The sequence below is a fragment of the Cucumis melo genome, chromosome 9, assembly GCF_025177605.1.
Source record: "Cucumis melo cultivar AY chromosome 9, USDA_Cmelo_AY_1.0, whole genome shotgun sequence".
Taxonomy (NCBI): Eukaryota; Viridiplantae; Streptophyta; class Magnoliopsida; order Cucurbitales; family Cucurbitaceae; genus Cucumis; species Cucumis melo.
The window spans coordinates 4547682-4619770 of record NC_066865.1 but is presented as its reverse complement, the minus strand read 5'-3'; the positions used below and the strand labels follow the sequence as shown (position 1 = coordinate 4619770).

The 72089-nt window shown below is 31.3% G+C and overlaps 5 protein-coding genes and 1 long non-coding RNA gene across 18 annotated transcripts; 5 read left to right on the top strand and 1 right to left on the bottom strand.

Annotated features, from left to right (window-relative positions):
- The first annotated feature begins 1220 nt into the window (after window positions 1-1220).
- LOC103498124 (cytochrome P450 724B1) lies at window positions 1221-6644 on the top strand. The gene is made up of 9 exons (XM_008460621.3): window positions 1221-1512; window positions 2055-2379; window positions 3152-3304; window positions 4170-4424; window positions 4643-4729; window positions 5190-5268; window positions 5438-5544; window positions 5909-6030; window positions 6142-6644. The coding sequence occupies exons 1-9, from the start codon at window positions 1277-1279 to the stop codon at window positions 6239-6241; spliced, it is 1464 nt and encodes a 487-aa protein (XP_008458843.1). The 5' UTR covers window positions 1221-1276; the 3' UTR covers window positions 6242-6644.
- A 1925-nt stretch (window positions 6645-8569) lies between these two features.
- Window positions 8570-21512, top strand: LOC127150812 (pre-rRNA-processing protein ESF2-like). 8 transcript variants are annotated; one of them, XM_051089466.1, is made up of 11 exons: window positions 8570-8921; window positions 9335-9399; window positions 9748-9799; window positions 10278-10535; window positions 15478-16090; window positions 16256-16319; window positions 16483-16550; window positions 17414-17503; window positions 17591-17721; window positions 17898-18047; window positions 21229-21512. In XM_051089466.1, the coding sequence occupies exons 4-11, from the start codon at window positions 10515-10517 to the stop codon at window positions 21244-21246; spliced, it is 1155 nt and encodes a 384-aa protein (XP_050945423.1). In that variant the 5' UTR covers window positions 8570-8921; window positions 9335-9399; window positions 9748-9799; window positions 10278-10514; the 3' UTR covers window positions 21247-21512. The 8 variants fall into 8 exon arrangements, with proteins under 8 accessions (XP_050945423.1, XP_050945427.1, XP_050945426.1 ...); XM_051089470.1 differs by lacking the exon at window positions 10278-10535 and having other exon boundaries at window positions 15474-16090; XM_051089469.1 differs by lacking the exon at window positions 10278-10535 and having other exon boundaries at window positions 9748-9851; window positions 15474-16090.
- On the top strand, window positions 16557-17324 carry LOC127150813 (uncharacterized). Its single transcript, XR_007823401.1, has 2 exons — window positions 16557-16838; window positions 16984-17324. It is a non-coding gene; the product is annotated as an uncharacterized LOC127150813 (long non-coding RNA).
- Window positions 21513-30028: 8516 nt separating the features above from the next.
- On the bottom strand, window positions 30029-30843 carry LOC107991631 (uncharacterized). The gene has a single exon (XM_017046834.2). The coding sequence runs from the start codon at window positions 30635-30637 to the stop codon at window positions 30185-30187; it is 453 nt and encodes a 150-aa protein (XP_016902323.1). The 5' UTR covers window positions 30638-30843; the 3' UTR covers window positions 30029-30184.
- Window positions 30844-47241: 16398 nt separating this feature from the next.
- LOC103498122 (E3 ubiquitin-protein ligase RGLG2) lies at window positions 47242-52854 on the top strand. 5 transcript variants are annotated; one of them, XM_008460615.3, is made up of 13 exons: window positions 47344-47582; window positions 48066-48114; window positions 48247-48509; window positions 48844-48928; window positions 49020-49160; window positions 49236-49352; window positions 49438-49535; window positions 50161-50240; window positions 50345-50450; window positions 50639-50766; window positions 51070-51277; window positions 52432-52488; window positions 52603-52854. In XM_008460615.3, the coding sequence occupies exons 3-13, from the start codon at window positions 48267-48269 to the stop codon at window positions 52681-52683; spliced, it is 1344 nt and encodes a 447-aa protein (XP_008458837.1). In that variant the 5' UTR covers window positions 47344-47582; window positions 48066-48114; window positions 48247-48266; the 3' UTR covers window positions 52684-52854. The 5 variants fall into 5 exon arrangements, with proteins under 5 accessions (XP_008458835.1, XP_008458837.1, XP_008458838.1 ...); XM_008460616.3 differs by having other exon boundaries at window positions 48066-48137; XM_008460613.3 differs by lacking the exon at window positions 48066-48114 and having other exon boundaries at window positions 47242-47582.
- A 9464-nt stretch (window positions 52855-62318) lies between these two features.
- Window positions 62319-70929, top strand: LOC103498121 (probable methyltransferase PMT9). 2 transcript variants are annotated; one of them, XM_008460612.3, is made up of 8 exons: window positions 62319-62715; window positions 62801-62965; window positions 63071-63253; window positions 63457-64051; window positions 64261-64373; window positions 64504-64724; window positions 69471-69807; window positions 70613-70929. In XM_008460612.3, exons 1-7 carry the CDS (start codon window positions 62476-62478, stop codon window positions 69787-69789), a joined length of 1836 nt encoding a protein of 611 aa, XP_008458834.1. In that variant the 5' UTR covers window positions 62319-62475; the 3' UTR covers window positions 69790-69807; window positions 70613-70929. The 2 variants fall into 2 exon arrangements, with proteins under 2 accessions (XP_008458834.1, XP_008458833.1); XM_008460611.3 differs by having other exon boundaries at window positions 62321-62715; window positions 70627-70929.
- The last annotated feature ends 1160 nt before the right edge of the window (window positions 70930-72089 follow it).

Genomic DNA, 72089 nt, shown 5'->3' with positions numbered 1-72089 from the left:
TATTTATTTCCCTTCCATAATTAGATCATATTGGAAAAATTAGCTGGTTTCCTTTTGTATTTTATATGCATGGAGAGATATTATGTGTCTTCCTAACATTGTCCATAAATGTTATTTATTAATTCCTTTCTTAATCAATTATATATTTGAACTGATCATATGTAGATTAGATAAGTATTTATAAATGTGAAAAATATTTATAAATATTTAGAAAATCACTACAAACACATCCAATCATATTTGAAAAGAATTAAAAATTTTAAAGCACAATTTATCACGACATATAATTTTGAAATTGAACAAATTTTTAAAAACCTATTTCGAACACTACTTTGAATTTTTCTTTTTCTTTCTTAAAGTTATCAAACATATATAAAACAAAGTGAAACTTAAATAAAATCAAAATCTATCCCCAAAATACCATATTATATTTTCGATCCTTCAAAGGATAACACACTCTTAATGTTAGACTAGATTTGAGAACCATTTTTTTAATCGGGTTTGAGAATCATGATGATTTTAGTTTTTAGTTACATTTTTCTATTTTTATACGTGTTTTCTCTCGATTTCTTTATAATATGTTATATGATATTTTTCATTTTTTCTAAAAGAAACATTTAAATTGTCAACAAACCGTAAAAAAAAGCAAATACTTAAATTATTTTTTAATTTTCAAAATTTGACTCGATATCATTTTAAGAAACAATAGTAGAAATAAAATAGATAATATAATATATAAATTCAATCAATAAAACTATAATTCAAACGATCACGTTGGATAATCATTTCATTTTTGATTTTTTTAAAAAGAAAATTTAGATGTAATCTAAACTGCACTCCTTTATTAATTGTACAACATGTAATGCACCCAGTTGAAAATTGTAGTGTGGGGATTAATATTTATTTAGAAAAATATTTTCTGCGTGTGTAGTAGAATTGTGAGCATGTACCAAAGGCGCAAAGTTGCATCCAGAGATTGTTCTTTAAAAATTATACTTGTAATTCTCACAATTCGTTTCATATATAACCACCTAAATAATTCTTAGCCAATTCGTTTCATAATTTTTTTTTTTATTGTTTCTTTAACGGAAAGTAATAATAGCATACATAAAGTTAAAAAAAAAAAAAGAAAACAATAAAAACATAAACTCATAAACACAAAGTATATAATGTTAATAGGTGAGAGGGTGTGTTCCCTTTTTCTATATAAATAAAGAAGGGGGAAAGAAGAGTGAAACAAAGTGAGGGGGAGAAAATAAAACCAAAGTAAAAAGCCATGGAAGTAATTGGTACAAATTTGAGCCCTATGATTATTATTCTTGTATTAGCATTAAGCTTTGCAATATCAATCATCTTTCACCTTCTTCTTAAATTCTTGTTCGTTATTTCAAAACAAAACCCTAATTTACCTCCTGGTTCCATGGGCTTACCCTTTGTTGGTGAAACTCTTAGCTTCCTTCACCCTCATCATTCTAACTCAATTGGTTCCTTCCTTCAACACCATTTCTCAAGGTAATACTTTCACCACAATTGGTCTCAACTCTATATATCCCTCAAACTTTCAAAGCTTTCATTTTATATTTTTCTTTTTCTTATTTTTCTTTAGTTAAAGTTGGAAGTTTGTTTCAATACAATCATAGTGGTAAAACCAAAAAAATTGTAAAGTTGGAAGTTTGTTTCAATACAATCAGGTGTGCTGCATGCATCTATGAAACTCGCACATATTGTTATCTTCCTCTTTTCAACTTTATGCTTCCATTTTTTTCTTTCGTTTATGATTTTTTGTTTTTACTATTTTAACTCTCTAATTTAATTGATTTCCATATATGCTTAGATTTGGGTTCACTTACACAACAACTTAGCAAGCACTAGTTTTTCCATATCTATAACTTTACGGTAAAAAGTTTTCCAAGATCATTTTGAAAAAAACAAATTAATTAAAACTGCAAGCTAAGAGCAAATTAAATTGCAACCTCCATATCAGTGTCTATAACAACATTTTAAAAGAATCTTAAATATATCAAAATCTATGAATTGTGAGTTTGGTTTTGCAGGTATGGGAAGATTTTCAAATCTCATCTATTCGGTAGGCCGGCGATAGTGTCATGTGATAGAGAGCTTAACAACTTCGTTCTTCAGAACGACGATAAGTTTTTCAAAGTAAGCTATCCAAAAGCAATGCATGACATTCTAGGTAAGAATTCTTTGATTATTGCCGCCGGCGACACTCACCGGAAACTCCGAAGCGTCATCGTTAGCTTCATCAGCGGGTGCAAAACTAGACCCATTTTTCTTCACTCCCTTCATAATCTCTCTGTCTCTTTAATCGACTCTTGGAGATCCCGAACCCAAGTCTCCTTCGTCAAAGAAATGAAAATGGTACGCAATCACATATTGTCATCCCACAAATTATTTCTTTTTTAATATATATATAATATTTTTGAAAATTTACTTTATAACAAAAAAATTTAAAACATTTACTAATATAGCAAATTATCTATATTTTTAGATTAAGATAAGTGTTTATCATGATACAGATAGATATAGACCGTAATATTTTGCTCCATTTGAAAATGTTCTACATTTTTTTTTCTGCGATTGAAAAAAAGGTATATATTAGTTGCATTCAAGGATTGTTCTATATATGTTATGATGATTAATTTGTATACACTTTCATTTTCTTTTTATTTTTCTTTCTCTTAACCACTGATGAATGTTAAAGTATTGATATAATTAAATTTAGAATAAAATATTATTTTGGTCGTCAAAGTTCGTTCAATTTGACTTCTCATATTTTTAATTGTGCAATTTTTAGTTACGTCTACTTTCATTAAATTTTAATTAAATTTAGTATCTCAAAAATAATTTTTACCAAAATAAATAAAATAAGAAACAATAACTTTCAAAGCAATGAATTACACAAATGATAGTAAACATATTTCAATTTTTTTTAAAAAAATGAACTAATTTAAGATTTATTAAACATATAAGAAACAAAACTCAACAATTTTAAGACATAGAGATCAGAATAATATTCTAATCTTAAATTTATCTATTGGCATTCAATTTATATTGGTTTGATTATATTGAATAACTGAAGTTATTCTATGTTCTAATTAACCCTTGTAATGTTGTGTTTTGTAATTTGTAGTTTGCTTTAAGCCTTATGCTGAAGGAAGTATTTGGCATCGACGCAAAGGAGTCGATAGGGTCGAAGATATTTGAAGAGTTTGAAACGTACATGATAGGCTTTGTTTCTTTGCCTTTGAATCTCCCAGGAACTCCCTACTTTAAGGCTGTCAAGGTAATTCTTTTTTTTTTTTTTTCCCTTTTGTACATGTAACCGTGTAAAACGTGTCGGTTGATAATACTATTATTCGACTATTCTGCTAATGCCTAAGCCAAAAATAATAGAATATATTGTATAAGGGTAAAATAATTGCGTATATAACACATAAATTAGTAAAAAACTAAAAAATCCACGTGCCACCACTGTTTTGAGCCTTTCTTTCTAAATTTCTCAAATTAGAATTTTTTTTTATAACAACTATTAGTGATAGTTACTATCAACTGTTATCATCAATAGCTGCTATGATTTACAACTTTCTACTTGTCACAATTACGAGTGTTTTTTTGTGAGTTTTCTTAAATTGAAAGTTATTGTCGAGAACTACTGTTGGTAATAACAATTGATAGCTACTATAAGTTGCTACACTAGATTGCAGTGATTCAATTGATAGTTTTCAATTTCATAGATTTGCTATTAGTTGCTATCATTGATATCATCAATGATAGTCACTGAAAGATAGACTTGACATTTTAGACAATTTTACCTGTTGACGGATTAACATTTTCTATTTTTACAATATTATACCATTGAGCTATATTTTTTATTCATTTCTTACATTGTGCTATATATTTGCTATAATTTTTCCATTATTTATATTATTCAATGAATTGGTTTTAAATCAAAATGCTTACAAGGAAAGTTTCATCATCTATCATTCTATTAGTTTCTATTGATGTCACCTTTAGTGTCTATTTATTATTGATAGATTTGGAAACGGTATTATATTTATTTATAAATATATTTAATAGGGTTGTCATTTACAATAAATTTTTTTATTAACTATATTAGAAATGAGTTATTATATGTGCTATTGATTCAGGCTAGAGGAAGACTTTCTACCATTGTGAAAGAGATGATGAGGGAGAGAAGAAAGAGAGAATTACTTGGAGGGAATAATAATAATGAGGATTTTCTACAAGTGTTAATGTCAAATAATTGGAAGCTTAGTGATGAAGAAATTGTGAGTGTTGCTTTGGACATATTGCTTGGAAGTTATGAGACAACAGCTACACTCTTGGGATTGATTGTCTATTTTCTTGTTCATTCACCCCCTAAGATTCTTGCAAAATTGAAGGTATGATAAGACTATACTTCATTATTATATTTATCACCTATTCCTATCACCCTTATTATCTTTCAGTATTATTGTTAAGAAAATATTCAATTAGCTCTAACCATGAATTTATAATTATAATTTTATAATATATATATATTATATATATAGGCTCTAGTGTTTTATATTTTTAACCAAATTAATGTGAATGTTGTTACTTTTATTTGAAATTATTGCAGGAAGAACATCAAGCAATAAGAAATGGGAAAGGGAATGGAGAATGTCTCGATTTGGAAGATTACAAGCAAATGGAGTTCACATACAATGTAAAAAAAACAACGCTCTATATTTGAAAATAATATTGTTTTTTAGCTTTAAAATTTGAGCTAAGGTATAGAGATCATTAAAAATAAAATGCTAATATATTAATTAACAAATAAAAAAAATTAAAAATGTTTACTAAAGTCAATTTAAACGATTATTTTTTAGTTCAAAATCTTTTAAATAAAAGTATATATTTAATATCAGTTGAAATATATGTTCATATTAACTATATAATCCAGCTATCATGTTAAAATTGTTAACATGCGAGTTTATAATTCAACTATCATGCATGTAAAAAAATCTGCATGTACATTCTTGACGAAGATGTTAAAAGTTCGATTTCTTTACATTTTCATATATGTACATATTATATAACAATATGAACTAAAAAATTTCATATGATTATTAAGTGTTTGAACCCTACAATTTTTGGCTTAGATATTTTTTATGTATATATTTTAGGTGACATATGAAGCCATGAGATGTGGGAATGTGGTGAAGTTTTTACATAGGGAAGCTATTACAGATGTCAAATTCAAAGGTAATTTATTAAACTAATTAATTTATCTCTCTTTTTTCTTCTTTCTAATCACTAATATAATATAATTAATCTCTAGAAATAAACAAATAAAAATGATAGATTTTCTTCGTTTTCTTCTTCTCTTTTTTTTTTATTATTTTTTTTTATTTGGATTTGATTTGTGGGACAGATATTGTCATACCCAGTGGATGGAAAGTTCATCCAGTTTTCTCAGCAATTCATCTTGATCCAACCCTTCATCCAAATCCTCAACAATTTAATCCTTGGAGATGGAATGTATGTAATTTACCTCCATTCATACATCTTTCTTTAATTAATTTATTACCCTATACACTTTGATTATGTGCAAAAATTTCTACTGTTATTTTTAAATATAAAAAAAAATGAATCAAAATATATTTCTATAATAAATTGCGCATGATAGACCCAAGTAGAAATCTTGCATGAATGTCTACCGTGGTCTATTAAAAATAAACAATAATATTTTATTCATCTAAAATGGAGTCAAACTTAGAGTACATAGACTAAAATAGTATTTTAAAATTTATATAAATTTGATTTTTCTTTAATAATTCCCTTTCTTTCTTTCTTTCTTTCTAATCAATTTGGTCATTGTTTGTTTTGTATTATTTGACATTAGGATGACAAAGAAATGAACAAAAAAGTGACACCATTTGGTGGAGGGCCAAGACTTTGTCCAGGGATTGAGCTTGCCAAACTAGAGATTGCTTTTTTCCTCCATCATTTTGTCCTTAATTATAGGTTAGTTCTCTACATTTTACTATATCCAAAAATCATTATTTATTTAATTTGAAATAAAAATAATAATTAATAGAATAACTAATTTTATTTTAAAATTTTGTGAGTTTTTAGGTGGAAGACAAGAGATGATGAATGTCCACTAGCTTACCCATATGTTAAATTTAAAAGAGACTTGATGCTTGAGATTGAGCCCTTGCAGCTACCCAAATGAACAACATATGTGTTGTGTGATATATGTACTCCAAACACGGATTAAGGGGACATTGTATATCTACTGATCTCTCGAGCCTCGACCATCGTACCGTGTACCTTATTGGCATTGTGTATGTCTAAACGTTGGAATATATATATATATATATATATATATATATATATATATATATATATATATATATGTCAAGTTAATGTTTGTTTTGACTAACACGAGCAGCAATATGGTTCGACGAATATAAAATATATTACACACCTATGCGATAAAATTATAATTAAAATCTTAAATCTTGGAACTTATAGAACAAAAATGTTGTGAAAAATATTTGAGGATGCGTTGGTATGTAATTTAGCATTTGTGATTATTCCATCTTCTTTTGCTTTTCATTTTAAAAATAATAAAACATGTTGAAAATAATATAATTCAATGCCATAAAGTTTGTTTTATCAACAATTAGGTGGTCTAGATCATGTTCTTTTATATAAAAAAATACTATTGAAAGCGACCACCAATAAAAATGTTTGCGTGGAACTAAGAGAACAATGGAAGAAATTATAGTGTCCAACTAAAAGTGAATAACCGAGAGTCATACTTTCCATTACTTGTCTCATGTTTTGATATCAATAACATTCGATGTTGATGGTAGAATGTTGGTTGTGAACAAATATGTTAGAATGTTGGTTGTGAACAAATATGTTAGAATGTTGGTAATGCATTGATTTCTATTGATAGATCGTTAAAGGAAAAATGAGAAAAACGTATAAAATTGATGCAAAAATGGTATTTCATATTTTTTTTAAAAAATGTTAATAACGCAAACAACTAAATGTTGTTTGGGGCATTGAATACTTTGATAATAGTTCATATGTCTAAGAAGTTCATATGTTTGTGTTTGGATGCATAGTTGAATTTATGTGTTAGAGGTATTAATGCAATTTTTTAAACATTTCATAATATATTTTTGTTTTGAACTTTTATACTCCATCTAATTTGTTTGAATAAAATTTGAATTGCAATTTTTCTTTTATTTTTTTTAAGTTTTTCTTTAGTTCGATTTTTTTTTTTGTTTTGCAATGAACAATGATTAACCAACTAAATTTCTCAGAATGATGTAGTTAAATAAAATGGAAAACCAAAAAGGAATCCAAACTTTTAATTTCAAATATTTTTACATGAATTTCATCGTCATATTCTTCTTTTTCTTGCTGTTGCTTCGTATTTTTTCTATCAATAATCTTTTTTAATTGAATCTCCTTTCTCACTTTAGGAGCCAATGGAATATCATCACATTTTTTCGACAACTCCATTTTCAATTCCTCCAAATTTGGAGGATCATCACTGAATAAATCTTCATTTTCATTATTTCTTGCTAGACAAATGATCTATAAAATAAAACTCTACTTATGGATTTTTATTTTTGTTTTTTTGTTAGCTTTTTGTTCCATCATTCTACTACACACTTTCCCAAATTCTTAGCAAGTTTTCTCGTATAACTATTGCATTTAAAGTAGATTAAATATAATTATTTATATAATTAACAATCCTACAATATATTTTAACATTCATAAAACATACGTGAAAAATAAAGTTATCTACATGCTCACAAATAATAGATATCGAAATCGGTCACCAAAGTTGGTAGTGCTTTGATATCTTCAATTTTTTGATATTTTTCTATTTATAAAACTCAATTATTTGAATTTATACATTGAATTTTAGATCTTTAAATTGATCATCTTGAAGAGATAATTTTAAATTAAGTGTTGATAAAAGATATAGATTTAATTCAATTCGAAGAAATTGAATTTATTTTTTATGCATGGTTGGATTTGAAATTTTATTTGTTGGATAACTAATAACAAAAAGGAAGAGTGTACAGATGATCTAGTTTTACGAACAACCTATTTATACGTTGGGTCAATACATCACACACTATATAAGTTTTTATTTGATTTCCTAACCTATAACTCGAAGTTGTTCTTAATAACCAACATTTGCATATCACCTTTAATGAAAAAATTTGGTCTTTTTCGACGTTACCTTGATTAAAACTTTGCTGATGGTGGAAATACCAAATCAATGTTTTTGCTCCTACTACTTGTGAGCTCTTATTCAATTCTTAATTACACCAATGTTTCTTAAGTTACAAAAAAATCAAGTTTGGAATACATTTTTATCCTCAAAGGTTGAATCACTTGGACGAGAAAACTTAGAATAAATTTGATGTGGGTGAAAAATTAAGAATTCAATAAGGAAATTGTGTTTTTGAAGGACAAATTAGTCCTTTCACTTTATTCTTTAATCAAAAAAATGGAAAGAAAGAAGAAATTATCCTCTTCAAGAGAACACAACCGTCCCACCCCTTCGAAAGCCTTCTCTCGCCGACAGGTCACTTCCCAGCCACAGCGCACGACTCGACCGCTGCAGCTCCGCCGGAAGACGACCAAACCGCCACTACTCGTCGGTCAATCCTGCCATATCAAATTTGATGGTGTTCGTGTGCAGGAGACGCCGCGCTCTGGAGTTTTAGCTTGCGCGCCACCGTTCACCGACGTCACACCAAACCCACGAATCTGGCAGTAGCTTAGTTGTTGGCTCGCGTCACTGGCTTATATTTGTCTTGTGCCGCAGCTGCGAACACCACGTGGCACCCCCGTTCTCGCTAAATTTTGGCTTTCGGGTAAGATTTATTATGTTTTAGTTGGGTTTCTTGTAAACTTTCGAACACCCACTAAGTTTTGGCTTGAATTAAACATTACCCATTACGTTTCGATGTTAGACTTGAATTATTGGGAGAGATTGAGCCGCTGCCCAGCCGGTTTCGAACTCGAAATTGGGCATTTAGATAAATTTTTTGTGAGAATCTTGGTTATCTTGGATAGGTCTTGAATACCTATTGGAGGTTTGTTGTAAGAATTAATCTACCCATGATTTGAATGCTAATTCGAGTTTAGAAAGCCTTATTGTGCTGTCTAGCGAAGTTAAGATGGTTTTGATAAGCTTTTGGATACTTTCAATGAGTTTTCTTGGAATTTGTTTAATACTCATTTAGTTTTGGCATGAACGAGTTACCCTTATTGTTTTATATGAAAGATTGAAGACTTGGAGAACTTTGAAGCATTGATCAACACGTATAAGGTCATTTTGGACAAGTTTGGGTAAGTTATTAGTTATTGATATGTTAGATTGATATTGAGATTGAGATTGTTAATGGATCAAAATCTCTAAAGTATTGATATTAGGTATAAAAGCGTATTGAAATGAGAGACCCAATTAAGTTTGGATATTCATTGTATTAAGAATTTAGATTTGAAGATTAACGGATTGAAAGTGGAGTTCTAGACTAAATTAAGGCATTTGAGAATGATTCAAGTTAAATCTAGGAAGTGGGGAATAGGGTCATTGGAAGCATAAACGAGCTTGAGTTGACCCTATGATGTGTGTTAAGCATGGTTGAGTCACCTTGACATATGGAATAACTTATTATTCATATAACTATTGTTCAGGTTGAGCCAAATTGGGGAGAGTGTGCAATTCTAGAGGATCGAGCTATTGACTGTGAGCGGTTACTTTCAAATATTTGATATGAACTTTTATTTTAGACGTGCAGGTGAATTTGGTTTGTGAATAAGTGTTTGGCATAACTTGTTTGGACATAATTGTATTATCGAGAATGATCTTTAATGAAAGTTTCTGGTTTTCATGAATTCTCTACAATGCGAATTTGTAATATCTGTTTTTCAATAGGATTTGGTTTAATTACAATTTACGTGAGTTATGATCTAGATGTGATTTTATAATGGATTGATGAAATATTTGGAAGCGGAGATAAGTAGCTTTGGTTTCTCTAATATTTTGAGTTCTTGAAATTTGTGTTAAAATATGCTTAGTTTGGATTTATCAATGAGAATGCTTTTGTTTTGCTTATTAAGAAAAACTCTGCTTTAGCTTTGGATTGCGTGAAATGATTGGGTATGAAATGTATTTATAGATGATGGTTTATGGAGGAATGTGAAGTTTGGTTTTTGAACCACAGAACTGGTGTATTGAGGTGATTTTACCCATAGGCTACGTGAATGTGTTTTTGTGGCGCCACCTATGGTTGTCAGGGGATTCTGGGGTTGAGAAAGGTTGTAACCTAGAGATCCAGGAATCTAAGTATAGGTGAGGAGGTGAATAGAGATTGTGGCATTGGCTTCGACCCTTGATTGACCCTTGGAGGGTAGCTCTATGTGCACATAGGAGCCTAGTTATTGGTGATGTGGAAACTGTGATGAAGTTGCCACCTTTGCAGGTACTAAATATGTATGAGGTCAGTTTGGCCACATGTTTTCTTGTTGATATGGAACATGCGTGAGCTATTCTTGGCCGTATATTCAGTTTATTCTACCGTTGTAGACCGAGATAAGGATAGATTTGATTGTCAATATGCATGAGCTCAATCTGGCTGCATGTTCCCTTTGGATCATGTGTGAGCTATTCTCAACTGTATATTCAGTGTTTTTTTTACTGTGGTACACTTGGATATGACACAGGGTTGATGGTAAATACATGTGAGCTCGGTATGGCCGTATGTTTCATGGTTGACATTGGACACGTGTGTGTTATGCTTTGCCGTGTGTTTGCCATAGCCCATTGTGTTTGACTTGGATATGAACTGGTTTAATATATTTTTAGACAGGCTTGTTATGGTTTTATAATATGTGTTTAAAAAACTTTGTTCCTATTTTAAATAGCAAAGCAAAACTATGTCCAATGGTTCCTTAATGAAAGTATGTTTTTACAAAGCTGACATTTTCAAATGTTTTCCTCCCAGGTAGCGTTTAAGTTCTAGGTGCCTATTAAGCCGTCAAATGCCACTCATTTCTGTTAGACATGTGCGACATCATACTACATGTATTTGAAGAGTATTATTATGATAGGTTGAATTTGTTAGTGAATGTCATAGGATGTTTGTTTTAAATATATTTACTTTTGGACTGGAAATTATTTCAAAGTTGTTTTATCTAGTTTATACATGAAATTTTGTCTGGGATTTGATGATTCCAATGAGTGTGTGGTAAGAGTCTTGGATCTTGTTTGAAATTGTAAACCTTAGAAGTGTATTCTTCTTTTCTTTTCCAGGGGTGGTTAGTCCATTTTTAGGGGAGATTGTCGAAATTCTAATAGAATTTTATAAGGATATTTGACAAGTGCTTAGAGTAGAACCTTCATGCCTCGATCTAGATTAGAGGGAACAATCTATATGAGGTGTGCCAAATTTGGTATGATGCCTCGATCTAGATTAGAGGGAAAAATCTACATGAGGTGTGACAAATTTGGTATCAGAGCATGGTTTTGGGAAACCTAAGGGTTATGAGCTAGAGTTTTGGAAATGTAGAGGTTTTGCATTAGAGAGTCAGCATGAGTAAGTTGCTTGGCAACATGCTCATTGTGGTCTATGACCCAGACTTTCTACTGAGGGAACTCATGACGCTCCTGTTAGTTTAGACGTGGGACTAAGGAATTTGAAGTCGAAGCCAACCGTGTTGAGGAGAACTTTGATGAGCAGATGATGCCTTGTTTGGCTCAAGAATTGTCGTCGGTATGAGAGTTATGTAAGAAAATCCCACGAAGAACTTCAAAATTAAGTGTTTGGAGGCTTTGAGAGCAATAATATTTTTCATAAATGATTGATCCCAAAAATGTAGAATATTGGTTGGAGATAGTGTAGAAATGTTTGGGGCCATGAGTTGTCTAAATGAAAGGAAGGCAAGATTTGCCACGCTCTTGTTGTAGAAAGGAGCAAAGAACTGGAAGCGTTTCCCTAAGTTATGCTCGACGGTAGATCAATTAGTTAGAAAGAATCCTAAAGAGTTATCGTAAAAAACTTTATCAGTGGTCATCCTAAGATGCGAAGCGAAATGAATTTTGGAAGCTTAAACAAGAAACTATGTTTATGGAAAAATATGAAAAGAAGCACACATAATTGTCCAAGCATGCTATTTTAGTTATACAAGATGAGGTGGACAGATGAAAAAGTTCTAAAGATAGTTTAAGAAAGGAGATTTGTACGCTATTACTGTTAGCACTGAATGGATGATGTTGTTAACTTATAAATACTGCTATACAAGTTGCGAAGAACTTGTTTGAGAAGAAGGCTGATAAATAAATCTTAAGAGGTGCTCGAATAGCTTATCTTTTGAGCTTATCATATGAAAGATCTAATGGCTGGTTTAACCCTGGAGTTTGATGAGTTTATCGGAATAGATTTCTTGTCAATGTATCACACCCCTATAGGTTTATATCGTAAAGGAGCACGTGTTTAAGTAACAAGGTGATGTTGAAGTGAGTTCAAAGGCAATAGACAAATTTTCTAGCATATGCTAATTCTGTGGTAAGAGTGAGGTAGTTGTTAAGAAAGGGTTGTATTGCCTACCTGGCTTATGTAATAAAAACCCAAGTCAAGAGCTAAAACTTGAGAACATTCCTATGGTACAAAAGTTTTCAGAATGTATTTCCAGATGAAATACAAGGATTACTGTCTATAGAGAGATTGAGCTCTTTATGGATTCAGTATTGGTATAACATGGGAGCTGTAGTCGGATGCACTAGTCTTGAGTTGCTAAGAAGAAGATGACATCCTAAGGGTTAGTATTGATTAGTGATAGCTGGACAAAGTAACAATCTATAATAAGTATCTATTGCCATGCATTGGCGATTTGTTTGCGCAACTGAAATGTACTTATGTGTTCGCTAAGATCGATTTGAGATCAAGTTATCATCAATTAAGATGATAGCTTAATTTGGAGTGAATTTAGATCAAACCACAATTGAGGGTTTAATTCAAGAACTTTTGAAGCGAAAGAGTTCAGTTAGACAGAGAAAATTTATTTGAAAATCTTTTGGTCGTGCTAACTAAATTATTTAAATTGGATTAGATATATGTTGATATATCTAATTTAAATAGATCATTTCTTGGAATGTTAGAGGTTGGATGAAAGAGTAAAAAGAAGGTCTGTGAAGAAGGTGCTTGTACAAGAAAATCCAGATATTGTTGTGTTAATGGAAACCAAAATAAGTTCGTTTTTTTGTAGGAGAACTGCTAGTATTTGGAAGAGTATGCGAGTGGAGTGGGAGGTCCTTGAGATGGTTAGGGGCAATTTTTCCATTTCAATCTCGTTCCTTGAGAGGGAAGGCGAGAAGTCTTGGGTCTCAAGGGTTTATGGCCCTCCAGAGGCCTAGAGGGAGGGAAGATTTTCGGGAGAAACTAGGGGACCTTTATGGTTCTTGTGATCCTAGATGGTGTGTGGCCGGGGACTTCAATGTCATTTTTGATTCTCCCAAAGAGAAGGCTTCTGATGGGAGGATCACTAGTTCCATGAGAGTGTTCAATAAGTTCATTGATGACCTCCTTTCATTAGTAAGAAGTATACTTGTGCTAGTTGTAGAGCTGCAACAAGGATTGATAGGTTCTTACTCTTCGAGGATTGGATTGATAGGTTTGGTAATCCTAGACAAACGAGGAAGCAAAGAGTTACATCGAATCATTGGTCCATTATCCTGCAAATTCCCCTTTTCTTTGAGAATATGTTGTTAGAACACCCTTCTTTTAAGGCTAATATTTCTTTTTGGTGGAATTCTACAGTTCGAGGGAAGTGGGAAGACTATTGTTTTATGGGGAATTTGAGGGCTCTAAAAGGAAATCGTAGAGTCTGGAATAGAGAAGTTTTTGAAAATGTCAATACTAGAAAGAAAGAGATCACTGCTGGAATTGAGGACACTATGTCTTGGAGTTGGAAGATACTGTGGATAGTGCTTTGGAAGGGGGAGAGGAATGTCTTAAAAGGGGAATTTGCAGATTTAATTAGAAAAGAAAGTATTAGTTGGGGTCAAAAGGTTAAAGTCAAATGGTCTAGGGAAGGGGAATGCAATGGTCTAGTGGAAAAAGGTATAAGAACCATATTGACCCTTTAATTTTGGAGAATGAGGAATGCACTAGAAATGATAAAGAGGTCGAAGAGGAGGTGATCTTGGCCTTTCCTAATCTCTTTAGCCTGGTTGTTCAGGAGAAGCCTTTTGTTCATGTATTGATTGGTGTCCCATTTCAACCAAGGAGGATGAGGAGTTGGTGGGCCCTTTTACTTTGGAGGAAATTAGGAAAGCGGTCTCTGAGAGGGACAGGAACAGGCCTCGGGCTCACCAGTTTTTCTTGCAAGTCTTTTAGGTTCCTATTGGATCCTGCTTCTGGTAGTGAGTCAGTCTTTGTTGTGATTTGGAGGATTAAGGTACCAAAGAAAATAAAGATCTTTATCTTGCAAGTTTTACTAGGTCGTGTGAACTGAATAAGCATTTTTACTATATTCTTTGTTGGAAGGCAGAGGAGGAAGACCTAGATCATTTTCTATGGAGCTCTCAGTTTGCAAGGTTTGTGTGGATTTGCTTCATGCAGAAGTTTGTTAGATATCTTGCTAGAGAGATGTTCGTTTGACGATTGGGGAATTCCTCCTTCATTCGTCTTTCAATGAGAAAGTCCCTTAGTGAGGTTTAGGGGGTGTGTGCTTTATTGTGGGGTGTTTAGGTGGAGAGGAACAATGGGGTAATTTAGAGGTTTGGAAAAGGACCTAAGTGAGTTTTGGTTCTTAGTGGGGCTTCCTGTTTCATTTTGGGATTCAGTTTTGAAGCTTTTTTGTAATTATTCTCTAGGTAACATCTTTCTTAGTTGGAAACCCTTTCTTTCAAAGCTTCTTTTCTTGGATTAAGGCTTTGGGTCAAAATGGTCAAAGGCTGGTGTGGTGAGCGTGAGTCTAGAAAGGCAAGTCTTGGGACTCAAGGAAGAAGTACGATTCGATGCCAAGACAACCTCATATATGCTAAAACCAAGTATATATATTGTTCCAGTGCATCCTGCTTTCAGTTGTCAATTTCACAAATTTTTTTATTGTCTGAATCTCTCTAAGTTTTGAAACCTCTATCTATTCCTGTTCTGCTATGCAAGGCTTGTGCCAAGTAAACAAATTTGGAAGTAGAATTGAACTCCTTACTGATCATCTCACTTAGAGAGTTTGTTGGATTAAGGACTTTTTTAGAGAACGTTGGATTAAGAAATTCAGAAGTGATTAATGAAGTTTGTTAGTACAGTGTATGTAATTCATGTTTACAACGATGGAACCCTGATGTTATTCTTATTTTTCTTATAGCAGCAATATATGTTTTTTTATTGTCATTTGAAGTTGTTAATTGTATCTTGTAGGAAGATGTCCAAGGAGGAGAGTTCTGAAGTTAATTTAACAACTGACTGCAACCCAGAATCTAGTAAGAAAAGAGCAAAAAGTAGAAAAAACAAAAAGAAGCAGTTATTGATGAAAGGTGTAGATGTCATGGAAATGAAAGATGTAAGATCTGTTCAGCTGGGGGAAAGCAACATAAACTCTGATAGTGACAAAGTGAAAAAGAAGAAAAAGAGAAAAAAGAGTACTCAACAACGTATAGAGGAGAGCTCTATCAAGGATGAGGCAGGAGAATATGAAAATAGAACAGAGACTTTTATGAAAGAGGCTAGTCCTGTCTCTAATAGTGGAAGTGAAAATTTTTTCGAGAAGAGGACAATTGCTTTGGAAGATGCTGAGAATGAAAGGACTGACAACATACTTAGAGAAAAATCTGATAGGAAGATTCTAGAGTCCGACAATGGAAAAGTTGATCGAAGGAAAATTAAGAGGAAGAAGCAGCTCTTAAAGGAAGCAGCAAATGCAGATATGCGTGGTATTTGTTACTTGAGTCGAGTTCCTCCGCACATGGATCCTTTGAGACTTCGTCAGATCCTCTCACAATATGGGGAAATACAAAGAATTTATCTTGCACCCGAGGGTAATGAGTAATTATGCATAACATTTATTTTTTCTATTAGTTTCCTGTTGCTTCAAAATCTTACTTGTCTATTTGTTCTCCCTTTTGTTCCATTGCTGCCATTTTGTTTAGAATCTACTTTTTTTCTAGTGTATTTTTTCAAGGTAATCTATCTTTCGTGTTCAGATGCTGCCAGTCAAGTGCAACGAAAGCGTGCAGGGGGATTTCGAGGACAGTTTTTTTCCGAAGGGTAAACTCACACGCCTAGCTAATTTTTTTATTTTCTAATTGTTTGTGTTCCAACCTTCAAGTGACTAATAATAATAACAAAAGTAATAAAGAACAATGCTTGGCTTCTCAAATGATTTGGTTTTAGTTACTGATTTTGTATTGTCCTTATATGTACTATGCAGATGGGTTGAATTTACTGATAAAAGAGTCGCCAAGAAGGTGGCTAATATGTTAAATGGCGAACCAATAGGTAAACTTTTATTTAAATATACATGTTTTGTATTTGATATCCTGGTTCGATTTATGATTTTTACTCTCTTTGGGAGATGGTGGAATTCATTGTATATGGCTGGTCTTTCGGGTTTCATCCCTCTGTGTCAAATCGGGAAGCGATAGGCATGGCCTCTTCTTTCTTTACTTGAGGACCATCACGGTGGGTATGGGAGAAGGGATGTAAGAGTTTGGAGTCTCAGTCCACTGGTGGGATTCTTGTGTAAGTCGCCCTTCCAAAATATGAGTGACCCTTTCCTTCTCCTAGGTGAGTCATTCTTTGGAGGATTAAGATCCTAGAAAAAAATGAGGTTTTTTACTTGGCAAGTTTTACATACCCTCAGCAATATGATGGATTAACTTGTGAGGAAGTTGCCGTCTTTTGTTGTATCTTTTTGATGTATCCTTTGTAGGAAGGTAGAGGAAGATCTGGACCGTACTCTCTGTCATCTTGAGTTTGCGAGCTTCTTTTGGGACTTTTCTATCCAGATGTTTGGTTTTTTGTATGGGCAGTTCATTGACAACGTGATTGGGAAGTTCAACTTTCTCTTCAGGAGAATGGTCAACTTTTATGGCATGTTGAGTTGTGTGTGATCTTCTAAGTTTTGTGAGGGGGAGTGGAATAGTAGGATGTTTAGAGGTGGAAAGAAACCCTAGTGAGGATATTTATATATGGACTTCAATTTCGAAAACCTTTTGTAATTATTCTATAGACACTATTTTGCATAATTGGAGTCCCTTTCTATGAAGGATCTTTTATGGGCTTGGTTTCGTATCTTCTTGTATTCCTTCATTTTCTCTCTATAAAAGTTGTGTTTCCCTACCTGTTGTGCATGGGTTTAGGAGGAAGGAAGAGGTCATCTTTCTATTACGATCTCTGGAACATCAAGTATTTGAGTAAATTCAAGTGGGATGATCTCACGGAAGAAACTGGTACACACCTCAAAAACTTGGTCTTGCCCTATTTTTGCTTACAAGTTACAACACTGTTACTGATATCAAACACTTTACAATTTGCAGCTTACAAGCACGCCATTCGGGAGCAGAAACTGGCTTTAGAAATTTCTGCTGCCAAGAGGGAAAGGGATTCCTATCTTGCTAAAGTTGATAAATCACGTGCATTGAATTCCATTGAAGAACGGCTAAAGAAGGTAATCGAAGAGCCTTACTGGCTTACATCACTACACTATCTCAGTATGTATTTGGACGTTTTGGGGATCCGGAACTTTAACTGCAGTTGATTTTTCTCATCGTATTGTTGTACTTGTATGTGTGTTGTCCCCGTTTTGAAAATATAAAATTTACCCTCTTTTTATATGGCCTACAGAAGCAGAAGTTGCGAGAAGATTCAGAAATGAATTCTCTTGATGATAGCCAGAAACTTCCAAAGTTGATTCGCAGCTTTCCACAAACACAACCAGTTGCAGATGTTGCCGTACAAAACAAACAAAGACTATCTACAAATGTCCTGGCTAGGGTAAGTAATAACGTTTCATTTACAATCAAACTTCATCTCATGATTTACCCCAAGTTACTAGATTTTAACTTGTAAACTTTTATCCAGGTTGAGTTCGGTATGATTATTAAAATGGTAAAAAGTGATTCTTAGCTTTGGATAGTTACACGTGTAAATGTGTAATTTTGAAATTTTTAGAAATTTTTAGCAAATAGTGTTGTTGAACGGTAGAAAAGAGAACACAAGGTTTACATGGAAAACCCTAGAACAGGGAAAAAACCACTATAGAAATTAGGGGAAAAAAACCACTATAAAGAGTTTCTTTTTATCATTTTCACACAAGAAAATTGACAATTTCCTTTTTTATATTATATTTTATTGTATTGGTCGTATTATATTTGCCAAATTTATTTTTTCCTTCTATGTAATGCGTTGTTCTTCTATTTAAGAAAATCCTTCTCTCTTTGTGAAATACAAGAAATATATTATTTTGGCAGAAAGTTACTCGAGGACAACTTTATAGGCTCTCGCAAGCCCTAATACAGAAAGGAAATAAACTTAGGGTAAAGTAAAATAGTAAAATATCCCCGGGCTATAAGCTATCAAAAAAGTCTCTTATTTCCAACACTCCCTCTCAAGTTGGGTAGATTTTAATCATACCCAATTTGCTAATACATGAGTCAAAACTCAGCATGAGTAATCCTTTGGTGAGAACATCAACTACTTTGTTGACTAAATGGAATATACGAAATACAAATACTTTGTCCAGTTTATCTTTTATAAAATGTCTGCCAATCTCCACATGTTTTGTTCTATCATGTCGTACAAGATTATTGGCTATGGTTATAGTTGCTTTATTATCACAATAGAGCTTTAGAGGTAAAACACAGTCTTGGTGAAGATCAGACGAAACTTTCTTCAGTCAGATTTCTTCAAATTTCCAAACTTATAGCTCTGGATTCAGCTTCAGCACTATATCTAGCAACAACAATTTGCTTCTTACTTCTCCAAGTAACTAGGTTATTCACACAAACGTACAATACCTAGAGGAAGATTTTCTGTCAATAACTTATCTTTCCCAATCAGAATCAATATAAGTCTCGAGGCATTTTCTGTCAATTTTTCTAAACATCGGACCTTTACCCTCGGAGCTTTTCAAATATCTCATAAGCTGATTCACAACTTGCATACATTCATTCTAGGGTGCCTGTAGATACTAACTAACAACACTGACAACACAGGAAATATCTGGTCTAGTGTGGCCAATTCACTCCTAAGACTCTGACCAGCGTTGGGCTTGTCATTTGGAGGGTGTCTTTTGCCATTTTGTGGTCTACCATGTAACTTCAATCATTGTTAATTTGTATGCCCGGGTTTCTGTTCACACACTGGGTCTGTTTCCTATTTTGCTTGTCACTATCAAAACCATATAGTTTCGCACTAAAAGTAGCAGAATCAATAGCAGATCTAGTCATGATGTTATAGCAGTGCTACATCTTCCTTTAGACGCACCGTAGAACACATTTCCATAAGAGAGGGTATAGGCTTCTATCCCATACGACCTCATACTACATCGAAATTGGACTTAAATCCATCTCCTGCAAGATCAGGAACAATTTGTTAAAGTATGAAGTGACATCTATCTTCCCTTATTTGCAGTCATGTGCCTCTTTACGCAGTATGTAAAGACTAGACACATTTTGTCTTTTAGAATATAACTTTTGAAATGCATCCTAGATATCTTGAGCAGCCGCAACATACAACAACGATTTCCCCATCTGAAGTTTCATACTACTAATTAGTAGTGATTCTAGCAGGGAGTCTTCTCCTTTCCAAATGTACTCTTGAGGATCTCTTAGTCTATGTCTTGGCATCTCACTAGTTAGATACCCAAAATTATGACGCCTCTCAAAGACCATTTTAATGAATTGAAACTAGGAGAAATAATTCTGACCATTCAACTTTTTTCCTGCAATTAACCTCGTGGAATTTTCCATTGAGCTAGACAAATAGTTTGTAGTAGTTAAAGTTGGGAAAGAGGTTACCGTATTCTCTAGTACATCAGTAAATCGAAAGGAATGTCAAAATTCATTACATTGGAATTTAGGTTTGTGGAAGCACCTAGTAACTCAAAAGCAACAATTTGTTGTTGCGTTGTTAACGGGGACAAACTAATCAAACCTTGATGTTCAGAACTAGGCAACACATGATGAGGAAGACCCTGTTGCCGCAACATGGAATTTACCTGTGTGGTAGTAGGTGGACGACTCACTAATCTCGGATTCATGGTGTATGTTTGAGCCAATGTTTTCATCAAAGGGTTGTGGTGGTGCTAGAATTGGACGGATATGCAAGGATTAAAGATAACAATCAACAACAATGAGAGTGACGGTAGTGAAAAAATTAGTGGCTTTGGCGATTTTGGCGGTGGCAGCAACGGCAACTGTGGCTAAAGCAAAACTGGTGTAGAATTAAGGTTATCTTGCATATGTTGGTTTTCGCTAACGGTGGCTAGGGTTTCATCACCATTTTTTAATACCAAGTTGCATGGTGGAATAGAGAACACAAGGTTTGTGTGGAAAACTCCGATAGTCTTTCTTTATTGTTTTCACATACAATGAAAATTGCAAGAGAAGATAACTTTAAAGGCACTAACAAGCCTTAATACAAAAAAGAAAATAAACTTAGGGTAAAGTAAAATACTTCCTGGAGCTAGACTTCAACAAAAACCCTTATTTTCAACCCCTTATTTTCAACAAGTGCATTAGGATTCTCGTAGGAACAAAACGCATAGAGAACAATATTGCAATATCAGTCGATTAATATTACAATACCAATGGCCTTTGGAGAGGGCAGGACAATACCCAAAACTATACATTCCTCCGAAGTGCCCAACCTTTCTAATTTCTAACGAAGGCACTACTAACCTTTTTTTTGGGAGACACACCTAACTAATATTATAACTATCCTACTAATATTCGAAATATATCCTTCCTAGTACTCTGTTTTTTCTTTAATTGGAAGCATACAAGTTCTTTGTTCAAAAATATTTTATCTAAAAGCATTTCAAACTCACTAAATGATAACTTTGGCTATCTGCAACACATCTTTTGTTCATAAAATTTGATTGGATTGTTGCATTTTGACTTATTATTTATACATGTTATAACCAAGGTCTTGGCTTTCATTACCGCTTCTGCAGGTGTTTGGAAGCTCCTAGTCGTCTAATTCCCGACTCCTACTAATTAAAGAGATTTAAGACAAGTGATTTGCTATATAGACTTGGGCTTTTTGTAGACAGAGGGAAGCAATCTTTGACTTATCAATTTATTTATCTCTTTACACAACAGAAATGTGTAGAAGGGATATCTGTAGCTTTGATATTTGTTTTACTTAAATCAAACTTTTTGTATTAGATAATTTTGGCTGGAAGCATGGCCAAGTAGTGAAATATAAATCAAGAAAAAGTTTTGGATTTTTTCTTTATCTAAATTTGTTTTAACAAGGGCACAAACGAGGCTGGTGGAATTGCATCACCAAATGAATAATGTTAAAGAAATTAATTAGGTTTTGTCAGTTAACCCATATTTAGTAGTAAGTTTTGAGTCTTTGTTTTTTAGGTGAGTATTTAGAATATCGTGTTTGTTTTGTGATAATATAAGATGTCCGCATATTTGAAGATTTCTGGCATACGAAGAGTTTTTTTATGCCTCCCAAAAATGGGATAGTTGCAAATGTAGCAGTTATATTCAAAATAATTAAGTACATAGCAACATTTTAAAAAAATTGCAAATATAGCAGAATCTGTCAAAATCTATCAATGATAAGAGTTTGATAGACCATGTAGCAAATGTTGGTCTATCATTGATAAACCATAAGAGTCTATCAACGATAGAAGTCTATTATAGGTTTTGTTATATTTGCAATTATTTTAAAATATTGCTACATACTTATTCTAAAAATTCCATGTTTTGGGTTTTCCTCTTTTTTACTTTCTTTTATCCCTTTCTTTATATACTAAATATCATCCATCCACGTTTTTAATACATATTTATTTTATACTTTTTTTCTAAGAAAGTTATTCAAATTTAAATTTAAATAATATTATTTAATAGAAGTTTTGAAATTAATATGTATTACTGTTAAAAAATAAAAAATAAAATAGTACGACTGTATTATTTTTTGTAGAAATCAAATTAATAAAAGAAATATGCAATGTATTTCTATCAATTTAATGAATAGTCATAGGGTTATTCTTAGAAGATGAGTTAAATATGTCATTTTCGTGTTTAAATACTATAAAACAAATATAGTTATTCAAATATTTTTAGATATTTTTAAAATAATTTTGGGTATTTAAATATTATGGTCGATTGTTTTTATGTTCTGACAATAGCATCCATAGATAATTATGTTAGAGGTAAGTTTGAAGATATTGGATAATTGGATTTGTTTTGTGGGATTTTTGTCAGAAAAATGTCTTAAATTTACTAATATTTCAAGAATACCTTCGACTATTTCTTAATACGTCAAACTTAACTAAGATATATATTTTTGTTTCCTTTTGAATTAATATATTTCTATTATTTTATTTGTTAGTTTTCTTTAGTATATTAGATTTATATTGGATTCTCTTCTTTTTCAAGAAAACATAAATAACTCCAATTTAATAGAAGAAAGTTATGTAGTAGACGATATTTAATTTTATTATAAAATGCTCTTTTCTTAGGATGTTCAAGAATCTTTAAATGTATTGACATCTTACATTACCACAAAACAATGTGGTAATTTAGATATCTACCTAAATAGAACTTTGAATTCCTATGAAATAACGATCAGCTTTAAGCCACATTTATTTTACGAATTTTTCAGATCGACATTTAATATTTTTATTTGCTTCTCATAATTTCATTTTTTAAAATCCATCTCACGCATGCTTTTTAATACTTGAAATTTTTATTTTTGAAAATGAGAAAAAAATACAACTTTTAATGAGTTTACAAATTAATATAAATTATTTATTACAATTAATTTTAATTAATTATTAAATATAAATATATTATATAGACTTAATTTATTTCAACTAATATTTTATGTTATCTTAACTATCTAATATAAATTAGTATGGTTAATTATTAATATTTTTATTAATTTATATTAATTTAATTGTTTTTAGTAATTAATATAATTATGTTTAGTTAAAAAGGTTCTTTTATTTATTTTTTTTATTAACCAAGGGGACGTTTGGCACCTAAGTCGAGTTGAATTGTCCAAAATTTGGGAATACTAATAATTCAAGAGGTTTACTTACTCGTTATTCGCCTTAATTAAGGTGAGTAATGTGAACTTTAAGTTCACATTACTCACCTTATTAACTCACATTTCTTACTTTTTAATTTTTCTCAACTCTTTCAATTACTCGGTCATATAATAGTTACAAGTCAACTCAATAAAAAAAAAAAAAAAACTCAAACCGAACATATCTTAAGTAACTAATTAACATTACAATAAATTATTTTATGTTAAATTTAATTGATCTCTAGCATTTTAGTTAAGTAATTATTTAATTTGATAAATTACTAAATTGAACACAAATATTTAACCATCTGACATCAATTATCACGGACATCCAAACGCATGCATTAATTATCCAAAATATTTAAAACTCAGAAATTCAAATCTCACATATTTAATATTTATACTTACCAAACAATATTTGTGATCCAAACAGCCACCGTGTTTCTATCATAAATTGCCTACAACTACTACTATAGAAATTGGGTTACATGATATTGATGCAATGTCAAGTAACAATATTTCTGACATTTTAAGAAAAGTCAAGCACTCGATTCTCAAGTGTACTCTGATCATTTGATCCCATAACAATGCAAGGTTATATATATTTTTTATATGTTTTCTGTGTCAAATAAGATAGTATGTTTGACCTACTTTACATATCAAACTAGTAGATTCTTTGACACAAAATAAGGGACAAGTTATTTACACATTTTAAGTGATGTGTGCCTTTTCTTTGTAAATTAAATATACTAAATTTTCCATTTCTCATTTCCTACATTTACACATTTATTTTAATAAGACAAGTCGATCAACATAATAAAATCTCCAACAAGCAGTAACCAATGGAGTTTTTTTAGATTGATTTTGACTGCAAGAATGTAAAGAAGAGAAAACTAAAGAGAGATTAAATTCAATTGATTAAAATATATAGCTTAAGTTTTTTGAGTTATTCCTCAACTTACAACTCAGATCATAGATTCATCAAATTAACAATGAATCAAATTAATCCTTGTATTGTTTTGCTCAGCCAACTCACTTGAGAGTTCAGATTATCAAATTAGCCAACTTAATTAGATGAGGTGTACATCTTAATTAATTTAAATCAACTACATTAAGATTTTGGTATTACGCTAAAATAAATATCCAATAAAAAAAGTCTAATGGCATGTTCAACATTATTCTTTTCCTATTATAGTTTGTGGCATTTCAATGTATACGCGTGTATCCATCTTGTAGCGTTGCGATGCTCACCTGTTGTATCAAAATCTCACATTTTATCTTCCAGCATTAAACATGGCATCGTGCATGCAGCGTTGTGGAACCATGCCATCAGAGTCAATTTGGTCATTTTGACTCCTTTTCCAGTTGATGCATTTAAGCTTCGCTTTAATTCTATATTGTCATTAATGTCCAACTCTATCTCTCAAGGGCTCAAAACGTACAAAATCATAAAATAAACACACAAAACCTAGGAACAACCTTGGATTAAGGAGCAAGATATAGCATATTTTTTGTGCTATCTCTTATCAAGTTCATGATTTCATTTAAATATGATTGCATCGAATATACAATTTTTCATAATCGTGTATTTAGGAGAACATGTGTCCCAAATGGAAAAAATTAGTGTCTCGAATTTTTGGTCGCCGGGTCAAATCAGGAAATGGTTGAGCTATGTCTATTCTAGTACTCTGCAATCTTGAGTGTTGAAAACAATCTTGATATCATTGACATTACACATAACCAATAATCATAGAACTATGTTGAAAGAAGGGTCTATCGATAGCCTCGTTTGATCATCCTAAAGGGAAGAGTAAGCTTGAAAAATGAGACCAAATTGAGAAAAGCAGGTTGAAAGTCAAGCCCGAGGGGGGCCGACCTACAACAATAGCAATGCATATGAGATTTGAGCACCAACGAAAAAACAAAATTTTTAAATTCGTGCAACGTACAATATCAAATATAGAGGTTCAAATATACTTTTGGTTTCTATACTTTTAATAAATCTTAAATTTAGTCCTCATTACCGGTTAAGTTGATCTCATTTTTAAAAACGTTTTTTTTTATCTAAGCATTTTTACTATAAATTTTGAAAATGTGTCTACATATTGTATTTCCATGAAAATTATATGTTATTATTTAATCAATCTTGGTTATAAAAAACCTTCAAGATAAAAAGTTCAAAATTTATTTAAAATACATAGATTAAAATTGGACAATTAAAAGTAAATCAACTAAAATCGAACAAATTTCTAAGCATGATAGTTTAACTTAAAAAGTTTTAGCTTAGATTTTCCTTTAAATTTTGGTTATTAAAATATCATTTTTCATTTTTAAACTTTGTTCAATTTCAATCCTAAATTTTTAATTGTCTAATTTTAATCTTCATAACTTAAATAAAATTTAAATTTAGTTCACCAAAGTTAATTTGCATCCTCAATGTATTAAAAAGAATGAATATATATATATATATATATATATATAGTATGTGGACTGTTTTCCAGATCTGTAACAAAAATGCTGACAGATATATTTTAAAAAAGTTTTAAAAATGTTAATTTTCATAAATGTAACGAAACGTACACCAAACTATTTAACCAAACTAATTCGATTGTGTAACAAAAGAATTAAAAAAAAATTATTTAGCCAAATCTTGAAAAAAAATCGTTTAGATTTGAACCTAATTAAATGATCGTGTAACAAATTTAAACGATAGAATTGAAAAAATAAATTGTAACCAAATCTAAATGATCGTGTGTCAAATATATTACGCGTGCGTTATTGATAGCGTGGTTGACGGAGCATTTTTTGTATTTTCTATGGTAAGCTTGTGGGCTTTTTCCGTTTTCGAAATTATTTCATACAGTGTAAATATTTTGACGTTTTGTTATATTTTTAAAAATATCCTTTTAAAAAATCAACCAATAAACTAACGTATTGAAGGTTAAATTTAAGATTTATATAAAATATAGAGAAACAAAATTGGACAATTAAAAATATATTAGAGTAAAAATGAACAAACTTTGAAGTAAGAGAAAAATATGATATATTTTAATGAAGCTTTTTATCTTTTCAAAAGACATTGAATGCTTGGATACAAATTTAAGAATAGAAACTTTAGGATAATTCCAATGGAAATGAAATGATGTATGTATAGACTATAGAGTGTTTCTTATTCCATTAAGTAGAGTTATTATTTCCCAATTCCCATATAGTTTATTTATTAATAAAGCCTACCCTAAAGCTTTGTGTGGGATAAAAGTAATAAAAACATCACTATAAATAGACCATCTATGATCTATTTGTTTGTGCAATGCATCATCATTTTAATATAACCTACAAAGTAACAATTATTTTTATATTACTATTTATACTTCACATTTATTATTTATTTATTTTGCATTTAAATCAAAACAAAGTTTGATTCACTTTTTGTGGGTAGATAACACTCATGATACTTGGAAGTTCAATGATGTCTTTCTAAAAAGCAAGTTTATTATTAAAAAAAATTGTGTCAAAAGCCTTCAAACATTAAATATAGATTAGATAAAAACAGGGTCTTTTGCTCAAATAGAAAAAACCGTCAAATTATTTATATTTCATACAACAAAACTACATACAAACAAAATTTATAAATTTATTATACTTAATTTTTTTAGAAAAAGATAAATATTTTGTTAAATGATTTTTTCTTTGACAATTTTCCTAAATATAATAACAAATATTTTATTGAAAAGTCAAGTAAAATGAAGGTTTAAAATATGAATTCCGCTTGAAATATCGAGATCTTAATTTTAAGAAAATTTTGATGAAAATATCGATAAAATATTAATTTCAATAGATATTTTAAAAAAATTAAAAGATAGATTTAAATAAGTAAATAAACATTTTGATGAACTTTCATAAATGTAACAAAACATCAAACTATTTACTGTACGCATAACAAAGCCCATAAAATTAGCGACTTTTTAAATATTCTAGGTTTACTCTTCCATATTTCTTCTCTTCCTCACAATTTCTTTTATCTTCTTCTTCCTCTGATTTCTTTCATCGTCTTTCTTCTTTTCCTTCTTTTTTTCTATTGCGATTTTTTTCCATCGTCTTTCTTCTTTTTTTCTTTTTTCTTTTTTCTTTTTTTTTTTGTTGTGATTTCTTTCCATCATATTTCTTCTTTTCCTCTTCTTTTTTCTGCTACGATTTCTTTCAATCGTATTTCTTCGTTTCCTCTTTTTTCTTACGTCATTTAAGTTTGGGTAACCAAATCTAAACGACCGTCTACAAAAAAAAATAGCAAAATCTAAAAGATCGTGTATAAAGAATTTTGGAAAAAAATTATTTAGATTGGAGTAGCCAAATGTACACGATCGTGTAAAAAAAGTAAACGATTGTGTAAAAAAACAAAAGATCGTGTATAAAGAATCTTGAGAAAAATCATTTAGATTGGAGTAGCCAAATGTAAACGTATAAAAAAAATTGTGTATAAAGAATCTTGAAAAAAATCATTTAAATTGGAGTAGCAAAATATAAACGATCGTGTAAAAAAAAAAAATTATCGTTTAGAGAAATCTAAACGATCGTGTACCAAAAGAGTTAAAAAAAATAATGTACCAAATTAAAAAAAAAAGACCATTTAGATTGTGTAACAAAATTAAATGATAGAATTAAAAAAATAAATTGTAGTCATATTTAAACTATCGTGTACCAAACAATAACCAAATCTAAACAATCGCAAATATATTACACTCGACGGAGCATTTTTGGTATTTTACACGATGGGTCTCTGGGCATTTTTCGCTTTCGAAATTGTTCTATACAGTATAAATATTTTGCCGCTTTGTTATATTTTTTAAAAGACTCCTTTTATTATTTTCAAATAAATAAACATATATCTATTGTTTATATTAGTATCATTTTTATATTTATTGTTTGGGACATTTTTAAATATAGTAAAATAAACTAAAATATTTACAACATATAACAAAATTTTGAATTCTATCAATGATAGATATTGATAGACTTTAATTATTGTCTATTAATATGACTGATAGAAGTATATCAGTATCATTGATCGAATTTAAAATTTTGCTATATTTTATAAATATTTCGTCAAATTTATCATTTTTGACAATTTTCCTTATTATTTTGTGTTCGGTAGATTTTTGTATATATAATAAAACAATCGATTGACCAACGAGTTGATGGGAATTTATTTAACACTTTATGTAGCTTTCGTTTTCAACCTAAAAAGTACCATACCAAACCAATGAAGACTGTTGTTTCTACTTATATATTCATGATCATTCTTTTATTTAATCGATGTAGAACTTTGGTCCATACTAACCAATTTAATTTCTACTAAAAGTATTAACTTTTAATTTGTAGGTTAGAATCAAATTTAAAAATTTTGAATGTTTAAAGACTAGATTATAATTTTTTAAAAAAAAAAAAAGAAAAGGAAAAAATTTGGTGCTGAGTGAATTGATATTGAGGACAGCAAATGGCTACCATAAATCAACCAAACAACTTTATATTTAATAGGATGTCTTATTTTTGCATTAATTTGATGGTTGAGTCATAGATAACACCTATTAAAGTCCACTTTCAAACTCCAACCACATACCTGTTTCTTTGTCCATTTCTTTTTAATGTTTTCTCTTCCATCTAACCATATTTTCTTCTTTTCTTTTCCCTTTTCCCTTTTTCTTTTCCTTGGCAAAGGAAATTTTAGATTCTATTACTTAAATTTGTAATATAATAATTATTTTATCAAAATCCTAAAGGTGCATTAGAATAGTGATATGAAAAAGAAAATTTTGAAAATTAATGGAGTTGTATTTCATTTATTTATGTCTTTTTTACAAAAATATGTGTCTAACTCAAGAATTTTGATTAATTTTGATTTCCTATTCATATAATTGGTTTAGGATCAACATCTAAATTATTTTTTTTTTCTCAATTTGACATAGAAAGTTCTCTCAATTATTTAAGAAAACAATTTTGTAACTTATATATATATATATATATATATATAACAACAAAAGATTGTACTCATATTAAAAAAATAGTAAAAAAAAGTCAAAAGATTATTAACATGAAGTTGTGAAGTTGGGCACATTAAATGACTTTAAATGATATAAGTGAGCCCTACAAAAAATCAACACTAAGACATGCATGAGAAATTTGAGTTCACAAAAGCCAACCATCTTCTTCTTTCTTCTTTATCCACACATTATTTTCTTTATAAAAAAAAAAACCCTTTAATTAATTCATATTTTTGCAACAAAAAAATATGACATTTATTTATTTCTTCCCAACACTTATGGACCTAACAAAGAATTCTTATTTCAATTCTATTTAATTTATTGTCAAAACAAAATTCTATTAATTTTGTATGATTTCTACATTAATATTTCCATTTACTTAAATATCACCCTAATCTTAAACACTAAAAAAATTATACATTTTATATATATAATATTTTTAAAAAAAATTATGGTAAATAAGAAAACTCTCGAAATCTCAAAATTTCAAAGGAATAAAAAACTTGGAGGTTGATAGTTCATATGAGTTGAGTCTTTTCTTTTCTTTTTTCTCAAAGAAATTTTAGGTACAATTGAGTTATACAAGTTTAGGTACAATTGAGTTATACAAGTTTAGACAATGACGTAAGTTTAAACAATATATTTAGGAATAGAATCAAAGTCTAAAAAGAATGAGAAGAAATTTATAACTTCTTTTTAAGTCAGTTCATCAGTTGTTGATTATTAATTAACATTCAAATTTAAAAAGCAATGAGAAATCACATAAAACACAACAATTATAAGAAGAAATTAAAAAGAAAACCAAACTATACTGATTACTAATTAGATAAAGTTTGGAAGTGAATAAGTTTGGGTGAAATTCCGAACATCAAATCCATGTTGTTGATGATGATTCTTCATGCATTTCATAGAGCTTGGATTAACCTGAAGAAACAAGTAATTTCCAGCAAAAAGATCTCCCAAATACGCTTCTCCATCTCTAAATCTCTTCAATACCTTGGCAATCGATCCTCTCATTGCATTCACCAGTCGCCATTTCCTCCTCATCAGCTTCCTCAAGCTTGGGATTCTCAGTTTCTTCAACCTCCTCCCAATCGACAAAGAAGAAGAACCCTTTCTCATTCTCATTCTGAACCACCACCGCCGCGTCCTCCATCTCTTCCTAATCCCTCCTCCCCCTCCTCTAGATCTACCAAACGCCTCCTCAAATTCCTCGCTGTACCTCAGTCTCCGGTACCGGAATTTCCCAGCCGATGCGGTTTCGAGGTCCGCCATGGCGGATTTTAGAAGAAAACATAGAATTGACAGAGCATTTTAAAAAGGAAGAGTGAGAGCAATTTGAGAAATTTAGGGTTTAGGGCATTAATGATATTGGGGAAGTAGGAAGTTGGGATTTTGCCTTTTCTATTAATGCACAATAAATTCACATGCATTTGTTGTGAAAAAAAAAAAAATAAAGTGAAGTTTATTGGTTTTGATTATTCATGTTCATATTCAATATTATGGTTATGCTCAATTATTGTTTTTTTAGAACTATATATGAATTTATTGTCTGTGAAAACTTGTTGATGATGAGAATTAAGACTATAATGTGTCCCTAACTATATAGGTAGGGTTTAGTTTGTACACTATCGATGATTGTGATGGGTTGAATTTTGTCGATCCTTATCTGATTTATTATTAAATATAGATAAGAAAAGAGTTATATTTCAACTTAATGCATGAGTAGAGTAGTTAAAGTAAAGTAGATTAGGGTGAGTCTAGGGTTAGGAATTTATAAGGGGAGAGGGGACAAAATCCTATGATCGGATAAATATCTATTAGTGTTTATCAATGTTCGATAGTTGATAGATGACGAAGTCTATGAATGTTTATCAATAATCACATTTTGCTATAAATACTTTCATTCATTTAACTATACTTGAAAACAAAAGAAAATGTATGTTATTTTGTTATTTCAAATTCCAAACAGATTGAAGTGAGATTTTGAAAATCTGCAAAAATGAGGTTAGCAAGGATTATTTCAAAAGTAGTTGATTTTTCACTAGGAATTTCAATTTAGATTGTTAATTTCCAAGAAAAAAAAATCATTTTATTGAAAAAAGTAATATTTGTTTTTTAAAAAAAACTCAAAGATAAAATGGACATTCCTAAAAAGAATGTTTCAACTCAGCCTAGTTTTGAATTTGTTTTTCAATTAATAAACCGTTATTGAAGCTTGTGTGTGATTAGGAAAGTATTGTTGGTGAAGAATGATACATTATGATTAAGCATAATTTATACTTAGCCTATATTAAATTTATCAGTGATAAGACTTCGTATATTCAAAATGAAAAATAGATTTTGCTTTTCTCTGGAGAATCTTCTAAAAACAGTTCTCAAATTTTATAATTGTGCAAGTTTTAAGAACATTTTAATGTCTTCCATATATAATCTATTTTTTGAATTTAAAATTTTAAAATGTAAAATTATATTAAATAAAAATGAAAGTGATTAAAAATATAGCATGTCATCCAATAATATAATATTTTATAATTTATATAATACTATAACTAAAATAATGATTATACAAAATATCTAACAGAGAACAAGTTCATAAATGTGTTAATAATAGCCAAGACAAGTTTAAATCACAGGTAATTTGGTGTGACTTTTTCTATCTTAGAGGTGGGATCGATGCTCGAATCCCTTAACTGTTCAATCTTTGTACTATAAAAAGTATTTATTAGTTTAATAATATAATTTATAATCGACCAAATATATAACAAACAACTATAATATAACTAGTTTTATGATTTATAATTACAGTATCAAACATATTTTTTAAAAAGAATTAATTAGAGTTTCACATTTAGATGAAAAAACAATGTCAATTACTTTCAAATAAAGCTCACTCATAAATTAAAAAAAACTACAATTTTATTTTCATTTGAAAATCTTATTATTAGATTTTCTATAAAAAAAACGAGTCCTAATTACTTCTAATTGATTGAAACTTAACAATAATGTTACATCTCTCTTATTACTTAATAATAATAATAATAAGAATAATAATAATAATAATAATAATAATAATAATAATAATAATAATAATAATAATAATAATAATAATAATAATAATAGACGTCTTATTTTTTTAGGAAAAAATGTACGTCTTTTCTTTGTTTTTCATGTATATTAATTACGTACGTAATGCAATACAACCATGCATTAATGTTCACACCAACACATGTATGTATAATGTTTCTTTTTAGAACCCTAACATCAACAATATATTAATACCCTCGTACTCATATGAGTAAATTTTATATATCCAACCACAAATTCTTTAGAATTGATATTTTCTTAAATGCCATTATCTCATTCTTTCTTAATTATTTCCTGATGGAGTATAGTAGAATGATTTAGTACGTATCAACAAAGTGGATGCTATCAATTTCAACGTTAAGTTCCACTTTTGTTGATAATATTGGGCTTTATAATTAATCAACCTCTATAAACAATTTCTTTTTCTTTTTTGCAAATTAAAAAGCAAAAATGGGAAATTGAATTTGGGCTGAAAATGAACATAAATATTGAGATCAATTATTTGAGGCATTGTATTCACTCTACATGAACTAAAATAATGATAATAAAAATAATGACAATTGTCCATATAATAATATTTTGGACCAAATTAATAATAATAATAGTTGTTTTGGTAAAATAATATATGAATTTGATATTTAATTATACCTCAACTAGATACAATATACACACTATATGTAATATGTCATGATAATGCTTTAACAAAATAAGAAAAAGTCAAATAATAGTTTATGATTCAAATGATAACTTAGAACCTCAAAATATTGTGTGATAAATACACTTCCATAAGTGTAGTCTTCCATACGATTATTTTCTTTGCACGAAGTTGCAGATAGACTATAGTAATTACATCAACAAGATACAATGACAAATTTACCTCGAATTACTTGAATCTAACAAAACTCTTAGATAGTTATTTAACTCAATTGAAGATGGTAAAAAAAATAGAGAACTCGAGATATTACAAATAAAAACAAGTTGTTATCTAGAGGGTTAATAACACTATTTATTTGTTTATGAAACACAAATAAAACAAATTGAAATTTTGAACCATTTGTCAAAATTTACTCAATTAAGTTATTAGTTTGACGAAAATAAAATACAACTACTACAATTTTTATTTTTCTTTTTCTAGTAGACAAAACAACACCTAATTTGAAGTTAGAGCTCAATGTGAAGGTTTTTCACTCTAAATTTAATCTACCTAATTAAATCCATTTTATATGTTTCAATATTCAAATTATTTTACTTTCTTCCCCTCCAGATTGATTAAACTAATACATGAAGTGAGACATTTGAAAACAATAATAGACCATTAAAAGGTTCTTAACCATTGAAAGGTAAAATTTAGTGACTTTTTATTAGTAAAAAATATATCCAAATCAATTTATATTATAGATTTTAAAGTTTGAAAGTAACTCAATTCGATAAACGAGTATATTATGAGGTAGGAGGTGAAATTTATTATACTTAATTTTTTATTTTTCACGAAGTATAGATATTTTATTAAATAATTTATTTTAAAGGATTTTGCAAAAGTTAAACTTAAAAAGGAAAAAGAATGATGGTCTTAATTTTTGAAAAATATAAAATTAGATATTAACAAAGTTTGGGGGGTGCCAAATTTTGTTGAGATAATCCATAATTAGGTATTAAGAATTGAAATTGCATTGCAAATGATAATAAGCGTAGATCTGGTGACGTCAGGCGTAGATCCCTCTAGAAAATGGAATTTTTGGGAAAACTTTTGGCAATTTTATATTCTATCTTCCTCGAAGTTTGTATGGCAAAATCCCGTTAACCTAATCATGATTCCTTTTCATTGCTTCATCAAAACTCATAATAATCATACCCTAAAATATCAATATGGATACGTCTTCCTTCTAATTCGAATGGTTGATGTTAATGGACAGATAAATTTAAGATTTAAATCTTATTTTTGTTATTATATGTTGTTCTATTTTAGTCCTTAAATTTTTAGTGATGCTGGGTAAGTCTATATGTTAAAAAAAAGTTTACTTTAATTCTTATCTTTGGAATTCTATTAATATTTTAGCGTAATATTTTAGTGGAATGATAATTGCCTTTTATATTTGGATGATTTATCATTTTAATTAAATTGATAAATAACTAAAAAGTCTTACTAATTTCTATAAATATTTTGTATCAATGCAAAAACATAATCAATACACTTGAATCAGTAAACCCAAAAATTATTTTATTTTTATCTTTTCTTCCAAATTGCAACTCTCTCACGTCCCCGATTCGGCTCCCACCCTTTATTTTTTATTTTGTTTTCAAATTGAAATTTTGAACTCATTAATAAGAATGTTGAGTAGAATAAAAAAGAAAATAGAACTGACATATTGATGTTAATATTTATGATAAGCTGAAATAATTTGAAAAATAAAATAAAATATTAACAACCTATATAGAAAATAAGCGGGATGAAATTGCATATAAATATTCCCACAATAAATCAATTTAATTGATATGATGAATCCAAAGTCCAAATATAGAATTCAATCATGATTCTGTTAAAAAAGTGAACGTAATCTTAACGAAGGAGACCAAAGTAAGCTCTTTTAAAAGTTAAAGAGACTAAAACAAACATTCTTAAAAGTTTAGATAAAAAAATAGAACAACATATCAAGTTTACGACCAAAATAAAATTTAAACCTAAATTTAATTATATATCATATAACAATACCTACTTTAATACCATTTAAATCAATGGTTGATACAAAAGTTTAAGTTAGTGGATAAAGTTTATAAATTTAATTATATATCTAACGCAAATGTAGTAAATTTTAGATATAGTTTTCAATGTTTTTTAGTCATTAATCATATTGTTGATAGGAGTATATAAATGATAAAGTCTATCACTAATAGAAATTTACCAAATATCAATAGAGATCGACTAAAATGCTGCTATACTTAATTATTAATTATTATGTGAAATTATCTATTTCCATAAATATTTTTTAATTTTTCCCCTTTTTGTAAGGTAAATTTTTATAAATATAATAAACTACTAAAATAATTATAGTCCGTGTAACAAAGCCCATAAAGTTAGCAATTTTTTAAATATTACAGGTTTGTCCTTCTGTCTTTCTTCTCCAGATTTTTTTCTATCGTCTTTCTTCTTTTCTTCTTCTTTTTTTTTACGTAACCAAATCTAATTTCTTTTCATCATCTTTCTTCTTTTTCTCCTCTTTTTTTATGTCGTTAAGATTTAGTTAGGATAACCAAATTTAAAAGATCGTATATAAAGAATTTTGAAAAAATTGTTTAGATTGAAGAAGCCAAATCTAAATGATCGTGTAAAAAAATAAACGATCGTGTACCAGAAGAATTTTAACAAATCGTTTAACCAAATTTAAACGATTGTGTACTAAAGAATCTTGACAAAATAAACGATCGTGTAAACAAATCTAATCAATCGTGTACCAAAATAATCTTAAAAATTTTCGTTTAGCAAAATCTAAACGATCGTATACCAAATTTTGAAAAAAAAATCGTAAAAGATTGTGTAGCCAAATCTAAACGATCATGTAACCAAATCTAAACGATTAAATCTAAATGATAGAATTTAAAAAATAAATCGTTTAGGTTTGACTATCCAAATCCAAACAACCAAATCTAAATGATCTTGTACCAAAAAATAGCCAAATCTAAACGATTTTGTACCAAATATATTACGCCCGTTGTTGACGGGCATTTTTTGTATTTTCCATTGTGGGTCTATGGACTTTTTTTTCATTTTCAGAATTATTTTATACCGTATAAATACTTTGCCACTTTGTTATATTTTTTAAAAGACCTAGATAGATTCATAAAATTGTGAAATACTATTATAGATGACAAATTTTAAACGCTCAATATGGCAATCAATCCTTTTAAAAAGAATTAAATACCCTTCGGTGATGCCATGAATGCACAAAATTATAATATTATCCTTCTTTAATTAGGGTTTTTCTTTTTTCTCTTTTCTTTGTGCCATCTTCCTCCTTCTCTTTGGTTTCCTTTTCTTCTATCTCCACGCCCACGAGCTCCCTCTCTTTGACTTTCTCTTCTTCTCCAAACACGACGTCCATGGGTGAGATGCTTCTTCTTCGATGTTTCGAATCTCTACACTAAATCAAAGAACACAGTGACAAACCAACCAGAATGCAATAACCAGATAACCACAAAGTAAGCGATAAAAGAATAAACGACACAAAGATATATAGTGGTTCAACCAATTTGGTCTACATCCACTTTGAGAACCAGCTTGGAGGAATTTTATTAAGAACAATATCAATCAAGATATAAATTACAGATATCAATAAAGTAATGTGCAATATGTAATATTGCCGCCAAACCTGACTTTACCATCAACCAAACACCAAGAAACTGAGAGAACCACGTGACGGATGTTGCCTCTGATACTGAGATCCAAAACCACCGAAAACCCGCCTCCTTTGATCGAATACCCACGCGTCGAATACCCACTTAAAAACCCAAGAGAAGCCAACTACCGAGAAGAGCAACCACGACTAAAACTGTCGTGAATAAGTGCCCTCGCGATGCCGAATAACACATAAAACTGTCAAAATCAAACGCTTTGAATACCCGTCGACACATGCTATCAATGCCTGAAAAAACATGACCCAAACACCCGAGAAACGCCGCCTAAACCACGTTGCTACTGCTCTCTATTCACTAAAAAAATGTCGCAGACGCCGTCCATCTCCCTTCATTCAATCTCTCTTCTTCTTGTGTGTATGCAAGAAAAGTTTTTCTCTTTACTGTATTATGCTTTCGTCGATTGCCCTCTATCTCTATCTCTTCTCTTCTTTTTTTTTTAATAACCTAAATGAAGAAGATATAAAAATTTGCAAAAATGTCATTGAGGCATAATTACAATTCTGCCCTCAACAACATAAAACCCAATTTTAACCACTTAAATATTTGTCAATTTTCTACATTCGACTTCTTCTTCACAAGAATAAAAGATGGGTGATGGGAGAGAAAGAGTGTGTGTGAGATTGATATAAACTAGGATGTCCTTGTGTTACCTCCATGACCAATCACACACTTAAGAGTCAATAAGTTACAGCTAAGACTATATTGAATTCTCATGTTCAAGAGGAGGTGAACTCAATTAATGAGATTTACGCAACAACAATTGGTCAAAAGTTTTGCTTAGTGTTTTTGATGATGCTACTTGATGACCGAAACCAATTGAACTTAACTAGTAATTTGTAAATTTGCAAAAACATACCTTGTATTTTAAAGTTTTTTCATTTTTGGACCCATACATGTTTATTTGGGATTTAGTTCCTTTGAGTTAGGGGTAGAATGAGCCCCTTTAGTGCAGTTAGGTTGAGTTCAAAGTAGGAAAACAAAATACAAAACATTAGATTTTGTGTTTTTGAGATTTAGGGTTTTCTATCAATTATAAATGACAGGGTCTCATCACCATCCTTTCACAAGATCACCATCCTTTCACAATTCTTGTGATTCAGGGTTGTATGCCAAGAAACATTTAGATAAGTTTGATTACCTTACTTGTGGAGTGCTCGAACTTGAAGTGAGGAACTAGTTCTTATCTCTTGGTCTTCGATCAAAGGGTAACTGAAATCTAATATGTTCTCTTGAGTTGTTTGTTTGACCGGTATGGCAACCCTAGTAAGGGTGAATATGATTTTTACAAATAAATGAAAACATTTAATCAAGAGAGCCCAATTATACAAATTAATAAATTTTTTTCTAATAAGTTATTTAGTTAGACAAGAATTTCATGCAAATGCATTCACATCAAAATGACTTATAAAGTGACATAAATAAATTAAAGCACAAATAGTAGCAATTAATTTTATGCAATGAACTATATCAACAAATTAATTACAAAACTAAATAGGAGAGGGACATAAATTGACACCGGTAATTTTATAGTGATTTGACACAAATGGCCTACATCCACTTTCCAAGCTTCCTCTTAAATATATATGTCATTAAATCTTCGAGCCGACCCTTTCCATATATTAGAAACAACTGCTACACCACTCTTTTTACAAATTCAAGAGCAAACTCAATTGTTTCCATGAATCATGATAAAAAATTCATAAAAAATTCCTTTTAGGGATTAAGATGAGGAACAAGATAAGAAAAACTATCTCAAATAGTAGATTTACAAATCAAGACGCTCAAAAAATCAATCCTCACAATATAAAGTTTCTCTCTCAAAAAGAAGATTAAAAAAACAAAAATCGAGAGTTTTGAGAAATTAAATAACCATGGAAGCTTTTTTTAGTTATGGAGGATTGAAAATGCAATGGAAGTTGTTGTTTCAAATGTATGTGTTAATTTGGAGAAGAAGACATCTCTAAATAGAGAGAAGAAATGTTGAAATCTAAAATCAATTTGGTTTATTGAATCTTGTAAAAGAAAATTTAAACCCAACTAGTCGTTAGATAAAAACAAAAATAATAAAATAATAAAACATCTATTAACATTAATTTTATTTTCTTTTTCGATTCATTTTTTAAATAAAACCAATTAAATTCCAAAAAAAAAAAAAAAAAAAAAACCTTTTTAAAAGGAACCAAATATTTTAACCGTGTCACACTTCAAGGCCCCAAATGTCACTCTTTAATTGGGTCAATTTGGATAATTTTGATGTTAGGCCATTGGCTCAATATTTTTTTTTTTTTTGTTAAGCTCGGTATGGCTATAACTTCTTTGTTTGAACTTCGATTTAGGCGATTCAAATTGTATCCAGAATTGTTGTTTCAAGCTTTAAAATTATTAGAATAGATTCAAGTTTGTTATCTTCACAATATTAATTAATTAATTAATTAATTTGAGATTGAGGGTCAAAAAGCCAACATTGTTTGTCAATTTGATTGGGAGTTTTAGAATTTGATATTAGGATTTCACTAATTGAGTTCCTAATTTTCAAATCCTAGGATTTTCATATTAAGATATATACCAACCGGAGATGGACGAGAGTAACACCAACCAAACAAGGTTTACTGAGGAGCGACACAAATAGCACGAGATTAAGAGAGATCGCGTGAGATTGAGAGGTCAAGCAAGAGCAACACCCAACCTTGCGAGCTTGAGAGAGATGAGCAAGTTAAACAAGCGAGAGCCAGCCTACTTTTTTGGGTGCGTACAAGTGTGTTTTAGTAATTTCACTTGAATTTGATATCTACGAAGGGTAGTAATTTTATGTATTATTTCTTTATTTTATTTTTAATATCACTTTATATTTTAAAATTTCAAGAATTGTATCATTATCAATTTAAAAATTCAACTTTATAGTTCTGTTGTGCAATCTGTGTCTAGAGTTCCTAAACGTGTTTGTGTGATATCTGTGGATACTACCTATTTGGCTTCGAGAGGATGTTACTAATATTGAGATCATGGTGATCACAGCTGACGGTAATATTTTGGGAGCTGTTGCGCTGAAGAAATCAATTGCGTGTGATCCTCTGTTGGCGAAAACTACTTTAACCATTAAGAAGGGTCTTCAAGTGGCTTGAGATATGCATCTTAATTGGCGGAAACGACTCTGACCATTAAGAAGGGTCTTTAGTGGCTTGAGATATGCACCTTAGTTTGGTGCTCGCTCTTGTTTTTGGACTACCTTTCAGTTGTTGTTAGGCTTATTCAGGGCAACTCATATTCCATCTCTGAAGTTGGACTCTAGTTGTTTGAAATTTAGGATTTTTATGTGGGTTTTTCTCAGTTGGAGGTTCAATTTATCTATCTGACTCTTAATAGTGCTGCCAATTTTCTTGCTAAAAGGGGTTCCAATTTCCATGGAGGGTCTTGCTCTTGGTTTCATTATTTTCCTTATTGTCTTAAGGTCCTTGTTTCTAAGGACACTACTTCTTTGTTTTGCAGCCCTTGCCGCGTTTCATTTTACTTTTTCACAACTCAATAAAATAAACTTTTATTTAGGCTAGAATGAGTTAAAAAAAAAAAGTATATTATAAGTTCCTAGTTCAATGCATATCACGTAACCTTTAAAGGTAAGAAGATTTTATTAAGATTCAAATGAATATTATTTTGTAAATAGACTATTTACTAAACATACTATTTACTAAAATAGTCAGACTCCTCTGATTTGAATAATTGAAACTTAGATATTAAACTTCTAATTAGTAAAGTGTTCAATATCAGGCTTCCCTTGACTTTTATAATTGAACACATTTAATTATTGAGGTCTTCATTAAATCTTTTATCTTCGTATAACTTGAATCGGTCTTAAGATTTTTCTATAGGTTTTTCTTGACCGCATCTTAATTCAATACCTTGAAGAAAGAAAGAACTTTCTAGATAGAAAAGGAATAACTTGAAACTGGAATAGGAAATCTTTAAAGATTTTTGGTTAAAAATAATTTTTAAAGGTTTTTGGCCGACTTGTTGATGAAGTAAAACAAATATCTTTCTTAAAAAAATCTTCATGTGAGAGAAAGTATCACAAAAGAGAAATCTTCATGTGAGAGAAAATGACAAAGAGAAATCTTCGTATGAGAGAAAGTGTCACAGAGAGAAATCTTCATGTGAGAGAAAGTGTCACACAGTAAGAAAAAAACAGAAATCTCTCCAAACTTAAAGATAATTTTAAAATAATTCTTTAAAAAGAAACTAAATAATTTTTTAAAAAAAAACATAACAGAATACATTAATTAATTGTTCCTCTTAAAAATGAAAAAAAAAAAGGACAAACTTGTGTAACCCATACATTAGTCTTTTGTATATAAAAATTTGTATTTTCAGTTTTAAATGCAGTTTAATCGTATATCACCAACAAATTTTTATCTAACACTAAATAGCATGTTGTATATATTGGTATTTATACTATTTAGGTATTGCTATATTCTCCAATGTGGGATAAAGGTTCTCCATTCCCATAACCTTTGCCATAGAGTCCGATAGCATTTAGCAATATTCATTTCCAGCAGCCTTACATATTGTTGTATATCATTTGAAAAAAAATAATTCAAACCAGCCCAATTAAAAACAAAAAATCAATCCAAATGCTAAAAAAAAATCTCTCCAAATCAATACATAGTACAAAATAAAATCAGTCCAAACATCTAAAATAATCCAACAAGATCACAGAAAAGAAAGAAAATTGTGATCTCTTGAATATAAGTATAATATATATTATGAAGAAAAAAAATTGATAAAAATCTACGTGAAAAAAAAAAAAAAAAAACCCATTAAATCTATAGATCTATTATCCCCACCCAAAAAATTCTTTACATTTATAGATCTTATAATTCACTTCATAATATAGAACAAAAAAAAAAAGACTTCATAAAATTTCTAACCTAGGCAGCAAAAAAAAACTACAGATCGACAATGGTGAGAAAATGACAGATAGGAATACACAATGATTTAGAATTTTACATATGCCATATCAGATTGTAGATTAGATACTTTAACTTCTTAATCTAACACGTGCGTGTTACACACGATTTAATGCGACTACAGGAAGCAAAATATGATGACACATGTGGCATCCACGTGGACATAATTAGCAGATTAACCTTATAATTTGTATCCATTCAACTCATAATTTTTCATTCATAAATTAATATAGACCCTTTGTTATGATAATCATCTTTAATAATTATATACAAATCAATTTCAATCCTCACACGTAAGTAGATTTATTCAAATGAAGTATAAAATGAATTATTAATTAGAATTAACATATAGGTAATTTTCAAAAGAAATTCAAACGTAAAATTCCGAGAGTATGTTTAGATAAACTTTTTAAATAGTTGGCATAAACTTTTAACATTCTTCTTTAATTTTTGACATACATAACTCTTTTATAAAAAGATTTTTACAAATACTAAATACCATAAAATAAAAGTTTATCATAAGCCCATTTTTACGTTTCACTAAGTCTGACAATTTAATCAAAAATGTAAACTTTTCAAATAATAAAACAAAATTGAAAAACCAATTAAATTATGTATTAGAAACTAATTAGCATATATTTATATTTGTTTTTTTCATTAACTTATTGTTTATTCGATGAGAACGCATCTATTTTTTAACGATAAAACAAACTTAATAAAATAGTAATTGACGTAACTTTCATTATGCTAAAAAATAGGATAAGTTATAAAATTTACTCTTCAAATATGTCGGTAATTATAATTTTACTCAATTATAAAAATTGGTTCTTAAACTTTTATAAATATTAAAATTAAATTAAACTCCAAACTTAAAACACAATAATAGTAAAAATTGAACCATAAATAATAATCGTGAGCTTATACAAATGTTAAAATTAATATAATTATGCAAGTTTAAAAGATCTAATTTTACTTCACCTAAACATGTAATTGTAAATAGATTAGTGGTTTTTTTTTTGGGTAATTTACCAAATAAAATAAATTGATATATATTATTTGCCATTTGATTGGATTTAGTCTCCATTTTATTAAGTCTTTGAAGACTATTCGTGATCTTGAGTGTTCATTACACTAATTAATCTTTATAATTCCTTTTTTTCTCAAGACATTAAATATCACAGTTGAAATAAATGAAAATGACCCATTAGAGAAAATATTATTTCGATAATATATAATTAATATTTATATTTCTCTTTTAAGAAAACTCTTAATATATTACTTTAGAGCATTCAATTTTTAATATTTACTTATAAAGTTTAATGATATAAATTCAAATTTGACCCACCGACAATGTTTCTACCTAATATTCTCATTATCACATCTCAATCCTCAATATTCTTGTAGAAAACAACAATCAATGAGCATAAATGTATTTATCTCCTAAAACTTTGGATTTTTTTCTCTCAAAGGTAAAAGTTGGATTTTACTTAATTTAAAAAGAAAAAGAATAACAGAATCAAATAAATATGTTTCTAATTTTCAAATATTTGCTTCGTTTTTTGAAAACATTCATAAAGATTAAAATAAACAATAAATTTGAAGGGAAAAGAGGTATTATTATAGACTTAATTTTCGAAAAAATGAAAGAAAAAAAAACTAGTCCTATTTGATATATAATTATAGTTTCGTTTAGTAATCATTTGGATTTGTGTTTTTGTTTTTGAAAAATAAGCTATGGACACTACTTTTTCTTAAACTAAAAAAAATAGTATTTATGAAAGGTTTGGTGACTAATTTGTTTTCTGTTTTTGTTTTTTAAAATTAATTTTGAAAGAATGGGTGTATTTGATATTTGTTTCACTTTTGCATTTTTTAAACAAGAATATTGGTTTTAAAATTAGGAAGGAAAAGTTTAAAAAAAAAGTTTTTAAAAAAATACATTTTGTTTTTCAAAAACAGAAAATAAAATCAATTACCGAACATATATAACTTTTGTTTCCGATAAGCAAAAATTTAAAAATAGAAATTAAGAAACAGGAAAAGAAAACAAAAACAAAAAATTGAAATGGATATCAAATAGTGCCTTAAAAATTGTGAAATTTGGTTAAGAATTCAACCGTGATAATTAAAACATGCAAATCATTGTACCGAAAAGAAATATGTTTAATTTTTTAATTTAAAAGTCCAAAAACAAAATAGCTACTAAAAGTGTCTTAGTTTTTTTTTATTTTTGAAAATGATATCTATAAACACAACTTGATAGATTGGTTTATAACCTAAATTTTAGGGAACTTTATAAAATTAAACCCAAAATTTTGAATACTAAAAAAATAATAAATATGTGTTTAATTTCGAAAAGTCAGCTATAAATACAAATATTTACTTAGAAAATACAAAAATCATGAGTAAAATATTATGAAAAAGCAAACAAAATTTTTAAAATAAAAAAGTCCAACAATAATTACTACATAGTTACCAAACAAGAGTCATAAATTTAATTTGAAATTAGAAAACCAAGTGTGGGGAAAGAAGGATTCAAAAGCAAAAAGCAAAAATATTTTTACATTTTTTTTTTCTTGAGAAGTACATATCAAAAGAAAAAAAAAATCTAAATATGAGTAACTTTTAGGCTAAAAAGTAAAAGTAACCGAACAAAGAATAGAAAGATACCGATCCAAGAAATCGATAGTAGATAGACAAGTAATTTGGGCAAAGGAATAAATGGACTTAAGAAAAATGGTTAATTTGACTTTCAACCAAAGTAGCGCGATTGACCTTGGTCTCGACCAAGAATGAGATCAAGATTAACACTTCCTAGTAAGTGAATGGAGCATACAACAATGTATTTGGACCATGAAAAGAGGATGAGTTGAGTTAAAAGTTCAAACCAAACTCCTTGAATTCGACCAATGACGAGGTCAAGGTTGATGTCCATCTTCGTTTAGTGAAGTATATGACCTGTTTGGGCCTTGAAAAGAGTGTGGTTTTGATCAAAAGCCTAAAAGAACATCCTTTTAAACTCAAAATTTGATAAATGGATGCCTAGGCTTTGATTCAATAGTTAACCTAATATGACTCTAAAACTTAGATATGGATGCCCTAGGTCATTGTTTCACTGTAAATACATTATTATGACTTTAGGGGAAGTAAGTCAATTATAATACTAGAACTCTTTATTTACTATATAATCACACTTTCTAATTTAAACATCAGAGTCCCGTGTGATAAAAATCTCATTGGTCTGTAGATCTTTTCATCTTGTCATCGTGTCTTTTTCCAAATTACGAATTTACTATATGTGAAGGTCAAATAAAATTTGACTTCAACGTTTTCTAACTAATTAGAAATATTGTGTGTATTCCCGCAAGATTTCGACAATAAAATTTAATTCGTGAAAATAAACTTAATTTTATTGATGTGTAATATAAAAATTTTCATTATTTGGTTCCTTCCCCCACATGCATAAACTTTAATCATTAGGGTTGTTGTTGACCTTGGATCAACCATTGGCTTGGTAATCGACTTGGATTTATCTATGTTGATTGCCTTGGATCAACCTCTTGCTTGATATTTCAACTTGTTGGTTGCGAAGAGATGATCAATTTGTTGAAATATATAATATTTGGATCATCAAAGTCTTGAACTTTCTAAACTTGAGCGTACTAGTTATGTACCAAACTAGCTTGTTAATTAATCCAATTGTTGTCGGGAAGGCAATTGACATTATTAAAATCTAATAAATTTTTGTCTTCAATTTTTCAATTTTATTTTTGAACACACTTCTACTTAAAATCAATCTCAAATTTAATGATTTGTAATATCATCGCTAATTTGAAAAATGACGTGACATTTTGTGATTGATCGAAATTTCTTTAAAATTTAATGAATTAATTGATTAATTCAAAAGTGTTTTTTTTTTCTTTAAAGAAAAATGTCTAAACTAAACTAATAAATTAAAATGGGAATAAATTGGCTTAAATAAACCATGGTGTGTGATAATGGATCTCAAACTTTTCAAAGCTCAGATTGTTATATGACTCATGAAAAAATCTACTTGAACAAGAGACTAATAAAAAGTTAAAGAGAAAAGTTCACTTTTTGCTTTGTATAAATTTTTTCTAATATTTAAGATCATTTTTATTAGGTTCAGAAACACTTTTGAAAACAACTATTTATTCCGTACAAATTAATTAAATACTTTCTTTTAAACTTCTACTTAACAATTTTCATGTCATCAAAATGATTTGATTGATCTAAATTATTTTAAAATTACTTCAAACATGTAAAACCATTTTAATCACTTTTATTGATTTAAAATCATTCTAAAACAGTTAATATTAATAAATATAACAAAACACAAAAATATTTACGAACTGTATAATAAAATAAAAATCCTCATAAAAATCGACCATTTTCAAAACTATTTTAGGTTTTCATTTGCCACTTTTCAATTTCGTGCGGCTCCAATTTCTTCTTTCTCTTCTTGTTCTGTAATTTTTCTTTTATATTTTTTTGAAATCATGATCATTGTTGTATAATTATTATTATTCTTCTTATTATACTTATGCTATTATTATCTTTGTTTTCAATTAATCATCAATCTTAGATTATATTTTCAATGTGTCATGGACAAAAATGAACTACATGATCATTTATCATAAGACTTTTCAAAACCATCATTTATCATGAACTACATGATCATATATCATAAACTACACAATTGTATATCATGAACTACACAATCATGTATCATGATCTACACAATTATTTACTAGGGCTTTTCAAAACCATCGTTTATCATGAACTACTTGATCGTGTATCATGAACTACACGATCATGTATCATCATCTACATGATCGTTTACTAGGGCTTTTTCAAAACCATCGTTTATCATGAACTAACAGTTGTGTATTATTAATCATTTCCTACACGATCGCATATCATGATCGTTTAGAAAAAAATTATACACGCATGTGTGGCTGGTGTTGATACTACATACACGATCATATCATTTCTTACACGATTATATCATTTCTTACACAATCATGTATCATTTCTTATACGATCGCGTATCATGATCGTTTAGAAGAAAATTTACACATCGTCGATCGACTAATCGCATGTTGACTGAGGTATTTTTTGTATTTCTCATTGTAAGCCTGTGCGCTTTTTCCGCTTTCAAAATTATTCTATACAATATAGTATATATTTCACATGTTTGTTATATTTTATAAAAAACCCTTTTTTAATATTTAATTTACACTTTTAAATACACTTTCTTTATCATCAAATTTTAATTTAAAGAATGAGAAAAGTAGTTTTGGAAAAAGAAAACAATTTAAGAAGATTTTTGGATACCAATCTTTTAAGAATTCCCTGTCAAGATAAATATTGTTGGGAGGGTATCTCCAAAGGAAGGAAGACTTTGATAGGACCAAAGTGTCCTAATCAGCAGATCTCATGGTGGCAAGCATGTTGTATGGGGTAATGCCCACTTCAACGAAGCTAAAATTGCGCTAAAGTTTCTCAACTTTTTATTATAAAGCCGTCGGATGTCTTCAATAATGCCTAATTCTTTATTTATTTTTCTTTAATTTTTAGACGCAACATTCAACAATCAATCATGTGCTCCGCTTAAACCGAAACCCCTACAAAACTCCACTGTTTTGCTTCAAATCCGCCATTGAAACCCACCTCTTCAACCCCTCCAACCATTTTATTCTCTTTCAAGATGCTTCTATTTCCATCTTCTCCCCGCTGAGGTATTCTTGTTATGTTTTGTATCGAATCTGAGAAATCGCCCGTACGGTGTTTGTTGTAATGCATCTTTCTTTTTCTTGCAACTATTTAGAATTTGGGATTTGGGTTTTCGATTATCTAATGTTTATAGGCTTGAAGTGGTTGAAAATTTGCAATGCTGGGAGAAAAACTCAATTGTGATGAAAAATTAGACAAGCCCACTAATGATTTTTTTGGGGGTTTCTTTATTTTTGTTTAGGTTGTGCTGCGCTCGTGGTGAGTGAATTTTGTGTTTATTTACTTTCTATATTTGGCTGTTTTCGTTGTTGGTAAATTAAGGGATATGGCTGAGTTGTCTGCAGACTATAGACTTTGGTATTGAAGAAACTTAACAGATAAGTCTATCTTCTGAGTCGGCTTGGTTTCACGGTTTTGCGTGAACAAGTCATAGGTGCCGCCCTTTGTTTTGATTTTTGAATACTTTTTTCCTATTCAATTTTTCTCAGACATTTCGTCCTTCAATTCCTACACGCGTCTGCAGTATTTAATTAGGAGGTGTATACTTTTCTTTTTCTTTTGTAAGTTGTAACAATTTATTGCAGATCGAATTTTTTATTTGCCTACAATTTCTTTTTATACTTTTGCATTGATATTCATAGAGCAGGATTTTGTTGGGTTCTTTTGCAGAGACTTCTTTGTTCTGCTTGATGGGGGCCAAAAGTTCAAAGGAGGCCTCGCCGTATCGTTCAACTTCTTCTTCCTCATGGGGTGGTGGTGGGTATGCTCAATCGTCATATGGACATGAGACCCCAAGTTATGTGCCTCAGCAATCCTATCCTTCTCAGCAGTATTATACATCCTCTCAAGAGTGCTATGGGAATGTTGATAATGGCAGGAGGTTGGATAGAAAATACTCGAGGATTGCTGATAATTACAATTCTTTAGAAGAGGTAATGTAAATGGTTTAGGGTTTGATTAGGGATTGATACATAACCCTTATGGAGTGGAGAATGATGGATTTGCATAGGATTTTTTGGGAGAAAAGGAAAGCTTTGTGCTTTTGGTTTTTTGTTCATAGCTTGTTTATTAGCCTTGTACTTTCGAGCCAACAAAACTGAATAAAAAAAGAAGTTTCGAGAAACCTGTTTTACATTTTCTGGAACTCAGATTTTCAAAGTATTCTTGAATAGGAGATATTGATAAAAAAGAAAAAGTTCAATTTTTGAAATAAAGGCGTCATCGTACTGGGCCTTAGAGAGGTTAAGTAATCTTCTGTCCTTTCAGGTAACAGAAGCTCTTGCGCGTGCTGGCCTCGAGTCTTCCAATCTTATTGTTGGCATTGATTTCACCAAGAGCAACGAGTGGACAGGTGAAGTATTAATTTTTGTGCCCAGAATTGCAAACTATGGCCTATTATTTGTGGTGGGACATTCTAGTTTGACCTTTATACTTTCAAATAGGCGCAAGGTCGTTTAATAGACGAAGTCTACATCACATTGGAGACCAGCCAAATCCTTATCAACAGGCAATATCAATTATTGGAAAGACATTAGCTGCTTTTGATGACGACAACTTAATTCCCTGCTTTGGGTTTGGAGATGGTTGGTATCTTTTCTTTTCTTTGCAAAGCTCTTTATCATTAAAGAACTGTGGTGTTCACTTTTCTGAATTGGCAGCGTCAACTCACGATCAAGACGTCTTCAGTTTCTTCCCAGAAGAGGAGAGGTTTTGCAATGGATTTGAAGAAGTATTAAGTCGTTATCAAGAAATTGCCCCACATCTACGACTTGCAGGTTTGTTGTATACGTCTATAGAGTCTTTCTTATATTTGAAGGACTTCTCCCTTTCATATGGATTTTTATCCGGGTTTTGTGATAGGTCCAACTTCATTTGCACCTGTTATTGAAATGGCCATGACCATTGTCGAGCAGAGTGGTGGCCAGTACCATGTTTTGCTAATAATTGCAGATGGACAGGTAGGTCTGAATGTCCGGTTCCCTGCTTCTGATATGTTGAGTTAGGTATTAGGGCAGCAGGCGTTAAACGAGCACCTTTTTTTCTTCTTCTCTTCTTCTTCTTCTTCTGCTATTACTACTGGCTGCTGCTACTCTGTAGTTTTCTATAAAGAAAATGTCAAGGCTGGAAAACGAAATTTAGAGTGACTGACATCTCCTAGAGCCTAAAAGAATATGGTGTTGTCCCTGTCAGCATGTACAGAGCTCTATGATAATAAAAATTAACAGAACGACAACATCCTTGGGATGTTTTGCTTATGAAGTCTACCATGCTTAAGTCGGAAATGTCTCGAGTCTTTCACGTAATAAGTTAAGCCTGCGTCTGAGATTATGATGCCTTTCATAATTTTCTTGTTACATTGGTGGTGAACATGCTAATGAGAGCCTTTGGACCAGCTCTACCCCATCTTTGTAGAATGTCAAGGGAATGGTTCTTCGATTTCTGTCTTTCTAGCAGACATGCAAGAAAAAAGGGAAAAAGAATCCTAGTGTTACCTAAGAATCTCTATGCTCTCGCCTCGTCTAACTTGCTTGAGATCATCTGTCTGCTTCTTCATGTCTTCTAAATGTGTTTCCATATGCTCAGGTGACTAGAAGTGTAGATACAGAACGTGGGAGGCTTAGTCCTCAGGAACAGAAGACTGTTGATGCCATTGTTGAAGCAAGGTGAAAACGATGTTCTTACATTCTTCTGCTCCCCTATTTACTCTATAGCTCTAATCACTTGTGTCCTATTGATGATAATAATATATGCATTCATTTCACTGCAGCAAGTTCCCTCTCTCGATTGTTTTAGTTGGAGTTGGAGATGGCCCCTGGGATACGATGAGAGAATTCGATGATAATATTCCATCGCGTGCATTTGATAACTTTCAGGTTAGTACGATTACTCTGATCCATCATAGCATACGGATATACCTATTTGTGTGTGCCCGCCCACATATGCAAATGATATATGCATACATACACTCAGTATTCATGGATGCTTAAATCACAGATATGTGTTCCTCTCTTATCAAGGTTCTGTTTCATTTTATTATTTCTCTCTCTCTCTCTGTGTCTAGTTTGTAAATTTCACGGAAATTATGTCAAAGAATATACCCTCATCTCGGAAAGAAACCGAGTTTGCTCTTGCAGCATTAATGGAGATTCCTTCCCAGTACAAAGCTACAATAGAACTTGATATTTTGGGGTAAGGGCCTACTTCCTTTTTTCTTTCTTTTTTTGGCTCATCTGAAGCTATTTTTTTGTCGATTGATTTTTTATATCTTCTAGTATTTTGACTCAAAATTATGAGAAGAGAATTTTATATTAGTGAAATGAAAAAAAGTGATAAATACAGAATTACAAATTATCTTTCCTTAGCAGATATAAAATTAGATGGAAACAGTTTTGACCCAGAACCTATTTATGAATGTTTTAGAAACAGGTCTCAGAAATGATCTTTATGTCTCTCGTTCTTTTCCATTGATAACGTTTTTGTTTACTGGAACAGTGGTCGCAAGGGTATATCTCCCCAGAGAGTTGCACTTCCTCCACCAGTCTACGGCGCAGCTTCTCTTAATAGTTCAAAATCTTTTAGTAATTCAAAGCCTACCTGGTCTTCCAGTTATGAGCCAAGTGTGCCTTCTTTCCCTGTAAACAGAAATCCTACTCCTACTAGTACAGCACCTCCTGTAGCAAGCTCAACTTATGACAACCAGGTCGGTTAAATTTTAATCTTGCCTGACATGTTTTTGTTCATCGTTTTTCATATTTTCTGTGATCTGACGGATCATGGTTAGCATATAATGCAGTAGTTGTTTCATAGTGGGGGTCATTTCTAGCTTGAAAGGAAAGGACGTTTTCATGAAAAGTGAATAGTGCGAAAAGAATACTAATTGCACTTCAATTCAAATTGTGCATTCTTGTTGCTTCGCCTTGTGCAACCATTACTGTTTTTGGTGTTAAGTACATTTGCTTTTGCAAGAAATTTTTATGGTGTTATTTAATAGCATGTTCAAGACATTTATATGCAAAAGTTCCCATCATCGGGTATATTTCTTTTTCCTCCCTTTAGTTTCTACATTTTGTGGTTTAGATATAGCATAATTGTTAACATGTGTAAAAGGTGTTTGTGTTCTGGGCCTTCTGGCAATCATTTTTAATCATCGGGTATATATAAAGAAAAAAACAGTTGTCTATGAAGGGTGACGAGACTACAAAGAACTAACACCCATGTAAAGAGAGAGACGTTAGAATGTATTCTTTTGTTTTTTTGCAAACAATTGTTCCACAAAATAGCAAAAATAACTAGCTTGCTTAAAATCCTTATCTTGTAAAGTTGAGATGGAGGGTCAAACTACTCCATCAGAGTGATCTAGTAGGGCATGTTTCCGAAAATCTAAATTAGATCTTAGACTATGTATGAAGTTTGTCTACCCGTCATTCAGTCCAACTCATGATAGCCGTGGCCTGGCTTCCCCACATTAGATTTCTGAACTTGTTTTCCCAACCAAGTTCAGCACGATCAGCTGTGGTCGTGCTATCGCTAGATTCCATCTCTAACCGTTCATCCCCTGAATTTAAGGATACTGTTAAGATCAGGAAAATTAGATAAATTACTAATATCATAAGGACAAAATAGAAACCTCTCTCGAATGTTAACCTAATCATAGCTCAAATAGTTAAACATGCTCTAATATTGACTAGAGGGAAGACTCTAGAATGGTTAATGACTTTTAATAGTTCTCTTTTGATATTATAATGCAATTTCATTCTCATTTTCTTCTGAATATGTGCAACAATAACAGTTGATAAGTTGCCAACAAAAACCCTCCCGCTGTGAAAGGGCTAACATTGTACTGATCTTGAACAGGTCTGCCCCATTTGCCTGACCAATCCAAAGGACATGGCTTTTGGCTGTGGACACCAGGTGAGATATATATGGCAATTTCTTTCAACTATTATGGACAGACAACATGAATCAACAAATCCAAGTTTGAATGCTTTGAATAATGAATGTTTGTGTGCTTGTTTTTCATTACAGACGTGTTGTGAATGTGGACAAGATCTCCAGACTTGTCCGATATGCAGGAGCGCCATTCACACCAGGATAAAGCTCTACTGAAGCTAAAATTCTTTGTAATTTATTCCTTAATTGATCCAAAATGATGCCCTGTCTGAATCCATTTGTCCATAGATGTTTGGGTTATGTTCTTCAAATATACCATCTGTGTTGACCCTTGAATTGCATAGTTGAGTAATTTGAAGAACTCTAGTTCCAAATTTGACGTCACAATGCAGATCTTTTAACTAGAGGTGTCAATGGGTTGGAAGATATTCTCAATCCAACCTATATTTGATTGGCAACTAGATTTGCAACTCGAATAACTATAATTAAGTTTCCAACCCAACCCAATCTGTAAAATAGGGTTAGGTTGGACGAGTTGTCGGGTTGTATTTTTTTTCTCTTTTCTATAAAATTGTTCATTTTAAAAAAAGAAAGTTAAAATTGATGTACATTCAAAATTGAGATTTTTTTAAAAAATATAAAAAAAGGCAAAACATTTACATTTTATAGAATAATTTTAAAAATGGAAAAAGTGTAAAATACTAAAAATGTTCTAGCAATTTATATGCGATCGTTTAGATATGACTATAATTTATCTTTTTAATTACATCGTTTAATTTTGTTGTTTAATTTGGTTACGCACATCGTTTGGATTTGAGGACTCAAATCTAAATGATTTTTTTTAAAAAAATTTGGTACACGATTTTTTTAATTTTTTTGGTACACTCGTTTAGATTTCTTTATACAGTCGTTTACCTTTTGACACAATCATTTACTCTCTTTCTATACGATCGTTTACATTTAGTTATTCCAATCTAAATAACTTTTTTCAAGATTTCCTATATACGATCGTTTAATTTTTTTTTTAAATCGTTTATATTTGTTCTTCAATGTTGCACCATCAACTGTGAAATGATCGAAAAACAATACTCCCATACATGAATTGAAGGAGCAAGAGCTATAAAATAGTATTTGAATGTGTCATCATCATTTACATCTTGGGCTGTATATGTACTTAAATAAAAAAGTAACAATACATATATACATATGATGTGATGACATTGTAATTATAAAGTAAGACATACATGCGTCAATAAACGTATGATAAACTTTTTTTAATGACACTGTAATTATAAAGAGCTAATTACCATGATTATTTTCAATCAATGCATTGGAGAATGCAGGCAAAAACGCATATGATGACTCTGGAGATTCACGCACCGAGTTTAATGTAAGCTCACGGGCTCTCCAAGCTTTATCATAACTAACATCAACCCCATGTTTTTTTTTTCATAAAGCTTATTACGTCTAAGGGACGACATGGAGTCGTGGAATTCAAATTGAATAATGTCTTCATACACTCAAATACTATCCATCAAGTTGCCTGTCTATGAGAATTCTTTACAACGTCAATAGCACATTTATGAACATTATAAAACTTCCGAACAATCCATAAAGAACTCTTCTTATAAATAGAAGATCTAAGAAACTATTGACAAAAAGTGTTTTTGCAAGAAAGCTCAAGAGAAGTTTGATTGAAGCAAACAGTCCTAAGCTCAAAATTACGTTAAATAGCAAACAAAATAAATAACTTTCTTCAAGCCATCTTTGGTGCTAAAAATTGAAGCTTCTTTTATGTAGAGGTCTACAGCACACGAATCCAAATTTACTAAGTCAACACCATTAGATGCAGAATTGAAGTTTTTGATGAGGAAACCGAAATAGGAAAGTTTGATGAACGAGATGGGACATGGTCGACAACAATAGAAATAGGATCAGAAGAGAAATCAGAAATGGGAGACAATAACCATAACACATCTTTGTCTTCAACAATAGTAATGACATTAGGATTGCAACAACCATCACGATATAATGTAATTCGAGAAATTAAATATTTAGAAGAGAAAAAAATGGTAGATAGAATGAGATAAACAAGCTGTTGAAAGATGTGTGCAATGGGACATGCACTTCGCCTAAATGGAAGTTATGATAACGATTGTTTTCATTCCATTTACCATTGAACAAGACTCTTCAAAGTTTGGAGTTCACAACAAAAAACTTCAAATTTAAAAAATAACAGAAGTTCTAATATGAAAACTAGATTTTAATTTGCTAATTATTAAAGGGTTTCTAGCTTTGTTGTTTTGAAATAAAACAATTAAGCATTGGTGTTATTTTGAAATATAAAAACTGTTTTGTATATTATTGGTTGAAATTCTTCTAATTCAAAATAATAATAAATAATAATTTCGTTATTTTGAGATTCAACTAATTAAATGTTATTTTGAGATAAATTTTCAAATCCTGAACAATAATAATTTTTTATTTTCAAATTAAATTAAAGTTATTTTTATATAAAATCTATGGTTGAGATTATCCAATTTTGAAAAATGGTTGAGATCCTCAAATTTAAAATAATAATAATTTTTTTATTTTGAAATTCTACAAAGATTATTTTTATATGAAATATATGCTAAGATTCTACCGTTGAGATTATTCTTGAGATTTTTCATTTTTAACAAATATTTTTTTTTATGGTTGAGATTGAATAATAATAATTTTTTTTATTTTTTATTTATGGTTGAGATGGTTAAATTTTGAATCTTAAAATAATAATTTTTTATTTTAAAATTCAAGTAAGGTTATTATGATTGAAAAATGTATGATTGAGATTCAATGAAAACTAGTTTGATTATTTTGAAATTAATAAGATTGTTAAAATGGTGAATCAATTAGTTGAGTCCCAGTAAATTAGGGAAGAAGTTATTATATGGATTGCTCTATCTCTACCACATCAAATATAATTAAAGACTCCTCCTCTAAATGTATAAGACAATTTAATTAGACTGTGGAAAATTTAAACTCATAATTGTAAATTAAATTGTAATCAATTGTCATTATTTTTTACCATATTTACCTCATTGTAATTTTATAAATAAGCAACATTTATCAATGAAAAAAATCAAGCAGCAATTTGTTTCACATTTCTTTCATGGTATCAGAGCTAGTCTCAAACTAATTTTTTTTACATACCTTCTCTCAATGACAACTTCCAGCTTTCAAAATGATCCGATCACCACTGAAATTCCCACCAATTCCATTCCCACAGAGCCATCACCACAAAATCAAACCGTTCCCACTTCCACCCTTTTCTTGCTATCCAATATTTGCAACTTCGTAACTCTTCGCTTGGACTCCACAAATTATGTTCTATGGAAATACCAAGTTTCTTCCATTCTCAAAGCTCATTCCTTTTTGACCACATTGACGATTCCCTTCCGTGTCCTCCCAAATTCTTACCTTCATCGGCTACTGAAACCAATCTAGGATATCTTCAATGGCTCTCCCGTGACCAAGCCCTCATCACTCTTATCAACGCCACCTTATCACCCTCTGCTCTTGCTCATGTCGCTCTAGAAAAGAGACATTCTTCCAATACCTGAGCCAATATCCTCGACCTTAGGTTTGCCCTTTACACCATAAAAAAAAATATGTCAAACGATTGAACAATATACCTCTCGAATCAAAGCACTTATTGACAAACTCGTCGTTGCATCTGTTTCTCTCTTGAAGAAGAAATCTTGGTTCATACCTTAAATGGTCTTCCTGCGCCTTTAATGCCTTCCATACATCGATTCGAACCCGAAGCAATACCATCTCCCTTGAAGAGCTTCACACCTTACTCATCTCGGAGGAATCAACATAGAAAATCTTTCGCAACTGAAGCTTCTCCAACCGCCTTTAATGTTGCCATGCAGAATTTTCATAGAAGTCGTGGAAGAGGTAGAAAAAATAACCCTAGTTTTTATTCCCCAAATAAATCTCAATTTCGTGGAAATCCAACTTATTCTTCTGGGATCGCATGGAGCAAATTTCTCACAGCCCAAAAGCCCATTTCATCACTCTCAGCCCAATGACATCTTCAGCCCAAACCATCGTCCAATCCATTTCTCTCCAGCCAACAATTTTTTTTCAGGCCACTTCCATCACCGTTGGCTTATTGGGTCGGCTCCCACTTATAGGCCTATTTTCAATCATGAAAATAATTTTGCAGCAGGACAAATTTTTTGTCAAATATGCCAAAAACAAGGACATAGAGCTCTCGATTGCTACAATCGCATGAATTTCTCATATCAAGGCCGACATCCACCTTCTCAACTAGCGGCAATGACGGTAAATTCTATGAATTCTCAATCTTCTACTAATAATTTTTGGCTATCTGACAATGGATGTAACGTTCATATGACGAATGAGTTGGCAAATCTCAACCTATCCAACAATTATAATGGTGAGGAAACTGTCACAGTGGGAAATGGCCAATCTTTAAATATTCAAAATACCGACAGTGGTAACCTCTCAACTCCTTCTCATACCTTTAATCTTTCCAAAATACTCCATGCTCCACAACTTGCAGCCAATCTCTTATCTGTTCATAAATTTTGTCTTGATAATAATTGTATTTTCATTTTTTATGCTAACTGGTTCCTCATTCAGGATAAAGTCACTGGCCGAACTCTGTATACTAGTGAAAACACCAATGGTCTCTACCCTATTTCGAGTATTTCTACTCCATCCACATCTACCATGCATTCAAATATTTTAAATTTTCATGCAAAACAGGAGCATTTATCATTATGACATTTTCATTTGGGTCATCCTGCTCCAAGGATTCTCAGTTCAATTTTATCTCACATTGGTCTATCTTTGTCTCATTCTCTTTCTACTTACAATTGCACTAGTTTTCTAAAAGAAAAAAATAAAAAAAAAAAATTACCTTTTCCTATACCTTTATCTACTTTCTTACACCACTTACACTTGTTCATAGTGATGTATGGGGACCATCTCCAATAATTTCTTCTAATGGAAATCATTATTATGTCAGTTTTATTGACAATTTTAGCATATTTACTTGGCTCTTTCCTATTGCTTATAAATCAGATGTTCCTTCTATTGTACAAAAATTTGTTTCTTTTACTGAAACTCAACTATCTCAGAAAATGAAAGTTTTTCGATTTAATGGTAGTGGCGAATTCTGCAACAATTCTTTGCAATCCTTTTTTTGAATCCAAAGGTATTTCTCACCAAAAATCATGTCCTTATACTCTCGACCAAAATGACATTGCAGAACGTAAATATCGTCACATTGTTGAAACTGCAATGTCTTTAATTTTTCACTCCCCTGTTCCACTTGAATTTTGGCCTTATGCTTTTTCTACTGCAGTTTTTCTTATTAATCGAATGCCCTCACCCTCTCTTCACATGTTGTCACCATTTAAAAAGCTTTTTGGTAATACTCCTGATTTGTGTTATTTAAAATTTTTTGGATGTGCACGTTATCCCCTTTCTAAAACCCTACACCAAACACAAACTTGAACCCAAAACCACACAACACATATTTTTAGGCTATCCTCACAATTTTAAAGGTTATCTTTGTTATAATCCATCAACCAAACAAACCATTGTTTCACGACATGTTATCTTTCATGAAACAATTTTTTCCTTTGCTCAATCCTCTCCTTCTTCTCCATCTCACACTAAATCCATCTCTAATGGTTAGGTGGAAGCCGAGAGTTGCTGGAAATCACGAATTGGGAGTAGTCTTTGTTTTGAGGGAATTATGGGAAAATCCATTGTTTTTATGTTTTCATACCTTTAGGTCAGTTGTAGAAGATTTAAAAACAAAGAGTTTGACACAAATTTCACTCGATTTGGTTAAGTATTGAGTGAGTTATGAATTTTTGAAGTTGGAGGTTTAATCTGAAAAGTAAAACCAAAATGGGAGATTTCCCTTAAAGTTATAACTTGAGATGACATCTTGTGCATGCCATTTTTTGTTCATTATAGAATGAACAAGGAAAACTAGGAGGTTGTGATTTTGAATTAGTAGGTCAAGAAAAAACCTATCGAATATGTGGACCAAGGATTTAGCCATCAGTTTACGAGGTACAAATATGAATTTTAATCAAAGTTTTAAATGTGTTTTTCTAAGTTGATTTTAAAAAATGCTCTAAGATAAATGTTTAAGCTATATTTGATTTATATGATTATTTTCTAAAGCATGAGTTTGAAGTTTAGAAATGTTTGAAAAGTTTAAAGCATACTGATGAGTTTACCGATGAATTTATAAGCAAGCATGTTATATTAAATTTCAAAAGTATTTGAGTTAAATATATGTTTTAGCAAAGCTAGATTTATAGATTTAAGACTTATTTGATGCAAGAGATATAGTCTAGTCTAGTATAATTATTTGTGTACGAGATTCTTGAACATGTTTTAGTTTATACTTGAGATATCCTGAAATTATAGTAACCCTATGGAGGAGTTTGTCCAGTGCACAAAGGTCTTGTGAAGAGGGTGTCCAGTTGACGCCTAGAGTTTCCATAACTTAGACTAGATAAAGATGTAGGGCCTGCCTAGATTTTTCATCTCAGATAAATTATAGCAAGATAAAGCATTGAGATATCTACCTAGAGTTGTCTCATAGTTATATAAGAAGTCAAGATATAACAAGAAAAGAGAAGTTTAAGAAATCTGAGATGCTTTGCTAAGTTTATCTATTAGTACAATGATTTTTATGCATGTTTTGTTTTTAAAAGTTTGGTAAAACAAGGAAAGCGTCAACAACAATAAAACAAATGAACCTTCAGTTAACCAAGAGAGGATACGCCTACTGCATCAGATAAAGAAGTTAACAAAATAAACACGCAAGATTGTTAACCCAGTTCAATTACACAACATGATCTACGTCTGGGGGTTGCTTGACCCAAATGTAGGGCTTTTAATAATTTGATTTAGATCATAACAACAGTTTTATGATCTTTAGTACAGAATTTACACAGTCGATTTGATACTCTATACTATAAATGATGCTATTAACAAATTAACCTACACCACTTAGAACAAATCAAATAAGATATACTTTTCCTCTTTCAAGTATTTCTTCTAGCTTGATAATTCAGAGAGTATTTGGAAATTCTTCCTCTTAATTATACGTCTCTTAACGATTCACGAACACAGTACGAACATCGCACACATCTGTTTCTTCAGTTACGATCCACTGGACAACTAATCGTTTTTCTAAGCAAACTTAAACAGTTCTTTTCTTTTCTTCAATCCAAATGTATATATAGGTGAGTACGCCACAGATACTTTGGAAGAATAAAATCTTTCTTTAACAAGATTATTTTTGCCAAATAAAATAATCTTTTTGTAAGAGAATCTCATCAGGAAGACTTTCTTAATTTGACAAAATAATATTTTCTGAACAAATAAACATTTTTATGAAGAAGGTCCCACCAAATAACCAATAAAGTTGTTACTCACGGGGCTTTATAGCTTACTTTTTCAAAATGTTTTACCCTTTTTCAGTTAGAGATCGTGGTTTCAATCTCTAACTATATTTCACTTAATCTGCTAGAAATTTGAATTATTTTGTGTATGACTCGTTTCCATTCATGTATTCGATCTGTAATTAAGATAGTGAAGAACTAAGAAAGTTGTGGTATATAACAGACTAGTAAAGAACCAAGTGAGTTGGGATTGTATGGAGTAGTTTTGGTGTCGTTGTCTTCTCCAAATTTTACATGTTTATATTAGAGTTGATAAATCAGTTTGCCTAGAGGTTGAGTCAGATGTTGTATGTCTTAGAATATACTACTAATTTTATTGATTCTACAGGTTATATGTTTTTGTTTAAAGCTAGTTTAAAGAGTAGGTTAAACAAAGTCGAAAAATGTCATTAGAGGAGGACGATGTCCGTTAGCTTCACGTCGTCGTCTTGAGCCTAGTGAGGAGTTGGTCCGACATGGAGTGTGATAATACAAATGCAAGTAATTCTCACACAAGTGAATTCGTAAAGTGAGATCAAACTGGAGAAGTCGACTGATAGATAATCCGTAAAAGATTTGCGATGACGATAATATTTTTTGTCTCTACTATATTTAATAAGATTCATTGTTTTTAAAAGTTGCTGAGTATGCCAATTATATATTAGACACCATTTTGGTTTTAGTTCCAATAATTAGCGGAGGAGATTAAAATTCAGACTTCTACCATTTGGGAGAAGTTGAGATAACAATGTTATCCCCACGTTGAGGAAAGCTTAAGAACTTATTTGATAGAGATTGGTTAAGTACCTTTTACTTTAAGGAACAAATTTGTGACTTAACCAACAATCACTCTGATTTAATTGAACCGTATTCATGGTTTGTTTTTAGTACACTAGAATTGAGGAGTTTAAAGAAGGACTACGCTTCTTTTTCTTTATATATCAATATATAAATTTTTGGTCAACGTACACACTCTTCACTTAATTTTGTAGAACAATCTACTAGATCTTACAATATTCAAGTTTATATATATGTCTTAATCACTTAGATTATATGCTATTTATTAAATACAATATTTAAAGTGGTGTTTTCTCATCTGGAAACACAATGTTTCCTCAAATTTTCACTTAGAAAAAAATTATGAATAAAAATTTATTACATTATTCACATATCGAAGATGATTGGTAAAGTTGGATTAAAAACTTAAACAAATTTAACTCTACTGATTTAAATGTATATCATCAATCAAGAGAACATTGTGTGAGTATAACTTCCACGACAATCGAAATGTACTTCAATCGAAGGTAGAGAGTCAATTTTTTGTATCCACTTGTAATACTAAATTTTCATAGAAATTTATTATTAATTTAGTCTTTAATTGAGGTTAAAAATAATTTTGTGCTTCTAAACTTCCTCTAAAATTTGATTTAGTCTTTAAACATTATTTTGTAGTGATTTAATTTTTACAATTTCAAATATACAATTCAGTTCTTACTTTGTTAAGTAACAGTTAGTTATGTATTTTACAATTTATCGCAATTTAGTGTTTTTTGTAAATAATGTTATTAAAATTTAATGAAATTTCTTACCAATGTAAATTGTTAAGTTATATATATAATATTCATTTTGGTCCTCAACTTTGAGCATTTTCTTTTAAAAAGTAATCATTTTGGATTTTTTCATTTATATTTTTGTATCATTTTTAAGGGATCAAAACCATAACTTTTTATCAGAACGAAGAAAAGTTGAGAGTATAAGAATCAAAATGAACATCTAGAGGTGTTTGAGGGCAAAAAATTGATTATTATAGTTGTAGATTAAAATAATTTTTTTGTTTAAAGTATAGATTATTTTAATTTGAATTATAGTAATATATATTTGAGAAGTAAATAATAAATAGTTAGCAAAGAATTAAAAAATAAAAAATATAAAATATAAAAAGTTGAACCAAATAGTAGATATGGTAGCAAATGGATGTTTTGTAAAGAATAGTATTTGGCACAATAAGAGACGATTATTATAATATTATGATAGTTCATACCTCAAACATTCCATTGAAAACTAAATGGACTAAAATAAAATAAAGTTAGAACATTTAGAAACCAAAATAAATATTAGAAAAACAATCAAAACAAATATATTTTCTAATACCTAATAATAAAAATAAAAATATAATTTCAATAATTAACTACGAATATCATCGCGCAGGTTGTAGATGTAGAGGGCTGTCCAAAAGGTGTAGTGGCTGAAATTGAGATATGACATGTGGTTACCACTCATAGATCCCTGCTTTGAATTTATGTAATTATACAGTAAGAAAGAAGAAGAAGAAATTAATGAAAAGCTTGACGTAATTAACATTTCTGGGCCCTTTGGCGATGCCGAAAGTACGATGAACAGTATGACTTAACCTCTTCAGCTTATACCCAATCTCTTCCCCATATCTGAATCTCTTGACCTTTTTCTTCTTCCATTTATCTGAATCTTCACTCACATTGATTCCCCCAATTTTGTTGCACTAATGAAGCACAAAACCCACTCCCTTTCCTCCACTCGCTTACTCAAACTCCTTCTTCTCGGATTCATCATCCTTCTCGCCCTCCTTTGCCTCTATTATGGATCCTCTTTCGCTCCCAGCTCCCGCAGATCTGATGGGGAAGATTCTGATCCTCTTTTTTCTGGTGACCTTTACACTCGTGATTTCGATGATTTGCATGAACCTCGTCGAGACCTGACTCTTCATGTCCCTCAGTCTATACCTGTAAGTATCACTAGTTTTTTGGGTTTCATTTCTTTTTAGTTTAAAAGTTTGTTTACTTGATACTATTCTTGTTTTGTTAATTTAGATCTGCGATGAAAGGTTTTCAGAGTTGATACCTTGTTTAGATAGAAACCTTATTTACCAATTGAAATTGAAGCTCAATTTGAGTTTGATGGAGCATTATGAACGGCATTGTCCTCCTCCTGAACGCCGCTATAATTGTCTAGTTCCTCCTCCTACTGGTTATAAGGTTGGTTATTTATGTACTTAGGGTAAGAAATTTTGATGTTTTTATTGATGGTTTTTAAGCTTATTTTGAATTTTGATCCCGACAAAATTATAATTAGAGTTTCAGATCCCAATAAGATGGCCAAATAGTAGGGATGAAGTGTGGAAGGCTAACATACCTCATACACACCTTGCACAAGAAAAATCAGACCAGAACTGGATGGTTGTGAATGGGGATAAGATCAATTTTCCTGGAGGTGGAACTCATTTTCATTATGGAGCTGATAAGTATATAATTGCACTTGCAAAGGTGAGTTGTTTTTCTGTTGTCAATCCTTGATGTATTGTACTGAAAAAGAGAGTGACAAATACAGTTCAATGTAATCTCAAATTCAAGTAATTTGACAGCTTCCCAACTGTCAAAATTTGTTTCTATAGTCTTCTTCCTGCAAGTAAATGAATAATGTGTGGACATGGGATTCATGCTTAAATTCTTGTTGTGAGTGTCATCAGATGCTTAAGTTCCCTGGTGAGAAGCTCAACAATGGTGGAAATGTGCGGAATGTCCTAGATGTTGGTTGTGGGGTTGCAAGTTTTGGAGCATATCTTCTTTCACATGATATTATTGCTATGTCACTTGCTCCTAACGACGTGCACGAGAACCAAATACAATTTGCACTTGAGAGAGGGATTCCATCAACTCTTGGTGTTTTGGGAACAAAAAGACTCCCCTATCCAAGTAGATCATTTGAGTTGGCTCATTGCTCTCGTTGTCGAATTGATTGGCTACAGAGAGATGGAATTCTGTTATTAGAACTTGACAGGTTACTGAGACCTGGAGGTTATTTTGCGTACTCCTCTCCTGAAGCTTATGCACATGATCCAGAAAATAGAAAGATTGGAATGGCTATGCATGATATCCTGAAAAGGATGTGCTGGAAAGTTGTTGCCAAAAAAGATCAAACTGTCATATGGGGAAAGCCAATAAGTAATAGCTGTTACTTGAAAAGAGATCCAGGGACTCTTCCACCCTTGTGTAATTTAAACGATGATTCAGATTTGACTTGGAATGTGTCAATGCAAGCATGCATATCCCGATACTCTGCAAGTGAGTGCAAATGCTTTCTAGCCACACGCTCTTTTAATCATTCTGTGAAGAGTTTTCTCATTAAATGATCCTCCCAGATTCTGCCTTAATTTTTCTATAAACTTAGTATGTTCATTTCACTTTTCTTTTTTTAAGCATTTCGTTGTCACTTCTTTTATGCACCTAGACGTTCTCTTACATTATTCTTTTTTAACATATCAATGGAACAGAGATGCACAAGCAAAAAGGAAGTGGACTAGTTCCTTGGCCACAGAGACTTACTTCAGCTCCACCACGTCTTGAAGAAGTTGGTGTCAGTGCAGAAGAATTCAAAGAAGACAGTGTAAGTTTTTAGTAGATGTCAATTTTCATTTCATCTATGGTTTCTAAGCATTAGCAGCAACAAATGCTGTTTCATTATTTACCTTTTTCGTCATATTTTAGAAACCTAAAGAAAGATTCAATTTATGCAGACTGTTTGGCAGCTTAGAGTTGCAGAATATTGGAAAGAAATGAGATTAGTCGTACAGAGGGACTCCATCAGAAATGTGATGGATATGAATTCCAATCTTGGGGGGTTTGCTGCTGCACTGATTAATAAAGATGTCTGGGTGATGAATGTTGCTCCTATCAATTCTTCTGCAAAGTTGAAGATCGTTTATGATAGAGGCTTATTAGGAACTGTTCATGATTGGTATGCACTTTACCCGGTCATTCCTAAATTGACTTTGATATTTTCCTTCTTACTTCTTTTTCCATGATATTAGTTGGATTTGGTGATTGAATTTACTGATGTTAAACTTTTCTTGATTATTTAAAATAATGGTACCTCCCATTGCCACGTTGCTATGTTATTTTGACTGATTTGATCTTATCATACTATAGCATACGAACCTGATTATTTGAAAATTGTTGGATTGTTCTTGCACTTAACATTGTGTTTGGCCCAATAAGTTGAGGTATGAATTGTGAACTCTACTCCTTGTTTAGTCTAAGGAGTTGGTGGGTCCCACTACTAAAAACTATCAATTTTATATCTTATCAACTCCTTATATTGCGGGTTCCATGAGTTCTCAAATCCCCAGACTTCATAACTTTCTACTCCTCACTATTTTACTCCTTACCCCAAACACACTGTCACAGAAGCAAGTTAAGGCGAGCACAATACATCTGCCAAGCATCTAATTTAAGAGAAACAGCTAATTTACGTACGTGTGTGCAATCATCTGGCTTTTCATTTTATTATCTAAGTAGTTGCTTCCGTTTATTCCTTAATTTTAAAATGTCTATAGTCATCAGGCCTCTGGTAGATACTGTACTAATCGAAAGTAATTCTGTAGTTTATTGATGAAATGGAATTCGATTTCAATGTAAATTGAATTGAGTGAAACTCAATTCAATGTCTAGGGCCTTCTTGTCTTCTTCCTCTCAAGAAGAATAAGCCAACTAACTCTTCAAACCACACACACAAGACCCTTTTCCCGCCCAAACTTCTATATTTATACTAACTCACGCTGTCCTACTTAAAGAATAACAGACTACTAACAAACTTACTACAATCTGTCTTTTATTACAATTCTGCCACTCATACTAAACCTTCTTCTTATTCCTTCTACTATACTGAATACTATTGGAGGTCTATCATTACTCCTCCCTTCCAAATTCACCTTGTCCTCAAGGTGAAGACTCGGATATTTACGCTGCACTTCCTCATACATTTCCCAAGTTGCCTCATGATTCGGCAACCCTTCCCAGCTCACCATAACTTCCTAGCCTCCTGCCTTATTTTTGCGATAGTCAATAGCTTCAACAGAGTTAGTCTCCTACACAAAGTTACACAAAGTTCTCATCCAGCTGCTGTATTGTTGGCTGCACATCAATATGCTCTCCCACCACTTTCTTTAGTTGAGACACATGAAAAACAGGATGGATTAAGGAACCTTACGGTAATTCCAGCCTATAGGCCACTGGACCAGTCGTTTCAAGGATTTTATAAGGTCCGAAATACTTGGAAGAGAGCTTTTCATTTCTTTTTCTTCTCAAGGAAAACTGATGATATGGTCTTATCTTCAAAAACGCAAAATCCCCAACTTCATACTTCACGTGTCGTCTTTTCGGATCAGCATATTTTTTCATCTAATCCTACGCCAGGCGTAAATGGTCTCTTATGGACATTAATACCATATTTCTTTCTTTCAACTGTTTATCCAATGTAGCATTGGATGTTACCTGATCGCCATAGTACATCAGAGATGGAGGTTGCACCCATAGACCACTTGAAAAGGCATCATGCCTAAAGTCATCTGAAAGGTGGTATTATACCAATACTCGGCCCACGGTAACCACTTAATCCATTCTCTAGGCTTCTCGCTGCAAAAACATCGCAAATATACCTCAACTCCTCTATTCACCACTTCATTTTGTCCATCGGTTTGAGGATGATATGCGGAACTTCTATTCAATTTTGTTCTGGCTAATCGAAACATCTCCTTCCAAAAGTTACTAAGAAACACCTTTTCTCTATCCGACACAATGGATGTGGAAAATTCGTGAAGTCTCACTACCTCCTTGACAAACAATTCAGCTACTGATTTTGCAGAATAGGGATGCTTCCGTGGCAAAAAATGGCCCTATTTACTCAGTCGGTCTACCACTACAAATATTACCTTCAAAACCAGCTGCCTTAGGAAGACCATCCACAAAGTCCATAGATATGTCACTCCAAATCTATGTAGGGATCTCCAATGGCAATAATAACCCTGCTGGAGACAAGGACAAAGTTTTATTTTGTTGACATACCAAGCATTCAGCACAATACTTTTTAATGACAGATTTCATACCCTGCTAGTATAATTCCCCGGCTATCCTCTTATAGGTTCGTAGAAAACCGGAATGAACCCCCGCAGCTGAATCATGATAGCTTTGTAAAATGGCTGGAATTAATTTGGAGGATTTCGACACAACCAACCTATCTTTGTATCTCAACATACCATTATGAATTTTAAACCTGCCGTCCAGCTGCTCCTGTCCCCCACATAACTCAGTTATAATTTTCTGCAGCCTCTCATCCTTTTCCACCTCTTTTTTAATCGTCTTTAAATCAAGAAAGACCGGGGCTGTCATACTACACAATTGTGCAGTGGGGGGATCCTTGAGAGAGCATCAGCTGCTTTATTCTCAACTCCGGGTTTATACACTACCTCAAACGTATATCCCAAGAGTTTAGCAATCCACCTTTGATATTGTGGTTATATCACACACTGCTCCAACAGAAACTTTAATGACCTTTGATCAGTCCTCACAGTAAACCTGGTTCCCAATAGATATGGTCTCCATCTCTGCACAGCCAAAACCACGGTCGTCAACTCTCTTTCATATACCGGCCTTTCCCTGTCCCTTATCGCCAATGTGTGACCGTAAAAAGCTATAGGACGTTTATCTTGGATTAATACTGCTCCCACTCCAAAACCAGACGCATCTGTCTCAATCTCAAAGGGTCGGTCAAACTTTGGTAACGCTAAAATAGGTAGAGACATCATTGCCTCCTTTAGCTTGTCAAAAGCCTCATTAGCTTCTTTACTCCATTTGAACCCTCCTTTCTTTAGCAGCTGAGTAAGGGGAGCAGCAATGGCTCCATACTGATGCACAAACCTTCGATAATACCTCGTTAATCTGAGGAATCCACGTGTTTCCCGCACATTCGTCGGTTTAGGCCAATCCACTATAGATCTGATTTTTTTTTGGTCTACTTCCACCCCATTTTCAAACATTATATGCCCCAAATACTCTACGCTTGCTTGTTCTTCATTGTTACTGTTGACCACAAACATTCTAAGCTCCCGTTGCTCTTTCATTTTGCACTTGTGAGCATCTGAATACTTCTCATTACATTTAAAACAAAGTCCCGTTTCTCTTCTCAATTGGAACTCTGCATCAGGTAGCCTTTTAGAAGTTCCCTCCTTGTGCACTTCATCGGCATTTGGGCTCCTTGGTGTAATCGTTCTTATAGGAAACAACGTATTTCCTTTATTTTCACTTGTAAACTGATTCGCTGCAGGTTTCGCATTCACTGAGGATTGCGGTGGGTATTTCCCGCCAGAAAACCCGTTCAAATTCGCTTCATCTCTAATAATCTCTCTGTTTTCAACCAATTGAGCTATCAACATCATCTCTGCTAAGCCTTTCGGTCTACAGAATGCTACTTCTGCCCGTATCCATGGAAATAATCCATTCATAAAAGTTTCTTCAACAACTCTTTCTTGGAGATCGGACAAAGGAGCTACCAATTTATCAAACAAGTTTCTATATTCTTCTACCGTAGTTTCCTGCCGAATTCTAAGGAATCGACCACAAGTAGATCCCTCTCTAGTAGATTTAAACCGTACTAATAGCCTTTCTTTCAGATTGGACTAGCTCACAAATTTCTCCTCCTCTTGCGAACGGTACCAATTTAATGTCAGACCATCAAAGCTAATAGTAGAAACTAACAGTTTCTCAGATTCAGATAGTTTATGTATTTGAAAATACCTTTCAGCATGGAAGAGCCAGGAATCGGGATCCTCGCTGGTGAAAACCGACATTTCCACTTTCTTAAATTAGCTCCGATCCGTCGAGTTATCATTCGAATCGCTTTTCTTTTCAGCTCTGTTTTCTCCGATATTTTGACCGGAAGATGCCTCGTTCTCTTTCAATTTCATCGTCGACGACTCCCGTAGAACCGACTCAGTCATCCATTCACTGATCATTGATTGCTCCTTCGCGTTTGTTTATGTACGATAGAATGGCCTGCTGCTGTTTCCCGGACTGCAGAGGCATTAGTTCCATATCTTCATAAGTTCGATCAGTGTTGCTTCAATTACCAGCATCTTACTCAACTCCTTTATTCCGGCGATCTCTTGATCAAACATTTCCATCTTCTCTTCAATTCTTGTTTCCGCCATCGTTAACTTCTCCTTTTCGGATCGACGAGCTCTGATACGAGAATGGTAGATACCGAACTAATCGAAAGTAATTTTGTAGTTTATTGATGAAATGGAATTCGATACAATGTAAATTGAATTGAGTGAAACTCGATACAATGTCTAGGGCCTTCTTGTCTTCTTCCTCTCAAGAAGAACAAGCCAACTAACTCCTCAAAGTACACACAGAAGACCCTTTTCCCGCCCAAACTTCTCTATTTATACTAACTCACGCCGACCTACTTAAAGAATAACATTCTACTAACAAACTTACTACAATCTGTCTTTTATTACAATTCTGCCACTCATACTAAACCTTCTTCTTATTCCTTCTACTATACTGAAATACTATTGGAGGTTTATCAGCCTCACATTTTAATATATGGGAAATTGTATTCACTTGTAATGCGACTTTGCTTTGTATTTGCTACCATCCTGTTTGTGTTCTTCGCTTACCCAGATTCCTTGGTTTTGTTTTACAGGTGTGAAGCATTTTCCACATATCCTCGCACCTACGATCTTCTTCATGCTTGGGGTGTATTTTCGGAAATTAATGTTCGTGGATGCAGTATGGAGGATCTATTAATTGAAATGGATCGGATTCTAAGGCCAGATGGCTTTGTTATTATACGAGATGTTCCTTCTGTCATCAACTACATACGGAAGTATTTTACAGCCCTAAGATGGGATGGATGGTTATCAGAAGTGGAACCTAGGGTTGATGCTCTTTCCAAAGTAGTAGAAGAAAGAGTTCTAATTGCAAGAAAGAAGTTGTGGGAGAATGAATTAGCAACGGTCTGATTTTGCTGCATTTTTCAGGTAAGTTAAATTTATTTCCCTTTTGTGAATGAAGTATCTCATATCTCATGGCATTGACTCAAGTATTCTTAGTTTATTGGCCTCTGCAGTGACGTCTTTCTGATAGGGCATATCACTTTGAAAAATGGCTGTCTTTCTTTAGAATTGAGATTTCTAAAAAGATTAATGACAGATAAACATAAATACCAAGTGTAGGAGACCAATGGTTAAATAGGCTTGGAGATTGCTATACTTCAAATCTGGATTTTTTTTTTTTTTTTTTTTTCACTTCAGAGACTTTAATATTCCTAACAAGAACACACTCAGGAACAAACATTGAGCAAACACTGAAATACTAAGATGGCTGAAAATATGGTATGGTATCATAAGAAAAGTAACAAGATAACGTAGGTTTTCAAGATGGCTAGCCTCTCCTACATTTCTCAGAGGAAATTCCACTAAATTCTATACACCTTGCTCCCAAACTCATTCCCTCTATTTATAACTAAGATCCGTAACAAACTTTCTAACTATTTACTAACATGACCCTTCTAATAATCATACTAATATTCTACTAATAATCCTACTATATCTCTAAGTGGGTCTCTCACAGTTACACTTCCCTAGCTTCTTTCACTTCTAGAAATTTTGTTTCTTTATTATGATGAGAGACACTTCCATTGAGGTGGGGTTCAAGGAAAACACTTCAACTTGAATCTTTTTATTCTCTTTTTCTCCCTCAGTTGGATTTCTTTTTGGTTACTGGTAAAGTAAGAATTATATAATTTATAGTTGACGGTTGTTTACCTGACCTGTAAAACGTAAGTTTTACCCTTGTAGGAAAACCAAGTATTACATACTTTTAGAGTCCTTGGCTCCCAGTTGAAAATGAAGATTGGGGAGCTTCGATCAACAGATAATATATTTATATTTGCTGCGGTGGCCATTTTCCCATTGACTTTCCCCGGTAATCGTTGCTGAAGATGAAGATGAAGATGAAACGATACAACTGCCATGAAGATGGTCATTTTTGACAGAATGCACGTAATCAATGAAATACATTGACAATAACTTTATTTTTTTTTTCGGCATGCGAGAAGATTAATGTGACATTTTTCAACTTTTATCAAATAACTTTTTATAGAGTGGACTGGAAGGGTTTTTTTTTTTTTTTTTTTTTTTTTTTTTTAATTTTTTAGGAGTAATTACATCACTATATTGTCATGTCACAAAATAAATAACATATGGAGTAATAACAATTTATAAATAGTGGTTGGAATTTATTCCTCCATATAGGTCAGGAGACTATTGTTGAGAAGTCTGAGTATTGATAAGAAGAGATTGAGAAAGCTTGAACTTAATTCCTACCGTGATGAATATAAACGGAACTGAATTTTTTTTTGACGTTATAGTTTTGTGTATTGAAAATACCCTCTACTATTTATTGATGTTTGATCTCTTCATCAGGTGAACCATATAATTAAGATAAATCATGAACCATAATAGATGAACTTGCACAATCCATGAGTAAATATTTGCACACATATTTCGTGGTATATTCTTGTTGGGGCAAGTTTGTAAATGTTGAAATAATCTCAAATATATGTTTAATTAGTTAGACTCATTTGATAACCATTTTCTAAAATTAAGACTATAAACATTTATTTTATAATTTTCAAACCTATTTTCTAATCAGGTTTTCAAAAATGAAGTTAAAAGTCAATAATTACATGGACCTTGACGAAAAAATTGAATAATCCACGAATATTCTATAATTAAAATCAAACTTCTGACACATAAGTAACGACTATTATCATCAAAGCTCTACATAATTTCTGTAGTTGTTTTATACTTGTTCAGGCGACATTTATATATTCAGGCAGAAATGATTTTAGCTAGCTTCCAGCTTCGTTCCCTTAAAACCCTTCAAAGACTTCATACATTTGGCACAAATCAAAGAATTTTCTTCTTATCGGCTCCTCCGATCAGAGGCTTACATATCAAACAACCTAAAGCAAACCCCAAGAAGAACCATGACTGAAAAATAAAACACCCACAGCGAAACTCGGTATGAAACTCGCCGAAAACGCCGCTCGATCCTTCTATCCTCCTATCGGTGCGGCTAAATCCGTGAAAGTCGACTAAATCTGACTCCAACAAATGTAGACACGTCAAAACCCACTGCAAACCCACGATTTGAATTCATATTTGCGATTTTAGGGGATAATATAAAATTTAAATTCAAATTGTTATTAAAAATAAATATTATGTATTATTTAATAAAGTTTTGATAAATATTATGA

Coding starts and splice junctions, on each gene's coding strand:
- LOC103498124 (XM_008460621.3), top strand. CDS start 1,277: ATGGAAGTAATTGGTACAAATTTGAGCCCTATGATTATTATTCTTGTA. Junction 2,380..3,151: donor TCGTCAAAGAAATGAAAATG/GTACGCAATCAC, acceptor TGTAATTTGTAG/TTTGCTTTAAGCCTTATGCT. Junction 3,305..4,169: donor CCTACTTTAAGGCTGTCAAG/GTAATTCTTTTT, acceptor CTATTGATTCAG/GCTAGAGGAAGACTTTCTAC.
- LOC127150812 (XM_051089466.1), top strand. CDS start 10,515: ATGAAGTTGCCACCTTTGCAG. Junction 16,551..17,413: donor GTTAAATGGCGAACCAATAG/GTAAACTTTTAT, acceptor GCATGGGTTTAG/GAGGAAGGAAGAGGTCATCT. Junction 17,722..17,897: donor TTGAAGAACGGCTAAAGAAG/GTAATCGAAGAG, acceptor TATGGCCTACAG/AAGCAGAAGTTGCGAGAAGA.
- LOC107991631 (XM_017046834.2), bottom strand. CDS start 30,637: ATGGCGGACCTCGAAACCGCATCGGCTGGGAAATTCCGGTACCGGAGA.
- LOC103498122 (XM_008460613.3), top strand. CDS start 48,267: ATGGGGGCCAAAAGTTCAAAGGAGGCCTCGCCGTATCGTTCAACTTCT. Junction 50,451..50,638: donor GTGCATTTGATAACTTTCAG/GTTAGTACGATT, acceptor CTCTGTGTCTAG/TTTGTAAATTTCACGGAAAT. Junction 51,278..52,431: donor GCTCAACTTATGACAACCAG/GTCGGTTAAATT, acceptor GATCTTGAACAG/GTCTGCCCCATTTGCCTGAC.
- LOC103498121 (XM_008460612.3), top strand. CDS start 62,476: ATGAAGCACAAAACCCACTCCCTTTCCTCCACTCGCTTACTCAAACTC. Junction 62,716..62,800: donor ATGTCCCTCAGTCTATACCT/GTAAGTATCACT, acceptor TTGTTAATTTAG/ATCTGCGATGAAAGGTTTTC. Junction 64,052..64,260: donor CATATCCCGATACTCTGCAA/GTGAGTGCAAAT, acceptor TCAATGGAACAG/AGATGCACAAGCAAAAAGGA.